This window comes from Humulus lupulus, chromosome 5, assembly GCF_963169125.1.
Source record: "Humulus lupulus chromosome 5, drHumLupu1.1, whole genome shotgun sequence".
NCBI classification, from domain to species: domain Eukaryota; kingdom Viridiplantae; phylum Streptophyta; class Magnoliopsida; order Rosales; family Cannabaceae; genus Humulus; species Humulus lupulus.
In genome coordinates, this window is record NC_084797.1 from 164,106,481 (window position 1) to 164,178,569 (window position 72,089).

The window sequence follows — 72,089 nt, forward strand, 5'->3', positions numbered from 1 at the left end:
TCATTTGATCCTTTGATTCAGGCGTTAATGTTTGTCAGAATGATCAGGCTAAGAACAATTGTCTTGGGGACTCAATGATGTATATGGCTGGGGACGTAGTTTAACAGATATGGAATCTATACCTTCTTATACATTGAATAATTGCTCCCTATTGGGTTGACTTTTGGAACTGAAAATGTTATGACGCTCTCGTCACAAACTTGTTGTGACACAACCTTCACTAGTAAAGTCAATGGTACTCTAGGAACAAGATATAGCTAAAAAGGTAAAACAGTAATTTTATTCCCTTTTAATTATGAACCATTAATAGAGGATTAACGCTGTGTGTAATGATTATATCAATGGACACTTTATTCTTAATAAAGTACTCAGTAAATATATGTCTATAGTTATGAAGAGTTCAATCTCATATTTTTAGTGGAGTAATCATGAGATTAATAAATATGATTATTTAATCAAAGAACTTTGATTAATAATGTAATATTTATTGGAGCTTGATATTATAGGCCCAGAGGTCCCCATGGTGGTTTATCAACACCATTTCAAGGTAAGAGTTGATACAAGAATATAACTGTAATTTGGGAATTTGAGAAGAATTTTATTCTTAAGGTCAAATATGCAATTATATGATAATTGAGGTTGAATAATCAATTTAGAATTAATTATTAATTTTTGAAAATATATTTATTAATTTTATTATATAATTTTTTGAATTTCATATATATAAATAAATTAATTAATTTTTGAAATTAATTATTTTATTTAAGTGGGAGAAAATAAAATTGGTAAGTCAAAAATAGTTTTAGATTTATTGAATTTTAAAAGATGATGATAATGATGATAATCAATTTGTATTTAGAATTTAAATTTTGAAATATATGTGTCATCTTTTCCTTAAAAAGATTAACACGTTATTTTGTGGGAGATTGATTTTAGTTAAATAAAAGAAAAATACAAAATCCCTGAAAAGAGAATAGCAGTACACGCCTGACAAAGTCCAAGGACTGTGCCATGCGTGTACTACCTATACAGATATTGTATATGTGTATTTTTTAATTTTATTTATTTAATTATTTAGTTTTTCGCTAGGTGCTCTGAATGGTTTTCCAACATCTAGTTGAGCCATCGCTCTCCCTTCATTGTTTTCATGTTTTAGACTTGAATCAAATGGTGTATTTGTCTGTTTGATATTAAGATGAAGAAGCTTGTTCATGCATTTTCTCAGAGCTTGACCTGTGGCATATACATTCACATTTCTTCTAACTTTGATACCTAGAATGGTATCAAACTCTCCAAGGTCCTTCCTCTTGAAGTTAGATGATGGAAGACCTTGATTAGTGTGCCAGGAGGGCAATAATTGATTTAATTATGCTAATGTATGAATTTAATGATTATGTGACTAGAAATGCATGTTTAGGTGAATTACTTAAGCATGTGGGCCCCATCTGGTGATTAGGGGTGTATTTGTAATTTTAGTCCGTTGAGGGCATAAATGTGATATATTTGTATATTGTGATTGATACTATGAGTGAGTGGTGATGTATTTGTGATATGTGTTCTGAGACGGTCCCAAGGAGCAGTTTAGCCAAATAGTCACAACGTGGCTGAATACCCGGCTCTGGAGGAGCCTGCGGGTATTTTGGGATCACCATTGGTGTTTGGGATTTATCGAGTAATAGGTAGTAACTTAGAAATTATTTGGTTATATTGGGATTTGACGGGGATTTATAGGAACACTCGAGGAATTAACAGGGTATGGCAAATGACGGGATTGCCTTTGGTGGCACTTGAGGATTAAGATAGGCTTACGGGGTATTTTTGACATTTTGGCTAGGGATAGATTTAAACTCCTAGGCAGCTGAGTGGCTTGATAAAATACTAGAATTAAGTAAAAGACAAAACAATACTTCAGCTCCAAGTCTCTCCCTCTCTCCTACGATTCTCTCTCTCTCTCTCTTTTGGTGTTTGAAGGCATGAAGGACTTTGAGGATTCTAGACTAAGAAAATTGAAGGGTTGGGAGCTTCCTTTGCTTGAGAAATCAACTCAGGGTTGGAGGTATCACAGAGGTAAGGATTAATGCTTGTTTATTTCTGTTAAATTCTTGCTAGAACCTTAAGTTTGCATGGAAGGTGGATTTCAGTTTGGTTTTGAGTCTTGCTAAGTATATGAATTGTATATGAGATTGTTATGAAGCCTAGGTTGTGTGGAAGGGAGGTCTAGGCTCAATTATGGGTTTGATTGGTGTTTGGGTTATGAATTTAGGGTTTAGGATCGAGGAAAAACGCAGAAAATAGCTTGAAGTTCTTGATATAGGAGCTCGGGCTACGGCTCGCGTGATCAAAGAGGCTGGAGAAGCCTCTTGTTTACCCAGGCGTCACAGCTCTAGAAGGGCATGTTGCGGCCTGCGTCCCTCAGCAGGGAGAGCCCTGCTCTCTAACCTGTATGTGTTCTGCGTCTCTAGAGGGCATGTCGCGGGTCAAAATGGAAAGAAAAGGGAAGTTAAAGTTTTAAGTTTGGGAATTCGAATGTTAAGGCTTAGCAAGGATTCCACTACCCGGTTTAGTTGAATTCAAGGTTCCGGAGGCTAGATTAATATTCTGAAGTTATTTATTGGTTTAAGGCTTGATGGATGGTTTTATGAATGCGTTGTGACTAGGTATTCAACGAGGCTCGGATTAGAGGACTGTGCTCGGGATCACATTGGCTTATCAGCTCGGGACAGAGGTAAGAAACACTGTTGTACCCGTAGAGCAGGGCATGACCCTATTGTTTGTGTTTCAAGGTGCGACCCTATTGTTTATGCTTAATATCTTTGTGGATATCTATGATTGTTATGGTATGTTATGCATGTTTGTGAGTGAACGACGAAGGCCGGGAATGGTGAAGGCCAAGAACGGCAAAGGCCAAGAACAACAAAGGCCGAGAACGACAAGAAACTGAGTACGGCAAGGGGCCGGGAACGACATTGAGCACGCTAAGTGCAGGATGTTAGGGCGAGACCCACCTAGGGTGTTGTATCCACCTGCTTAGTGAAGACTGCGAAACCAGGGCCTGATAAAGCTCTTGGGATGGCATTGGTCGCTATGTGTTTAGCCAGTCGGCTGTATTGTTGTTTACTGTTTGTGTTGAGTTTTCTTGCTGGGCTTTGGCTCACAGGTGCTCTATGGTGCAGGTAAGGGCAAAGGGAAGGTCGACCAACCATGAGTATGAAGAGCGTGGAGCGACGGGTTGAGGGTGGAGATTGAGGAGATTTCTTCAATAGCTTTTGGTTAGTAGATAACCCTTAGAGATAGACAAACTTTGATACAAAACAAATGTTTAGAGATAGATATTTTTTATTGTTGGGGGTTTGAGGCTTATAACCTTAGTTTTGTATTACAACTCAAATCAATAATAATAATTAATATAAACTCTAATGGAAGATAATCACAAAGTACATAAACACAAAAAACAAAGTGTAGAGTAGACATTTCTTGAAGAAGAAGAAGAACCTTCCAACATAAAATCAAAAGACTATGATTTTATGTGGGCCAAAAATGTTTCAAGGCTTGACACCAATGAAGATTGGTTGTCCAAAAATCTCTATTCCTAACCTTCTCCTTGGAATTGCTTGAAGCTACAACAATGGAATGAGATTGGGAATCACAAGCCTTGATCCTTCATATAAGTCAAGCTTTCTTGATAAAGATCTTGGAGAAAACTAGTAATCTTGATGTAATGACCCAACTAACTCTAAGACCTTGGACCATTAAAACTACTAGACTTAGCTACTATTTTTGAGAAAACATACATAAGAAATATTCACAACTTTATTAAAACTCCAAAGTAAATATTGAAATACATAAATGCAAGGTATGGGATCCCATTGTTTTAAAATAAAAACATAACTTTAAACTAAAGGAAATTGTTTACAAAGCTAAATGCAGAAAATACATAAAAACATAATTTAAAGAGACTAAAAAATGACGTCATCCTCAAATTGTTCACGCAGTCCATCGAATCCCTTCATCCTTAATACACAAACCAAGCTACCAAAAATTCTTCCACCGCCATAACTATTTTCCTGCATACATAAAAATAAAGGAATGAGCCTAATGCCCCGCAAGGAAAATCTACTAGCGCATATATCATAAAACATAAACATAAGACTACAAAACATGTGACTATAAAACATGCATTATAATGGCCATCATACTTCTTGGGGGTTGCTAGCTAAGCAATCATATGCCCATAAATTTACGGGGCTTAGTTATCTAAACAAGTCATATAAATTTATGGGGCTCGTTATCTAAACAATCATATGCCCAAGGAATAATTTATTGGGACTTGTTATCTAAACAAGTTATATATTTGTTATCTAAACAAATTATGTGATTGTTATCTAAAAAAATTCATATACTAAAACAACTAAAAGCATATCATACATATAACATAAACATATATCAAAACATAAAAGCATACAAAATCTATCCTATTTTCCTTACCAACATCGGGATTTTTGAGAACAAGGATGGGATTTAAAACACTCCTAAAACAACAATAAGAATGTGAGTATTTCTAAAGAAAAGAGATGGAAAGAAGAGAACTAAACCACCAAGAAGAAACTTATTGAAAAGAAACCTTAAGTTCAAAGAACTTAAATACCTAACCAAGAATGGAAACAACGAGTTAGGATTTGAGTAAAGAAAACTAAAGGAAACTAATGAACCATACACAAATGAACTTAGGATTAGGAATACCTTTGAATATACTAGCATCAAACTACACCTTGATATTGAAAACACACTATAAATCTTACTTCCCAAGAGTTTATAAAGCTTAAAATGATAAAGCTTTTATCCCAACCCAAGTGTTTATCACTCTATAGTAACCCTAGCAGCTTGAAGGCTTTGAACACAGCTTGAAGAATGAGAAAAATGGCTGGTACCTAGGTCCTGTTTATAGAGTTCAAGGAGTGAACTATCTCTTTTTAGCTTGAATAAAAATAATGAGTATTAATTGAAAAATATTTGAATATTCGTTCAACAAGTGCTGAAGACTCGGTCAAAATGTTTAGAGGCTAGTCAAGAGGTTAGGGAATGAATCAAGCTCGGTTTTAACAACATTTTAAATTATGGCCCTAGGGCCGATATATCGCCCATCATAGGCGATATATTGCTTGGCCCTGTGTCCCGAGTGCTTGTCGTTTTGTTTGTGCAAAGTTGACGTGTTTTTCGTATTCCTCGTGTAGCGATACATCGGCTCCTATGCTGCGATATATCGGCATACATGAATATATTAAACACATAATTGCACTTTTTTAGCATAATTTGAATTGATTAATCAAGTTTGACTGATTAATATGAGATTCCAGCAAGTTCTGGAAGAGTCTAGAGCTTCTAGAAACTTCTATTTTTGAATTATCCACTTAAAATGCTTAAATCCTCAAATGAACAAGATTGTGAAAAATTTCATGCTCTTAATGGTCTTGGAAGATTCTAGAGCTTTCTTGAACTTTCTTTTATTTTAAACTATAATTAAATCCTTAAATAAACATGCACACGAAAAGTGTCATGATCTTATTAATCCTATCTAAACCTTATAGTATAATAAATGTCATCTTTATAATCAGCTATATTAATCAAACCTTATGTTATAATTAATATTCTTAAACTATAGCTTAAACTTATAAAATCTATAAGTGTTGCTATGAGTGTTCAACTAAGTCCTGACTTGAACCAAAAATCACAGTAACTATCATACTACTACTGCTACTGCTACTGCTACTGCTACTGCTACTGCTACTGCTATTGCTACTGCTACTGCTACTGCTGCTACTGCTACTGCTGCTACTGCTACTACTACTGCTACTACTACTACTGCTACTACTACTACTACTACTACTACTACTACTACTACTACTACTACTACTACTACTACTACTACGACTACTACTACTACTACTACTGCTGCTACTACTCTACTACTGCTACTGCTACTGCTCCTGCTGCTGCTACTGCTACTGCTGCTGCTGCTGCCACTACCACTACCGCTACTGCTTCTGCTACTACTGCTGCTGCTCCTCCTCCTGCTACTACTACTACTACTACCACTACCACTACCACTACCACTACTGCTACTGCTTCTGCTACTACAGCTGCTGCTGCTGCTGCTCCTCCTCCTGCTACTACTACTACTACTACTACTACTACTACTACTACTACTACTACTACTACTACCACTACCACTACCACTACCACTACCGCTACTGCTTCTGCTACTACTGCTGCTGCTGCTGCTGCTGCTGCTGCTGCTGCTGCTCCTGCTACTACTACTACTACTACTACTACTACTACTACTACTACTACTACTACTACTACTACTACTACTACTACTACTACCTAACTAGCTAAGTAAAATTCTAGGACTCTACACTTGAAAGCTAGAGAGAGAGAGGTGAGTGATCAAGTCACCAATTAACTCAAATGAACCCTTTAAATAGTATAGGAACCTCATTAGACTCAACCAATAAGATTAAAGCATTTTAATTTTAATTTTAGAGCCAAAAACACGTAACTGTACCAACTCATACGAAAAACCCTGGCAACACGTTGCCTGGGTGCCTCTTTCAAAGGGGGCGATGCATAGCCAATGCCTTTGGAGGCGACGCATCGCTGATGCCTCTGACTTGGTACTCAAAAATTTGTCTCAAAACATCCCAAAATTCTCACCAAATTTTTGGGTACTCTCATATTCTCCAAAGAAGTATTTTGGACCCAAAAAGATGATTTATAAATGCCTATACCAAAATCGAACTCTCACATGTCGACTTTTGTGAAATTGTTATGATTTTTGCACCTCTTCCTGCCTAACCAATTTCACCATGTATTTAACAAATCATAACACATTGATGTTTGTACTGCAGGTAATACTGGTGAAGATGCTCCATGTTTCAGGCATGAGGGATTAGCTCCCCCTTTGGTCGAGCCAACTTGTATGTGTTGACTCATTTTTTCGTCAACTTACATAGATCAATAAATGAAGAGTTGTTTTGTGTGTAAAATCTCAAAGAGGATCTTAATGATGAACTGTTAGCCAAAGAAAAGAGGAATAAATGCAATAATAAATGAATGAGACAAATATTTATAGTGGTTTAACCCAAAAAAGATGACCTACGTCCACTTTATTCATATTATTATGATGAACTTAGAACCCTCAAGAACAAGTACACTAAGCTTGATCTTGTTCTTGGGGTAGTTATAATAATGGAGAGTACGAGCGCTCTTTGAAAAATGAACAGGTATTGACTTGTTGTTTTCTCCCTTGATACATTTTGATTTGCACTATTTATAGCCGCAGAGATGGGAAGAGCTAATGATGGCAACTTGGTTCCCGATTAGGCTAAATTTTGGTACACTTGGATGGAGGCAGGTTTCTGTCTCACAAAAAATGGTAATCCAATGTGTCCTATTCATTTAAAGGTTGAAGGTGCACTCTGGTGCAGAAGAAGGCTTGGGTGGCGAGGGCCATCGACGAGCGGTGAACACCTTTAGCGATTGGCGAGCGTGGCTGGCGATCGGCGAACACAGCTTGTGACCGACGAGGGTCTCGGGAGACTAGCTATTGCTAATGAAGACTTAGCTGGTGCTTGTGGTGTGTGTTAATCCAGCTTGTCCGACCAGTGAGGGCGATTGGCTCAGGCCATTTTCTTCAAACAAATTGTGTTGGTATAGCCATCCGGGGATCATTTGGCTTAATGCGATGAGAGAAGTAGGCTGACTTTGGCGAGTCCTACCTCCTCTTAGGTGCTGGGAGAGTGCCGAAGGCAACTCCTCATGGTGGTTGGTGGCGACTGTTGTGCCTTCCCTCTCTGTCTTAACACATCATCGCTTCGTGGGCCTCCATGTGGAAGTGCCAAATTTTATGTAGGCGAGGGGCGGTGCGCTTGCTGTATTCTATCCCTTTGTCATCTCTATTTTTCTTTCGACTTTTACTCCTTTGGTTGGGGAAGTTGTCGAGCGGGACGAGGTGGAATTGGAACTCGACGTCTGAGTTACCCATCCTTGTCCATAGCTGTTAGGAAGTCCTTTCAGCGCATCTTTTGACTTAGGTTCCTTGTGCAGAAGGAGCCAGCAGGTTGAAAGGTGGAAGTTGGGACCCATGGGATGACCACTGACTTCATCTATTAGTGGGACGAGATCTTCCAATCACTACGAAGTGACATTTTGCCTTCCAAGTGACTTGGCTTTAGGTGGGGTGCGACCTTCATCAATGGCTCGTGCACCACTGGTCTGTTTTAGTGAGTTCCTGGGGCAGGGAGGACTTCCCACTCTCGCCATTCCCTCGGTCTGGTGACTGCACTAAGGTCGCCTTGGGGCAGCGCCCTGGTTATGAAGCCACTCAGGGAAAAACTTCTTCTAGCCGCATGCTAAGACCTAATTAGTCTTCGCACCGACCATCATGTCATTTCCCGGGATTTGCTCGGCATAGATTGCTCTTCATGGAGGGAGTTGGCTTCTCCTACACCTTCGTTTTCTCACTCATACCCAAATTTCGATTATTTTATTTGAGAGAAATTGCATGGGCAGTGTAGTGTTGGACATAGAGTAGGTATGCTAGATTTCTTGAGTAGGTGGTCCCTTCTGGTGGTTCATGGGTATCCCATATTTATAGGTAGTGGATTCTCGATCACTATAGATCCGTACCTCTGTTACTGTACGAATATTACTGGTCTTTCAGTGCTTTAAGGACCCTTCTCAACCCGTACCTGTGTGGCCTGACCCGAAGTTAGGAAATCTGTTTCCCACGTCTTTTCAATGTAGTTGAGCGCAATCACCATTGGCGAGGTGCCCATCGACGACCAAAAATAGGATTTCGTGTACCTGTTATGGAAGCCTATGGATTGCCTACTTCCTGGTTCCATTTGTGGTCTTTCAATTTTAAGGTGTCACCTCAAACACTGATCATTTCCTTTCTCACCGAATGCAAGTAGGGCCTGCCTTAGGAGTCCATCTGCTGGCAGTGGTAGGGAGCCACCTAGGCACTCCCTTCTTATAAGGTTGTGACGGGGGCCTTGGATCCTTACTCATTTCACTCTTTTGTTCAAGAGAAGCAAGACCATTCTATGCTCCTCTTCCTTCTTCGGGTGGAGCACCTCGGTCATTGGAGCATTGGGATTAATCTCTAAGCACATGCAAAAAGGGTGTCTAAAGTTGGAAATTCACCCACCACAGTGGGGATTTACTCAAGCTTTCTCCACTCCTCATCTCACCAGAAGCCCGTCGCCCTCTTGGGTTTGCTTTCCTCATTGACCTTGTGCCTCCCATCCTTGGGTCCACTCCTACAAGCTTCTCCTTTCTCTTGGTAAGCTTTCTTGTCCATAAATTTCACACATTGTGAGAACTTTACTTGATTCTTGTTGAATGCCTTTGCACTTGAATGTATTTTGGACGATTATTCTATTTCTTGCTTGATCCATGAAATTGGTGCTAGAGATTGATTGGGCTAGGTAGACTTCAGATAGATTATGGAAAAATTGCGCTTGAGTTGCATAAATTTTCCAGAGGAAATTTGGAGCATCGTTGGGGCTTTGGATTGGATATGAGCGCCGATCGAGCTCGCCCCTTGGCTAGCGGCGGCAAGCGGAAAGCAGGGGTGGACGACGAGTGGCAACAACTTGCAAGGGACGTGTGACCCGTGGGGGTCGCAAAGGGTGAGCAATCCACGAGGGTCTTGAAGGGAGAGTAGCCCATTTGATTACAAGGGAGGAATGTCGGTGACCTGTGGGCGCAAATGGAGAGCGACCCTTGGGGGCACGAGAGGCAAGTGGCTTGTAAGGGTAGAAAGGGGTGCGATTGGCCTATAAGGGGGAGAAAGGGGTGCGACTAGCGATCGAGTCGCAAAGGGTGTTTGGCGGGTGTGATATGTGACTGGCATGTGCAAGAGCCTTGGCGATTGGGCTACCTTCTTCGCTACTAGTGATGGGACGTTTCTCTCGACTCCCAAGTCTTAGCTTTTCAATATTCATTTCCCTATGCGGTGATGAGAAACCATTCCCGACTCCTGAAACTCTCACTTTATTGAAAAAGGTGGTTTCGCCATCCGAAGGCGTCATCCCTCGGTCAAGCCATCAAGGTCTCGGGCACCCTCACCAACTTTTGAGGATTACGGGTGAGGTACTTAGCATATTTTTGTAAATTTGCTTTAGCAGGTTGTTGCGCTTGTTGGTAGCGGAGAGCGGACCCATCATGTGGATTATCTTTGGGGTTATTGTACTAACTCTGAGCATGTTGCTTATTTGGAGTACCCTTTTGAGATAGCAGTCCTCCAGCCAGCTCCTTTATCATGGCTCCCTGACAACCTCCTCGGTACCAAGCTCGTCCAAGGTGAGGTGTGATTCATCCCGCTATTGTTGAGTATGGATCATCTTTCAGCGGGGACTCTATGGTGGTCATTAAGAAGATTCGCGACACACCACCCTCATTAGTTAAGGGTAACTTCTATGCCACCCCATCTGTCATGAGCGAGGCTCAATTGGAGCAGATGATTTCTTGTCACGTCATTCCTGATACATTTGAGTGTAGGCTTTCAAGGCCTGAAGAGCTTGTAGATCGCCCTCTTGAGGGCTGGCAGGCATGGAGCCCCCGACATTGTGATCATGGGGCTATCCTTCCACTGGATGATTACTTGATTAGCGTCACTAACTACTTCTAGGTGGTGCCATTTTAGCTGACGCCCAACACATATCAAGTCATCCTTCGTCTTCACGTACTATTCAAGATCATAGGCTAGGAGCCTCCTTCGCCCCACGAGATTCATTACATATATCACCTCCAGTTCTGCCCCGAGGGAAACACTTACAATTTTTATCACCTTCATGCTCAAACTGGGGTATTTGACTTGGTAATCAGTGGGTAGTCTAATTCCAGGGAACATCCTTACAAGTACTTTTTTTTACAAAAAACATCGACTCCACTCACAGGGCTTTCAGGAGAGTTGGTAAGTTACTCCCTCCCTTTCTTTGTGAGACATTGTTTTGGAGTGTTAGTGCGCTACACTCGTCAACTGATGTGAGAGCCTTCACCACTAGCGACTAGCAAGCTCCTCCATGTGGGTGGTGAGGGTCACCTAACCAGTTATGGCATGCCTTCTCCTAATGCATGTATGATTTTTTACAGGTGCCCTTACTCGTTCGATGGTGTGGACCGGATACCAAGACCTCCTTGAGTTTATACAGACTCGAGTTTTAGCAGAGTGTAAGATGACACATTTACTCCTGACTAACCATAACTTGTGGGCTTGTGACTTTTAGGCGCTCATCAGTTTCTGAACTGGGTAAAACCCTCTCCACCTATTCAGCATGTCGATTCGAGGTCCTTTCCTTCAATTCATCTCACGGATGTCGGTGCTGGGGAACATGGAGTTCAGGCAACCCGTGGAATAGGCGGCAGGGCAACCAGCGACAATAAGTCCATCGCGAGTGGCGACCGACAGCTAGCGACCACTGAGGTGGGAGGTCCCTAGACTCCTCTCCTTGCACACTCTCCGACACGAGATTTTTGTGACACTCCGGTGCTTCCAACGGTAGGCGCCTGCTGGGCCTCCTCTACGGCTGGTTCTTCAAGGCCTACTCAGGTACAAGGGGAGTCATTGTGATTTTTTCTACATGGTCCCTTCAGACCCAGTGGGAAATTTTTTTGGCTGCTACACTGGATGAGCTTGCGTCATTGACCTTCTTTCTTTCCCACCGATCCAGATTTTTGCAAGCTTCATCTAGAGGATGAGGCATTGGTGGGGTCCCCTTTGGGGAGCTGGGCCGATCTGAGCTTCTTATATTCTTATCCAAGTGGAGGGGTGCCTTCTAGTGGGCCTTCTCTTGTGGATTTTTTGGTTACTTAATGCCCATATGTTGCCAAAGCTATTTATTTTTTTAGCATATATATGAGATGCCAGGATTTTACTTCTGCCTTGTTGACTGACTGTTTCATCTCTAAAATGCAGAAGCTATGGACATGTTGGAGTATTTTTCCCAGGCTTTCACTATTCAAGAGGGGTCTGGAAGGTAGAAGAAACAGTCTTCACCCAAAGGAAAATCTCTTATGAAAGGTAAGAAAGCTTGGATCTACCCTTAGGTTGCCAAATCTACTTGTCCCGCTTTATGAGGCGCTCTCCCTAGGGTGCTCCATTATTTACGGTGTCAGCATGCACTTTTCCCCCTGTTGCATTGAAACCCTTAGAGTTGCCACCTCCTGCCCCTTTTCAAGTAGACATCAGTATGGCGAATGGGATGCTAGACTGTGTGGTGCTAGGCCCTCGCATTCTCCGTAGCTTGTCGTTGGCGACCACATTCTCCTTTCTCAACTTGTCCTGCCAACAGAAGGAGAATGATCTCACAATTTTCTTTGCTTTTCAGGCAGCACTAACGGTGGTGAACCTTCATCACCAACCCGAGTTGGAGGCTGAGGATTTTTCAGAAGACCCACTCGAACCTCGAGAGTTCCCTTTCAAACCTTGAGAGCGCGTGCTCTACACATGTTTCCATAGAGCAGGAGCTTTCAAAGGCTCCTTCTGCATGCGAGGACGCCACTGGGGCTGCGGAGTGTGCCCAGCAGGATGCCACTGCCTGGAAGATTCAACACGACGCCATCAAAGTGAACCTCGTGGATGAGCGCTACATGTTTCGTCGCGAGGTTGAGGTGCCTCATAGGGGCGGTAGTGAGAAGACTAACAAACTATTAATTTCTGTGTGATGGTTCAACGACAGCCTTAAATTCACCTTCATGGGCGAGCCAACTTCCACAAACATCTTCGCGTACTGTAAGACTCGCCTAGCCAAGGAGACGGGCGAGGACGAGGTTGATGATGGCATCGCCAAGGGTTTGGGGAACGATGTTGTTGAGGTCACTGAAGAGGATGCCGCTGATGAGGATGCTTCAGAGCAAGGTGGTGCTGTGGGGGTCATTCCTGGCGATGATCGTGTCGACAAGGTGGCCCCTAGCAAGGTGGTACTGTGGGGGTTTCCTATGGTTGTCTCCTTGCTCTTCCCTCCGAGTGTTCAGATGAACACGCAAGTTTCCTTGGCTCTCCAACGTTCTGGCCTCGAGCGCCACCTTGTCGGTCGTTCAAGTGTTCGTGCAGGTCAAGTTCATTTTTGGGTCTTACTCTTCCTCCAAGATGCATAAAAATGTTATCAATGCGGGCGCTATTGGTGCCCTCTTCTCACCTATGTGGATGGCTATGAAGTGAGCATCGTTCGGAGGTTGAGGGCATCGTTCTGACTACGACAGAGATCTTTCGAGATTTGCAGATCTCCTAGAGTTATGAGTCGTCGATTGCTCCACCCCTTCTCAGTCCAGGGTATGGGGTTGTCCTGAAGATGATTGGTGATAACTCACCACCATGTGTACTACTGTCTCAAAGGTGAGGGTTGCCTCTCGTTTGCGTTGCTCCATATCCCATTGCTGGGCAGCATCTCGACTACAGCAACGACGTTCATGGCATGAAGTCAGGCCATCTCTTCTTCTTGGGGCACCTCAGGCTGTTGGGGGATGTGGTTTCCATTGCCTTCATCCAGGTTCTCATGAGGGTCCTCCTCGAAGTTCCTCGGAGGAGGAGGATTTGGTGGGGTCGCAAGGCTATTTTCCTTGGCAGGACCACACCTAGGCGCCATGACCAGCAAGGGAGTGGGCCATCTTGGGTGGTAGGTGAGAAGATCACACTCAGTCTCACACTGTCAATGAAAGCACCAAAATGTTGACTAGTTTTTTTGTCAACTTGCACAAAACAATAAATGAAGAGTTGTTTTGTGTGTAAAATCTGAAAGTAGAACTTAATGATGAATAGTGAACCAAAGAAAAGAGGAATAAATGTATTAATATATGAATGAGACAAAGATTTATAGTGGTTCGACCCAAAAAAGATGACCTGCGTCGATTTTGTTAGTATTATTTACGATGAACTTAGAACCTGTAGGTTTGTGATCATGTGATTGGCAGTGCAGCGGAAGCATGATATAACATTTCAATGCGATAATAAAAATTACTGAAGCATAAGAATGAATCTCTCTAGAAAACATTTCAATAAGATCTTTCTCATTGGGGCTATGTATGGGCCACAATCTATTTGCTGTCTTATCTTCTATCTTGATGTTATGTTCTATAACAATCAAAAGAAGACCTAGCCCTATTCTCATTGGACCTATGCATGGGCCACAAAATCTATTTGTACTGTGGTTGGCACCTACTACAGGGCTTTGGGACTTGTGATGTTTTATCTCTATAAAATACTATTTGTTGGACCTTTATCATATTATTTTTTGTAGTATAAAATTATACCACAAAATTAAATATGATTAAATTAATTTTCAATAAAAATTAATTTCACAAAATTATTAATATAATTTATTTTACCATTAAATATTATTTCATAAATAATATTATTTTGTGAGATTAAAAATAATATTTAATTATTTTTAATTATTTTCTTCTAATACCAAAATCCTACCTCTGTGTAATCAAGCTAGTATGGGGCAGTATGAACTTGTAGTTCTAAGCTCCAATAATTTAATTAATTTCACTAACTTTTAGTTCCATTAATTAATTTATTAACTATGAATTATTCCACTAGAAATTCATAATTGAGCTCTCAAAACTACAATCTTATATTATTAGAAGCTATGACTATAAAGTCGTCCATTAATTTAGTCATTGCATGAGTTATGACCCTCTGCTAGTTGATCATAATTAAAGTCAAGTCTTAATATCTGTTAACCTCTCTACTTATGTCTTTATCAATAAATTCCATTATTATATAAATTTAATTACATAATGAAATTTTTGTTCTCTAACAGAAATTGATCACTCTATGTTAAATCCCCAAATCAACACTAAAATGAACAACTAATATGCTTTCATTTAAGTAAGGAGCAAATTTCGTATTTGTGAAGTATATTCCTAGCCACTTGTAGTTCTATGACTCCAACATATTAGGAATTTGGTCGTAGGAATATTGAACCTTACCCAATAAGTCAAAAGTCATAAAAGCATAAATAGGAGTTCATTACTCACTTCAGGATTAAGGTTAAGTCTCAAATGACCATCGATTAATGAATGTTGAACTTCTATATTTTAACAAAGATTATCAGAAGTTCTTTTTTTCATCGTGTCCTAGCCCAATACAGTTTATATTGTATATAGTACCTCTATCTTTTTGTGTTGCTACACTTACGAGTATGGATAAACTGCTCTGTCTTAAAAAGAAGATAGACCGTACTCATAATCTTTATTAAATAAAGCTCCCACTATATTTAGTGATTACAGACAATTTTGATATTATTATCTTGAATTAAATCCTCTAGTATATATATATCATTATACATATACTTAATTCAAGATCACATCAATAATATTGGATCTTCATGATATATAACATGTATAATTAAATACAAATACGAGTGCAAAATATTAACTTTATTTAATCAACAGTAATCGTTCATACGGAAATACGCTTTAAGGGCATAAATCCCAATATAACCCTTAAGAACAAGTACACTCAGTTTGGTCTTGTTCTTGGATCAATTACAATAATGGAGAGTAGGAGCTTTCTCCAAAAATGAATAGGTAATGACTTGTTATTTTTCCCCTTGTTACATTTCGATTTGCACTATTTATAGCCGTAGAGATGGGAAAAGATGATGGTGGAAACTTGTTTCTCAATCAAGCTAAATTTCAGTACACTTGGATGGAGGCAGGTTTCTGTCTCACCAAAAATGGTAATCCGACGTGTCCTGTTCATTTAGAGGCTGAAGGCGCACTCTGGTGTGGAAGAAGGCTCGGGTTGCGAGAGCCACCAGCGAGCGGCGAGCAGCCTCAGCAACTAGCAAGCATGGCTGGCGACCGACGAGCATCCTCAGGGACTAGTAAGAATGGGGTGCAACTGTCGAGCATGGCTGGCAATCGGTGAACACGGCTAGCGACCGGCGAGCACGGATGACAACTGGCAAGGGTCTCGGGCAACAAGCTATGGCTGATGGTGACTTAGTTGGTGCTTATGGTGTGTGTTAGTCTGGCTTGTGCGACCGGGGATGGCGAATGGCTCAGGCTCTTTTCTTCACATGATTGGTGTTGGCGTAACCATCTAGGGATCAGTTGGCTTCACACAATGGGAGAAATAGGCTGGCTCTGGCGAGTTATACCTCCTCTTAGGTGTTGGGAAAGTGGCGAGGGCCACTCTTCATGGCGACTGGTGACGACTGTTGTGCATTGGCACTTGGTCTTGACACGTCGTCACATCACGGGCTGCCATGTGGAAGTGTCGAATACTAGGTATAACAGTTTGTCCCTGGAAAAATTGTGCTCTCGACTTGGTAGGGACCCTTCTAGTTTGGGCCCAACACTTCAGTACCTGGGTCTTGTATCAAAAGGAATACTTGTTGCAACACTAAGTCTCAGACCTCGAATTTATGATCTTTCACTTTATAATTGAAGTACTTGACAACCATTTGTTCGTAAGAAACTACTCGGAGCTATGTAGTCTCCCGGAGTTCCTCAACAAGGTCCAACGATTCTAGGAGTGGGGTGTTATTGTTCGTATTAAATTAGAAAAATTAAGAGCACGCAGTGGAATAGAATCTTTTATAAAAATTTATGAATACTATCCATGATCATACATATATAGATATAGTAAATAACACATAAAAGGATTAGAGATTACCTCTCGTAGCCTATCAAGTGTCCTTGAATCTTTTCATATAAATCAACGATCTTCCTATCCTTTCTGAAAGCTCACACCTTAGTCTTTTAAGTCAATCCTCAAACACACAAGGAAGTGTGTGGGCACATAGGATTCAAATGTTGATTTAGAACTCTCTAGATGTACTCACATGAGATGTAGAGAAGTTTGAGATGGGCTATAGAAATTTCTAGAATTTCAGGTTCACGAAATTCTATCGTTTCTTTCTTGAGAGAGTCTAATAGTAAAAAAATACTTTCTTAAACTTCTTCTAAAATTATCAATTCTTTTTAGGTTTATAAAGATAATTAACTAATTTAATTAATTTTTATTGTATTTAAAATAAAAATGATGAGTTATGAGTTATTTAATGATTTAATTTATATCATATTTAAAAGGAATAATTAAATATAATTAAATAAACAAATTCATTTGAAATACAAAAATCAAATCCCAGGGATAAGAATCCCTTAAAGTAGCACCACACACCCACTGTGCAGTGAGTGTGGTGTGAGCTACTGTTTCTCTTTCCCTAATTTTCTCATTTGTTTGTTTAATTAATATTTAAGATAATAAATTTATCCCAAAATAAATATCAGTTAATTCAAAATTAATTTTATCTTAAAATATAATTTTTAAATAAATAAATATCTTATTATAAATATTGTACAATAAGATAATTATAAATCTCTCTCTATATTAATCCAAACATGATTAATATTTATTTTAACATAAAAATTTTCAGAAGAAAAACTATATAGTTAAATAATTAATTAATTCACAAATAATCAATTGCCCATAATTATCACATAAATATTTCATTGACTTGGGAAATTAATTCCTTTGCAATTTAGTCATTCTCTCTACAAATCTTTCTTATGACATCCTTACTCTTGACAATGTCGGACAGAGGTGACTTGGGGACCATGGACCTAGAATACAAAGCTCCAATAAACCAGATTATTAATTCAACTCCTTAATCTAATAACCTTATTTATTAATTACATGATTACTCCATTATAAATATGGAATTGCACTCTAAGTATTTATACAATTAGATTTATAGAGTTTTCTCTTGTAGTCCATTGATATAATCAATAAATGTAGTTTTGTCCAACATTTATTGGTTCGTTAATTAGAGCAAGTAAAAATTGTCGTAGTACCCTTCTAAATACCTCTTGATCCTTACGTAACATTAATTCACTAGAGAATAATTAATTTATAATTAAATTATAGATTTGACCTCAATAACTATTCAATTCCATAATTAACCATTAAGGGAACCAATATTCGATCTGTTAGGAAAGTATGGATTTCATTATTGTAAATCATGTTCCCAGCCATTAGTGATATTGAATGTCTGAAACAAAAGTCACTAGCCTCATTATACTAAGAAACCTTAACAAGTGAATCAAAAGATCCAATAGGCACAAACAGGAGTTCATGACTACTCAGATTTAGATTGATCTACAAATAATCATCTATTATGATAAGAATTAAATCTTTAAGAAAAACGATTAGTTTATAAAGGTAGTTACTTCATATCGGTCCAGTCATATATAATCTCTATTATATACAGTACCTTTACCTAGATGTCTATCCACATCAGTAATCTGAATCTAGATTACTTGCATCCCGTGTGCTTAGTAAATCGTACTAGTAAACATTAATTAAAGATTCCTTACTTTAATATGTTACTGACTATTTTATTCATTGTATATGATCTTAATTCTCTCATAATAATACACGAACATATCCTCATAAATGAATATGGAATTTTCTTGATATTCATATTAAATTATTCAAACAATAATTATAACGTTCAAATATAATAAAAATTGCAATTTTATTTAAATCAATAAAATATCTTTACAAGCTTTTAGGGCATAAATCCTAACAATCTCCTTAAACAAAGTGGGGCATATCCCTTAAACGCATGTTGCATATTGTTGACGGCAAGAACTCGTCAACTAAGTTAGATAAAGAACTTCGTCAGTTGTAAAAGAAGTAGAATTAAATCAAATGAACTTTAAGCAAACTTTCTTATGATTTCAAGAACACAAAATATAAATGCTAAAATTTTAGAATGAAAAATAGAGAGAAGTAGAGTGTCTATTTCCATTAACAACGAGTGGTTACAAAATTCTCCCAATCAATTCCCCCCTTCTCAGATGAAGGGAGGTCATATTTATAGTAGAGCAGTAATGACTCTAAGTACATTGTGGTCCCTGGGGACACGACCCTGCATATGTAGTTTACAGGTGGTAGTGGTGCCAAGAGTGTGGTGGTCGGTTCTAGTACATGCGAGAGTGTGTTGGAGCACCTCAACTTCAGTACCTGGATGTACCTCCACTACTTGTTTAGTACGAATGTCAGAGGTTGTTTGTGAAGGACCGCATTAGGTACCTTACTCGTATGGTCACTACTTGTCTAGTGTGGTTTTTTGGGTCAGACACCTGGGGCCTTCAGGGCTGTACCTCCGTACTTACTTCGTATTCGTATGATCTCTTTGAGTCATTCGCAAATTTTCTTATATTCACAATGCATCCTACTCTTTTAAATTTTAAGTATTGGATCCTTTATGGATCATCATGGGTTGTATGATCTCAAAAGGCATGGGAGGCCAGAGCCTCAAGATATTAGTCGCGGGGCGGAGTCTTGGGCCACGAGAGGGCACCTTTCATCACGTTGGTGCGCGGCGTGGGCCTATGGTGCGAGGCGGGGTTGCGAGGCAGAGGCCAGGGCCACGAGAGGGCACCTCACGAGACGTAGGCGCGCAGCAGGGGCTTGTGGCGGGAGGCAGAGGCCTGGGCCATGAGAGGGCGCCTTGCGAGACGTAGGCACGCAGCAAGGGCTTGTGGCGGGAGGCAGGGTCGCAAGGTGGAGGTCTAGGCCATGAGAGGGTGCCTTGCTATATGTAGGTGCCCAGCAGGGGCTTATGGCATGAGGCAGGGTCACGAGGTGGAGGCCTGGGCCACGAGAAGGCGCCTCGCGAGATGTTGGCGTGCAGCAGGGGCTTGTGGCACGAGATGTGGTTGCGAGGTGGAGGCTTGGGCCATGAGAGGGCACCTCGTGAGACGTACGCACGCAGTAGGGGCTTGTGGCATGAGGCACCTGATGAAGGCCCCACAAGGTGCATCGGTCGGACGCGCTGTGCGCGAGACGGGGGTCTCATGTGGCTAATGGGGCTTCGCTTAGCGAGGTTGCCCAACACTCGTATAGGGGTGTAGGCACATGTACGTACCTAGGCATTCACGGGACCCTAGCACGAGATTTGGGTTTCTAACATGCATAAAAGTTTTAGCATCCACACTTGTCCCCCAGTCTAGGAGCGCTCTGGTAGACTTTTCACCATGGTGTCTTCAAAGAATAGGTGCAATTAGTGTGTATCTTTGTTTTGGTGGTATATAAAAACACACTTTGGAGGCGGTGATCATCATGATCCCTTGAGATTGAATGTGAGCCTATCATTTAGCTTTGCGAATCCTAATGTAGGTTTTGGTTTCATTTTTGACCATAGATCAAGCATTGGATTCAACGGTTAGGATGGGCTTGAGCTTCTTATGAATACATCTTCATTTCAAACATAATTACTGCACGTTCTTTTCTTAGCTTGGTGGTATTTTCATCTTCACATCCTTCAAGAGGTAAGTGGTTCCATTCCTCACAAGGTAACTTTTGCTTTCTTTCCTCTTTATTTAATTTTTTTAATATGTAAACGTCTATATAGGTGGTATGAGACTAAAACACCTTTCTCCTTTCTTTTTGCAGATGTATACTTTCGCCCCTCAGCATCCCTTCGACTGCGACGTGTACTTTTGACCCATGGTATTCCTTCGACCACGACATATACATTCGACCCTTGGCATTCCTTCGACCGCTACGTGTACTTTTGACCCTTGGTATTCCTTCAACCGTGATGGTGCTCGATTTTACCTGCTCAAGGTATAATTTCTTCCTTTCTCATGCTCAATGGGTTTATATTAGCATTACTCAGGATGGGTTGTCTTGGCCAGAGCTCCTCATGAGCTAATCTACATATATGCCCCTGCTTGCACATATACCCTCCCTTGTACCTCGTAGTTCGTCATTTCGAGCACTTATGTCTAGAGGATTTGAGCTTATTCCTTTGTGTTTTGTAGCACCCTTTTCACCTACACTTGCACGCTTATTACCAACAATACGAGGTTTCATGGCATGTGAGGGATCGTCTAGCGTTCCTCCGGGGGTCGAGTTTGTAGACTTATCTTTAGACTCGGGGTCCCCCGAGAACAACCCTTACCAAGACTATGACACTTTGAGGAGGGCCTGAATAGATCACCTTGAGGGCATGGCCGAGCTTAGGCGTAAAATCTGGGTGGTGGAGAGCGAAATAGATTCGGTTTTGAGGGGTGATGGAGTCCCTTTCTCCTTTGACCTTAACGACCACATTGCAAGCCTTAGAGTGAGCCTCTATGATCTACAAATGGAGTTGGAGTTCATGGAGGGAAACCTCCCTCCTGAACCTCCTGCCCCGTTCTCTCCCTATAGTAGCCCTGAGGTCACCCTTGGTTCCCCTCAACCCTTGTTCGATGCTTCCACACTCAATGCCTCGGTGGAAAACTCTCGCAAGAAGGAAAAAATGGAGGGTAAAGTGCCCTGTGTTGACCTCACCTTTTTCCTTGGGTTTTGCAAATATGTCAAAGAGAATGCGACGACAGGTCGCTCCCGAGAAGCCAAATTTTGGTCCTCTGTTGGCGTCCACCATCTTGTCAAACGTGTCGAAAAATTAGTTGTTAGAATTATATGAGAAGTATCACATTGGCAAAGAGTACAAGATATACATACCCTCCAACAAGTGCAGGGCTGATAATCCCCCCCAGGGTATGTGTCCATGAGAGAGCACATCTTGAAGGTGGGTGGGACCATTCCCTTACACCCATTATTCACCATGGTCGTCAACCATTTTGACTTTGCTCTGCTTCAACTGGCACCTAACAACTGGTTGACTTTAAGATGCCTATATATGGCATTTTTGGAGCTTAACGGTCGTGCTCCTATGACCCGAGAGGTGCATTTTATGTACAATCTCATGCCCACCCCTAAGTCTAAAGGCTTCCATATCCTGCAAAAATCCAATTCTCAAGTCTCCCTGATAGAGGGTTCCATGTCCAACTCGGGTTCCTAGAAGCAGAAATTTTTCTTTATGAAAGGTCCCATTTCCGTCCTTGAACATTTTCGCTCATCCCCAAGTAAGTACTTCAAGCTTTTTCCTTTTACATTGAATTTGCTATTTTGGAACTTATACTCATATTGATAACTGAGTTGATTGTTTAGAGAGCTTCAGTATCCCTGACGTTCCTGAGTCAGAGGTAGCACCAGTAGTTGTCTTTCTCAATGCCGACCCCGATATGAAAGTGGCCGCCCGTCTCTACACTATGGCCAACCTTAACCGCTATGGTTTATCTAGGGTTTCAGAGCCTGACCTGCCGTGGCATATTTCCGAGGAAAAGAAGAAGGCAACTCTAGTCGAGCCTCACTCGGACGAGGGTGATGTGGAATGGGTGCTCAGGGAGGTTTCCCTAGAATCTAGGCGTCCAGCCCGGTCATCTCCGTCCCCCAGGGGGTGCCCTCCTTTTGTCCCTACGGATCACGACACGTCCTCTCATGCCTGCAGTCCACACACCATGCCAGGGTGCTTTGTTGTGCCTTTCTCCAAGGACTATGATGGCCCATCGAGGTCCCATTTTTTTGATGTTCTTGCGCCTCCTCCTCCCTCAGTGAGTGGGTCATTTGTCCCAACTCATCCAGGCGCCGCTGATTTGGAGGGGACATCCTGGGTGGGTTGCATGGCAGCCCCATACATGCAAAGGTATACCCGAGTCGCTGAGGGTATTACTGAGACTGAGTGGAGAGGTCTCGGAACTTTTACCATGGCGAAGCTTGGGGAGACCCTTGTGCACTCCACAACCTAGGAGAGTTCATGCGTCTTACATTGGTCTTTTTTTGTGGGTTCTTTGTTTGCTCATTTTTTTTCTTTTTGCTTCCTTACAGGCTTCTCTGGTGGCTCAACACTTCACAGACTCAGCACATGACCTTTCTTCATCGAACGCAAAAAGGGACCGTCTAGCGGTCAAAGTTCAGGAGCTTGAGGGACAGCTTACTGACACCAAGCTTAAGCCAGAGAAGGCCTTAGCGAAGGCCTCTTCGTTGTCAAAAAATAAGAGGAGAGCAGAAGCCAAGGCTGCGATGTTGCAGGAGAGGGTCACTCTCCTGGAGGCTGATTTGGGGAGATTGGAAGCCAAGGCTACGATGTTGCAGGAGAAAGTCACTCTCCTGGAGGCCAATTTGGCTGAGGTCAAGTACAAGTCCATAGAGCGCACCCTCTATGGAATGTGGAGGCATAATCTTAGCTTCAATTTTTCCTCCTTTGGTGACCATGTTGTTGCCAAGGTGGCCGAGTGGAATGATAGCGGTGGGAGGCCATGAGATTTTACTTCTACAGTTTTTACCTTTTAATTCGATTTGGTTGTTCGCTCATTTGAACCTCATTTTTTTCGGGAACTTTTCTAAGTCCTGCTATGGATGATGCCGATTTTAATCTTGTAATATTATCGTAACCTTGTTTTTTATATATATATGTGATCATTTGTTTTTGCTTCTTTATGCTTAAGGTCCTTTTGAGCCCACCCCTGTATACAGGAGCTAAATGGGTTCGATAGGTCTCTGCTTTTCCTAATAACTCATCAATACTTTATTTGGACCAGTAGTGATGGTCTCTTTGGTGCACCTTGATTGTATTTGTAAGGATATGTTGACCCTTTGGGTTCTAGCCATCCTTTTATATATTTTTGCAGGCACTGGTTATTTCTTGCGAGAAGCATCCTCCTCGTCATTATGCATAGTACTATTTTTTCAAGGGTCTCTTTTATGACCCTTTTTGGCTTGACGGCTTGGTGGCCGCTCTAGGCTTATTTCGGATGCTCTTCCTGAGGCCTTTCGTCCCATGGAAGTATCAACCTTTATTAGGAGGCTCTTCTTGTAGGACCTTTTAACCCTCTTGATGTTCATATGGGTAGCTAATCCTCATGAACTCAAGAGATGCCTTGCAAGGTTTTCTTCCTTATTCCCCCCCCCCCCCTTTTTTGTAAGGGTCTCTTTTAGGACCCTTTTTGGTTGTATACTCTACCCCCAAGTGGTTGATGAGATTTATCTCATCGGTCACTTTGATCATTTTGCTCATGCACTTTGATCATTATAATTAGTGATAGGTACACGAGAGTTAGATATGTGCTCACATAAATGAGGAGTGTGTCATGCCAATAAGAAACATATTCATTGAAAATAAGTAGAGTACATATGTATCTTTGGCGACCTTATTCTTACTACGTATCAGGGGGTCTAGGTTAGCCCTCTAATTCATAGCTATTACACTTAAACTTGCATGTTTAGAGAAAGCAATAATATTCTTGCCTCAGACATGGAGGTCTTAGTGATAATATTTTTTTAGGTACTCTACGTTCCATGCTCTGGGTACCATGGTATCATCCAAATGTGCCAGCTCATAGGTGTTAGGGGGCACAACCTGGGCAACTTGGTAGGGCCCTTCCCAATTCGCTCCTAGTACACCCGCACCCTGGTCGCGAGTTTTTGGCATAACTTTCCTTAACACGAGGTCTCTGACCTTGAATGTCCTCTCTCGCACCCTTGAGTTATAGTATCTTGCGGCTCGCTGTTGGTACTTTGCTAACATCAGTTGTGCCTTTTCTCTTCTCGCCTCCACAGGTCCAAATTTTCAGCCAATGTTGCGTGGTTAGCTTGGTCATCGTATGTTTGTATACGGAAGGAGTTGACTTTCATTTCTATTGGAAGAACAACCTCGCACCCATAGGCTAAGGCGAAAGGCCTTTCTCCGGTAGTTGAATGGGGTGTGGTCCTGTAGGCCCAAAGCACATTGGGCAGTTATTCGACCCAGGCTCATTTCAACTTCTCCAATGTTGTTTTTAGGTTCCTTTTTAGGATCTTGTTGATGGCCTCCACTTGTCCATTGGCTTGCAGTGCACTACAGCGGAGAAACTCTTCTTGATCCCCCTTTCTCTACAATATTCATCGAATAACCCTCCTTCAAACTGGGTCCCATTGTCAGAGATTATCTTGTAGGGTACTCCATACCTGCAGACAAAAAATTTGTTGACAAAGGTGGTAATTTTCTTAGCTGTTATGTTGACTAGAGGCTCTGCTTCAACCCATTTAGTAAAGTAATCGACTGCTACAACTGGATACTTCGCTCCTCCCCTTCCTATTGGTAACATGCCAACCAAGTCAATCCCCCACGCAGCAAAGGGCCACGGGCTGGTCATGCTCACCAGCTCATTTGCTGACTGTCTGGGGTAATTCGCATGTAATTGGCACTTGTCACATCTTCTCACGAAATCGCTCGCGTCCTTTTCCGTGGTAGGCCAATAATACCCCTGTCCTATGGCCTTTCTTGTTGTGGATTTCCCCCCAACATGATTTCCACACTCTCCTTTGTGTATCTCTTGTAGAACCTTCAAAGCATCCCCCTTGTCTTTACACCGTAGGAGCGGGGTGGATAATCCCCTTTTATACAAAACTCTATCTACTAGGGTGTATTGGGCGGCTTTGTAAATTAGTTTACAGGCGTCTTTTTTGTCCAAAGGCAACGTTCCATCACTTAAGTACCTCGAGATGGGTGTGGTCCATGACTCCTCGGGAGTATTGACCATGTGAACCTCCTCTTCTGCTATGCTTGGCCTGGAGAGGTATTAGACAGGGATGGACTTAAGCGTGTCTTCACCTCGAGTAGAGGCGAGTTTCGCGAGTGAATCGACATTTGTGTTTTGCTCTCTTGGGATCTGTTCTATGGGGTATTTTTCGAACTGATCCAAATACCCTTTTACCTTGGCCAAGTATACAGCCATTTTTGGGCCTCTAGCTTGATATTTACCATTCACCTGAAATACTACTAACTCTGAGTCACTAAAGGCATGCAAATGTGTTACCTTAAGCTCCCTGTCTAGTCACAAGCCAGTCAGGAGCCAGCCAGAAGTGCTTCGTATTCTGCTTCATTGTTGGAAGCTTCAAATCTGAATCTTAATGCACAATACATCTTATGTCCCTCAGGTCCCGTCATTACTATGCCAGCGTCGGCTCCTCCTTCGTTGGAAACCCTGTCCACATGGAGGCTCCATTCCTTAGGCTGCTTTTCCCCTCCTCTTGTTAGTTCATTCTCTTCTATTTTCCCTCCTCATTGGGTCGGTAGGCAAACTCGACTATAAAATTTGCAAGTACATGCCTGTTGACCGAGGTTCTTGGGGTATAAATGATGTGAAACTGACTTAACTCAATTGACCATTTTAGCAACCAACCTGAAGTCTCCGGTTTGTGCAAGACTTGACGCAAAGGGGTGTTGATATGCACTTCAATAGCATGAGCGTGAAAATCGGGCCTCAGCTTTCGCGAAGCAACTATCAAGGCATATGCTAACTTTTCTATTTCTGGGTATCGGGTTTCCGCCTCTACCAACCGCTTGCTGACATAGTATACGGGCTGCTAATGCTTATTTTCTCCTTTGACCAAGGTGGCGCTTATAGCATGCTCTGACATTGCTAAGTACAAGTACAATCTTTCTCCTTTTTTTGGCTTAGCCAAAATGGGTGGTTTTCCAAGGTGTTCCTTTAGCTTAGTGAAGGCTTCCTAACAATCTTCATCCCAAGCGAACTTTTTGTTCCCTTTAAGGATATTGAAGAAAGGTAGGCACTTGTCGGTGGATCTAGAGATGAACCTATTCAGAGCTGCTACTCTCCCTGTTAAACATTGCACCTCTTTCTTGTTTCATCGTGGGCTCATTTCCAATAATGCCTTGATTTTGTCAGGATTGGCCTCAATACCTCAAGAATTCACCATAAAATCAAGGAACTTCCCTAACGAAACTCCAAAGGTGCACTTGAACGAGTTTAGCTTCATTCTGAATTTTCGGAGGGTGTCAAACATCTCACTGAGGTCGCTTGTGAGCTTTTCTTCCCTCCTTGCCTTTATCAACATATCATCTACATATACTTAAATATTTCTCCCTGTCTGATTTGCAAACATTCTGTTTACCAACCTTTGATAAGTAGCACCTGCATTCTTTATCCCAAAAGGCATCACCTTGTAGCAATAAAACTTATTGTCTATTATAAAGGAAGTGTGCTCCTCATCAGCCGAGTTCATGGGTATTTGATTATACCCGGAATATGCATCCATGAAGCTGAGTACCTCATGCCCAGCCGTGGCATCTACTAACTGATTTATCATAGGAAGCGGGAAGCTGTCCTTAGGGCAGGCTTTATTGAGGTTAGTAAAATCCATGCAAGTCCTCCACTTTCCATTGGGCTTCGAGACTCAAATTGGGTTGGATACCCATATTGGGTAGAATGCTTCTCGGATAAACCCATTTTCCTCAACTTGTCAACTTCTTATTTCAGGGCCACACATCTTTCTGGATCTAGCGCCCTCCTTTTCTGCCTCACAGATCTTGCTTTTGGGTCGGTGTTCAAGTGATGGCACATGATTGATGGGTCTATCCCCACCATGTCCTCATGACTCATGGCGAATACATCGAGGTTAAATTTTAGAAATTCTACCAGCTTTACCTTCACGATATCTAGAAGGTTTCTCCCTACCTTCAACTTCCTCAATGGCTCATTCATAACTGTGACCTCTTCCAACTCCTCTACTGGCTCGGCCCTGGGTTCCTCTATGACTCGAGGGTCCAATTGGTGTGGCTTTTTGCTTCCATGTACTACCATTTCCATAGGCACTGATGGTTTTATGGTTGTACAGAGGGATGTGTTATAACATTTCCTCGCTTCATTCTGCTCCCCTTTCATGCTCGCTATCCCCCCAGGAGTCGGGAATTTTATGGCCAAGTGATATTCTAAGGTTATTGCCTTCAATTCTCTTAGGGAGGCTCTTCCTAATACTGCATTGAAGATGGAGGCACAGTTTACCACGATAAAGTTTTCCATTATGGTGGTTTGTCTCGATTATTCTCCCATGGTGAGGGCTAACTCAATTGCACCTATGGGCTGTATCGAATCTCCTGTAAATTCATACAGGGAAGTATTGTAGGGCTTTAGGTGCCTAATGTTCAGTCCCATCTTCTCTAAAGCTGGGAAATACAGGATGTCTACAGAGCTTCCATTTTCCACCAGGACCCGATGCACCCTCATGTTAGCAAGCTGTACAGTCAACACCAAGCGATCATTGTGAGGGAAATGCACACCCCGTTCTTCTTCGGTGAAGGTTATCGAGTCCTTCTCCTCCTTAAAACTCTTTGGGGGGTGTTGCTCCAAACTTAAGACGCATAGAGGTTGACTTCACCTGGCTTCCCTGGCATACTTGTCTCGCCCCTTCCTTGATTTATTTCCGAACCCTGGCCCTTCGAAGATGGTCCTAACTTCTCCTTGCACCTTTGGGGCTACATCTCGTGCCTGTGGTGAAGGTACTCCTTCTTTCGGTCTTTGGTTTTCTTTGCAGACGTATCTACCCAAGTGTCCCCTACATATAAGCTCTTCGATTTCTATCTTCAAATGAGTGCATTCTGCAGTGGTGTGGCCAATGTCTTTATGATACTGAAAATATTTACTGGGGTCTCTTTTTTATCGGTCTTTTTTCTTTGGCGGGGGCCTCCTAAAAGGGACCTGATTTTCATTTGTGACGAAGATATGCTCCCTAATGTGTGTTAGGTTAGTGCAAAAGGTGTAGAGGTCCTGTTTGCGATCATCAATGCGTTGAGGCTTCCGAGGCTAATCATCTCTCGACCCTTCATAGACCCTCTTTTTCTTTGCGCTACGTAGGCCTTCCTAGATTAAGGGTTTTGGAGGGGACCTTCTTTTTACGACCTTAAGGCTTTCATGACCATCTTCGACACGAATATATTTCTGTGCCAGTTCGTAGAAATTGTCTAAGTCAGTGACCTCCCTCTTAAGCATGTTATCCCACAGCTTACTACTTAGGCGTACTCCGGCCGTAATGGCCATTTTTAATTCTCCACGGGTCAAGCTTCCTACTTTGGCTGCCTCCATATTGAACCTATGGATATAGCTCTTTAGACTCTCGTTTTCTCCTTGTTTCACGTTAGCGAGGCTAGTGCCTGGCATAGTGTAATCATGCACAAATTGATGTTGTTGGAGAAATTCATCAGAAAATTGTTTCCAAGACCTGATGGACCCTGGCCGGAGTCTTTTGAACCATTTGTACGCAGGTCCCTTTAACATGACAGCAAAGAAGTGGCATCTAGCCCTACTATTAATTCCTCTTAATTTCATTAGGTTGTTGAACGCATCCAGATGGTATTTGGGATTCGTATTTCTTTCATAAGGGGTCATGTGAGGCTCTTTGAAGTTGGCTGGGAGCCGAAGTGCTTGGATTTCCTTAATGAAGGGTGATTCGTAATTGAACTCGTCGAAGACATCTTGCCCTCTAGACGTGGTGATTATCTAGCTCTGGAGGCTCTGCATTTCGATGTCTAGGTCTTGTCTCCTTTTGTTCAAGGAGTCTCTCAAGTTGGATGGATTAGCATTTCCTTTCCTTTTGTCTTCCTGGGGAGCCATAGGAGGTGTAGTCCTCTCATTCGTCCTTTTCTTGTTGAGTTCTTCCCTTAAGTCTGAGGGTGTTTCCCTTCAAGTGACTTCGAATTCGTTATGAGGGTTAGCGTTGTTCTTTTGCCTTGGCCTCTGAGGCTTCTTCGCCTGTTCGGGACGTTCATGCTGCTTTGTCCGAGGGATATTACTAGTGGAGAGTCGAGTCCTCCCATCATCCATAAGGGCTGTGGTTTCTCCACCCTCTTGGCCTTTCTCTGTTCATCTAGGAAGAGGCACACTTGATTTTCCTTGTAGCAGGCCATTCAACACCTCTTGCATATTTACTAAGGTGGTTTCTAGCCTTTGGTTCATCTGGTGTAACTCGTGTTTCTCCTCTTCTTAAAATCGAGACCTAGAGCTCGAGCTTATGGAATGTATTCTGGGACTCTTGTCTGGCCGATGCGTCGATGGACCCGGATCTTGCTGGCTGGAGTTCGGCACCTGCGGTGGCCTTGGGGGCGAAAACTCTATGGCCTCTTTCACGGGAACATCCGATGGTCTCAGATGGTTCTCATCATGCTGGATAGCTGGGGACGAAGCCTCCCTTTCATCTCCAGGAACCATGGGCTCCTTTGGTGTATCCACATTCTCAAGTGGCGTAGGATTCTTCATGGAGGCCTACAACTGATCTCCGTCGAGGTGGACCTCCACCTCTCGCGGTTCTCTCAATTGCTTAGAGCATCTGGGCATCTTTCTCTGCCGGAATCAATGAAAGAATAGTGGCTTGGCACTTATCCTTCCCACAGATGGCACCAAACTGTTGACGGTAAGAACTCGCCAACTAAGTTAGATCAAGATCTTCGTGAGTTGTAAAAGAAGTAGATTTAAATCAAATGAACTTCAAGCAAACTTTCTTATGATTTCATGAACAAAAAATGTAAATGCTAAAATTTTAGAATGAAAAATAGAGAGAATGTAGAGTGTCTATCTCCATTAACAATGAGTGGTTACAAAATTCTCCCAATCAATTCCCCCCTTTCTCAGATGAAGGGAGGTCATATTTATAGTAGAGCACTAATGACTCTTAGCACATTGCAGTCCCTGGGGACACGACCCTGCATATGCAGTTTACAGGTGGTAATGATGCCAGGAGCGTGGTGGTTGGTTCTAATACATGCCGAGAGTGTGCTTGAGCACCTCAACTTCAGTACCTGGATGTACCTCCACTACTTGTTTAGTAAGAACGTCAATGGTTGGTTGGGAATGACAACATTGGGTACCTTACTCGTATGACCACTACTTGTCTGGCGTGGATTTTTTGGTAAAAAATATGGGGCCTTCAGGGTCGTACCCCTGTACGTACTTCGTATCCGTATGATCTCTTTGAGTCATTTGCAGATTTTCTTATATTCACAATGCATCCTACTCTTTTAAATTTTAAGTGCTGGAGCCTTTATGGATCATCATGGGAGGTATGATCCCAAAAGGTGTGGGAGGCTAGAGCCTCGAGGAGCCTATCGTGGGGCGGAACCCTGGGCCACGAGAGGGCGCCTCACAAGATGTTGGCACGCGGCGTGGGCTTGTGTCGCGAGGCGGGGTCGCGAGGTGGAGGCCTGGGCCAATAGAGGGCACCTCACGAGACATAGGCATGTAGCAGGGGCTTGTGGCGCGAGGCGGGGTCGAAAGGTGGAGGCCTGGGCCACGAGAGGGCGCCTCCCGAGACGTAGGCGCGCAGCAGGGGCTTATGGCACGAGGCACTTGATGAAGACCTCGCGTGGTGCATTGGCTGGACACGCGGTGTGCAAGACCACCCCGCCACGACCGGACCACCATGCCGACCGGACCACCCTGCCATGACCGGACCTCCACAAGAATCGGTATACAAATATATATATATATATTTATATTTATGTTTGCTTTTTTTTTTTTCTGTTTTGTTTTCTTATTTTTTATTTTTTTTATTTTTTTATTTCTGTTTACATATGTTTTAATTTTTTTTTTCTGTTTTTTGTTTTATTTTCGTTTTCCATTTATATATATACATATGTTTACTCTTTTATATATATATATATGTGCCTATATATATATTATTGTGTGTGGGGTGAGTGTTCTAGTTTATGTTTTTTTTTTTTATCAATATATGTATATATAATGTGTATATATATATTTTATTTATAAAAAAAATATTTTATTTTAATTAAAATAAAATACATATACTTTGATTCTTAGAAAATAAAAAATTAGATTAGATGGTTGTAAGTTAATTTTTGTTTTTGTTTAGATTATATATTTTCTTTTATCATGTTAAATGTAAATTAAGTTTTTTTTTGCCACAATAGTAAAAATCAGATTGTAGGTTCAATTGGATTTAATTAGTGTTATTTTTTTGCAAAAATAATTAGTGTTAAATGTTTTAGTAATTAAAAATCAAATTTTAAAATATTTTAGAAATTTTATGTAAATATGTGTTTATGTTGTGCATGCTCTGGGAATATTCTCTATATTGATCTAGTAATATTATGTATATTTCTGTGTGTAATTTGTTGGTTTTATAAAATTTTGGGATAGTTTAAAATATAGTTGTTATGCTGCCCAAATTTTATTAGTCTTAGGAAAATTAACATTAATTACAAAAAATATAGCCGTTAACATTAATTTTTATTTTAATGCTTTATATGTATTTGTTTATCTTAATAACAACTACTTTTAAGTTACTTTTATAATATATGTTTTTTGTATTTATTAATTTTTTTTTGTAAAATTGAAAAAACAGATTTGAATATGTATTTTTTTATTTTAATGCTTTATATGTATTTGTTTATTTTTTCTTGTTAATATTTATTATATTGTATTTTGTTATATATGTATTTTAGTTAAAGTATGAACTTAAAAAAATCAGATTAATAATGTATGTTTATATTTTTAAATTCTTTTATATTAAATGTGATATGTTTGTAAATATGTATTTAATAACTTTTTTTTGTATTAATAAAAAAATCAGTTTTGGTATATGTTTTTTTGTGGTTAAATATTTGTATATATGTACATTGATGTATTTGTTAATGTATATATATGTTTTGTATGATCTAGGAATATTCTGGTTATATATGTATTTAATTTGTAAGTTTTTAAATTTTTGGGATAGTTTGAAATATAGTCGTTATGCTGCCCAAATTATGTTAGGGTTAGTAAAATTAATAAAAGTTTAATAATTAATTAAATAAAAGTTTAAGTTTAATTAAAAAATACATCAAAAAATCAATTTTTAACTATAATTTAAATAAAATAAAATTACCAATCATAATAATTAACTATTAATTTTAACATTAATATTAGATGTTTTGTAATTGAAAAAAGATAAAAATATAAATGATTTAATAAAATATAATACCGAGATTCACCAACTACACTGCCCTTGTTGAAAGCCGAGCTGAGGTCTACCAGGCGACCAGCTCAAGCGTGCCCTACAAACGACCCGTACCTATAAGGAAAGATATCTCCAAACGAGATACTACAAAGTTCTGTCGTTTTCACAACGATTACGGGCACGACACTAATGAATGTAACCAGCTGAAGGACGAAATTGAGTTCCTGATCAGGCAAGGACATTTAAGAAGATTTGTGTGAGCCGCGGGAGGTTCTCAGCGAGAGGCTCAAGGTGGCAACGAGTCGGCGCCTGCACGCCAAAGCTCACCACCTTTACAGCCAGCTCCTGTGGCAGGTACCCTACTCACCATTTGCGGAGGCCCACATCTTCCAGGAGATAGTGGGAAAGTGAGGGAACGATATGCTCGAACCCTGTGTCACGACCAGGACATCGAGATGATGAGTGTTGAGGATCGAGCACCAAAAAAGGCTTGAACAGAGGAGGAACTGATCACCTTCTCTGACAACGACGCCCAGCATGTGCGATTCCCATACTCGGATCCGCTGGTCGTGGACGTACAGATCGCAAACATGATGTTGAAAAGGGTGTTGGTCGATACAGGAAGTTCGGTCAACATCCTATACAAGTCCTTGCCGGAAAGGATGAAGTTGTCCGTAAAAGACCTGGAGCCATGCAACCAAACCATTTATGGTTTTTTCGAAGAAGGGCTCGCCTCAACAAGGTCAATTAGACTCCCAGTCACAGCAGGCACTGCACCTGCTAATAGGACATTACTCACTACTTTTATAGTAGTTGATTATCCTTCGGCGTACAACGCTATGATAGGGAGACTGTTGCGATATTTTTGCTATGCAAGTGCACACAGTCGCAAACTCGTAATAAAATGGTAAAACCAAGTATCGTCCTCAAGGACTGATTTATCAATTACCAGTCAATTAATTTCTTGTTCTATTTGATGAATTGAAATTCTTGATTTTTGTAAATACACCAAAAGAAACTATAAATTGCAGAAACAATAATTAAAAATTGAATGGAATAACAACTAATAGAAAAGCTTTTAATTTAATCACTGAGAAACAATTAGGATATTCAATCTCATCATCTATCCTCCCTATTATTCCCTAATGCAAAGTGTGAATTCTTCTTCTTTTTACCTAATTTAATTAACAAGTTGATACAGCAGCCTATAATCATACTATGAATTACAAACTCAACCTAGGTGACAATTTCCTATATTTCTATGGTAAATTGAACCACACAGGTAACATTAATCTCAACAACTTAATAACAGTTACACAATTAATTCAGATACTTTCGTTCTAAATTAGAGTTATGTCCAATATAACCACAGCAGAATTAAATCTCACTTCTCAGATTTTGACTTAAAAACATATGTAAATGACTAAAGATGGCCAACCAATAATCAATCTATAAGAACAGGTTATATGGAATTGAAGAAGATTGAAGAAGAAGAATATTAAAATTGCATTAGTTCATAACAGAGATTCAAGTGATTCAATTAAACATCCTAAACAGAAAATTAGTTCCTAGCCATAGTGCTAATCACAACAGAAATTAAGAATAACATCAGGAAGAAGAAAAACATGTAAAAATACTCTAAGCTTGAGTCTTCAAAACCAGCCCTTCTCTCCCTCGTCCGTACGTCCCCTTTTACTTCTCCTTTTCGCCATATTAAAACCTAGGATTTCAAATTTTAAAGAGGCGGGCCGCGGCTCTACTTAAACTATGCCGCGGCCCGTGTCCAAATTCCTGGGCGAAAAGCCCTTTCCATGCCGCGGCCCTCTAAAGCCATGCCGCGGCCCGCATCGATGAGTTCTGGGCAAAATGCCCATCTATGCCGCGGCTCTCTATAGCCATGCCGCGGCCCAAGGATTTCCTAAAAAAAACAATGCTTCTGTTTCCCCCCTAGCCGCGGCTCCACTTTGCTCATGCCGTGGCTCTTAAGGGATTTCTCAATTCTTCAAGTTTTCATCCCAAAATTTCACCAACACTTCCAAATTGTGTTGAGAACCATTCTTTATCAAAATATGATGAAAAACTTGGTTATTTCTTCCCTTTCTTTGGCATTTTCTTCCACATGGTCAATTCTTCCTGATATTCACAAAGACAGACAAACAAAGCATAAACCCGCACTAAATGAAAGAAAAATGAAATAAAAGACTACTAAAAACATCACCAAAACATAACAAAAACTAGACTCAACAAAGATCAATTTTGGTCGACCTACGAGCTGTCACCTCTATATGGCACCTCACTATGAAATTCCCAACGGACGCAGGGGTAGGATGCATGTTGGGAAACCAGAGGGAAGCGAGGGAGTGTTACAACGCCTCGATCACCAAGGAAAAGAAGGGTGTATCAAGAGATGCCACCGGAAAGGAGTTGCAAATGGCGACTGTTGTTCGGCCCACGCGGATGATAATCTCACCAAATAGGTCGTTGCCCAAAGTGAGGATAGGGACTTAGATCCTCGCTTTGGGGATTTTGAAGTGGAAGTGGGGCCCATCGAGGACCTTGAAGAGGTCCAACTCGATGAGGAAAATCCGACCAGAGTTGTGAAAGTTGGTAAAAACTTAGAGACAACAACAAAACAAGCATTGGTGGAGTTTTTAAGGAGGAACCAGGCGGTCTTTGCCTGGTCACACAAAGGCATGGTCGGGATAGATCCTATAGTCATCAGCCATGTCTTGAACATCGAAAAAATCTTTCCACCAGTGCAACAAAAAGAAGGCTGCTCGACAAAGATAGATCAAAGGCCTTGAAAGAAGATGTCGAGAAGCTGAAGGAGAATGGGTTCATCAGGGCGGTGTTTTATCCATCGTGGGTCTCTAATCCCGTACTAGTGCCCAAGTCGAATGGCAAGTGGCGTACGTGCGTGGATTTTATAGACCTAAATAAAGCTTACCCCAAAGATTGTTTCCCACTCCCGAGGATCGACCAGCTGGTCGATGCCACTGTAGGCCATGAGATCCTCTCATTCATGGATGCATACTCCGGGTATAATCAAAGAAGTATGCATCCCCCTGACGAGGATCACACTAGCTTTCAGACTGATACAGGGCTCCACTGTTACAAGGTGATGCCCTTCGGTTTGAAAAACACTGGTGCGACTTAACAGAGACTCGTCAACCACATGTTCAAGGAGCTGATCGGCACAAACATGGCGGTCTACATCAACGACATGCTGGTTAAGTCAAAGAAAGCAGAAAGGCATGTAAGGGATTTGCAGAAATGCTTCAATGTCCTGAATAATTATTGGATGAAGTTAAATCCCCTTAAATGCTCCTTCGGAGTAGGATCAGGGAAGTTCTTGGGATTTATAGTTAACTCAAGAGGAATTGAAGCTAATCCCGATAAAATTAAAGCCCTGATCGAGATGAAATTGCCAGTAAAGATTAAAGATGTCCAAAGCCTGACCGAGAGGATTGCTGCACTCAGTAGATTCATTTCGAAATCGACAGACAAGTGTGTTCCATTTTTCAATCTACTAAGAGGCAATAAGAAATTTGAATGGACAGATGAGTGTGAACAGGCCTTTCAAGCACTAAAAACACATATGGCGCAACCACCCATCCTGTCAAAGCCAGTCGATAAAGAAACTTTGTTCATCTACCTGGCAATCACGGAATACGCTGCTAGTGCTGTATTAGTAAGAGAAGAATAAGGCGTGCAGAAGGCTGTATACTATATAAGCAAAAGGCTGATTTGAGTTGAACAGCGATACTTGCCCATCGAGAAACTAGCCTATTGCCTGGTTTTGGCCTCGAGGAAGCTACGACCTTACTTCCAAGCTCATTCAATTATGGTATTGACCGACCAGCCTCTTCGAAAAGTCCTGCAAAAGCCCGAGGCTGCAGGTAGATTGCTAAAGTGGGCAGTCAAACTCGGGCAGTTCGACATATCTTACTTGCCGCGAGCAGCGATAAAAGGACAAACCTTGGCTGACTTCATCGCGAAATTCACTGATCTTACGAATGGCGAGCAAACTGAAGAGCCTAGCGAACCTGAATGTCAAATCCAAGCTCCCATGTGGAAATTGTTCACAAACGGTTCATCCAACGAATCCCATGCAGGAGCAGGAGTGATATTGATTACGCTAGAAGGGCATCGATTTCACTGTGCAATCAGATTTGACTTCACTGCTTCTAACAATGAGGCCGAATATGAAGCACTACTCGCTGGATTGCAGTTAGCCAAGGATATGAACATAAAAGTGCTTGACATATATAGTGATTCTCAGCTGGTGGTGAATCAGGTCCTGGGAGAGTACCAGGTGCGAGGTTTGAAGATGGTTGCCTATCTGAACAAAACAAAGGATCTGTCAACCCAGTTTGACAGATGCAGTCTCCAGCAGGTACCTCGCGATCAGAATTCCAACGCGAACGCTTTGGAAAAATTGGCAAGTGCGAAGGATGCTGATACTTTGAACATAGTACTAGTCGAACGACTATCGGTACCAAGCATCAAAGCAGCAGAAACCACTCTGGTAATCCAAATGGCAGATACGTTGATGGCACCATACGTAGAGTACTTGTCAAGCAGCGTGCTACCAGCGGACAGAAGCAAAGCCAGGACTCTTCAGCGGCAAGCTGCTATGTATATCCTGGTCGATGGAATTCTGTACCGAAGGGGATACTCACTACCACTCCTCGGCTGTATTACAAAGGAAAAAGCCAAAGAGTTGATGAAATAGGTGCACGAAGGATTTTGTCGGGACCACGCTGGGGGGCAAAGTTTGTCAAAAAAGATCCTAAGGCAAAGATATTTCAGGCCAACCATGAATGAAGACTCAATGGAGTTCGTGCGAAGGTGTGACAAGTGTCAGAGATTTTCCAAAATCCCATGAGCAGCCCCCAACGAGTTAAAGCAAATGTAGAGTCCATGGCCCTTCGCAGTTTGGGGAATAGATCTAATCAGATCTTTGCCCACGGGGAAAGGAGGTGTCAAATATGCGGTGGTTGTCGTCGACTACTTCACCAAGTGGGCTGAAGCTGAACCGTTGGCAACCATAACGTCCAAAAAGGTGTTCGATTTTGTAATCAAAAACATCATTTGTAGCTATGGATTACCAAGGAAGATAGTCTCGGATAACGACACCCAATTTGACAGTGATCTATTCACAGACTTCTGCAAACGGCATGGTATTATCAAAAGCTTTTCTTCAGTCGCTCATCCCCAAGCGAATGGGTAGGTCGAAGCAGTTAATAAAACCTTAAAGAATACCCTGAAGAAAAGACTTGAAGAAGCTAAGGGAGCGTGGCCAGAATAATTGCCTGAAGTGCTCTAGTCGTATAGAACTTCCCATCGAACAACAACCGGCCATACCCCGTTTTCCTTGGCACACGGGTATGAAGCTATGTTGCATGTCGAGTTGGACCCACCCTCACACCATAGATTAACATACGACCAAGACTCTAATAGCTAGCTATTGATGGAATCCCTGGACTCAATCGATGAGAAGCATGAACAAGCCCAATTCTGAGTAGCTGCGTACCAGCAGAAGGTCGCCCGGTATTTCAACTCTAAAGTGCGAGAAAGAAAATTCAATGTTGGAGATCTTGTACTCCGAAGAGTTTTTCTAAACACTCGGGACCATGCTGCTGGAGTACTTGGGCCTAATTGGGAAGGGCCATACCAGATCGATGAGGTCCTTCACCCAGGCACTTATAAACTTGCACACTTAAACAGAGATCTCGTTCCTCGCTATTGGAATGGAGAACACCTGCGCAAGTATTACCAATGAACAATTCTTCTTAAAGAATTGGCTTGTATTAATTTTACATTTTACAAGTTTTGAAAAAGGGTTGGTCATTTTATGTGACTGATCGCTTATAAGTGTGAGATCTTATTGATCACTTGTACAGACATGTTTAGTCCATTTATTACGAGAAAGAAAAGGGATTGTGCGCAGCCAGTCATTTCTTGCCAATTATTGTATTTATTGCAAGTATTTTCTCATTACGTGTGTTGTTTTGCTGTATTATAATTCTAATCATATTGCTACGAGCAGTAATGTTCAAATAGGTTCTGGTCAAGGCAAGTGACCAAGGACCTAAAGCTCCTCGATCACTTGGGGGGCATATAAGGTACAATTAAGCAAAGCATATCGTTAAAAGGTATGTAAACACATGAGAAAAATAAGTGAAAGCATGCTAAGGTACTTAGAGTATTTTTCAAAATTTTGTTATTTTGTTAAATCAAACAGAAGTGCTATGCTAAGTTCAGTCATGCGAATAGATGTTATAATAAGATGCAAATATATTATAATATCAAAATGTATCCTCTTACACCGCGAGCAGTCGCTGCTCGGATGTAATTGTTCAAATAAAAGTAAAAGCTGCCCATGCAGCAATAAAAAAATATATTGTCTTTACATCACGACCCGTAGGTCGTGCAATTAAAAAGATAAAAATAAAAACAGAAAAATACTAAGGGACTGGAGGATCTTGGGGAGCATCCTGGTTGACCACTTCTTCAGCATCAGCTTCTCCTCCGTCCATCCTAGTGGCCAGCGAGATCTCAGGGGAAGCAGGAATCCTCGCTCTTTCTTCCTCTGCCAGTCGAGTAGCACAGCGAGCGAGCTCGGCGTTTCTTGCATTCTCAGGAAGGTAGTTGAAGTTGGCACCCTGGTTTTGATTCTAGAAATCGTAGAAGCATCGGAGAGTGGCATTTTTGTACCTTTCCAAATTGCTGGCATTATCTTTCTTAAGCTCCTCAATCCGACCCTCCAAGGTTGTAGTCTCTTGTCTACTCACAGCCAAGTCCTCCTCGAGCTGTTTAGCCACATGGTAATTGACAGGGTTAGACTCCTTGAACTGGTCCCACTGCTCGATGGCTTTTTCCAGAGAATTTTCCTTCTCCCTTAACTCCTCAGCCAATTTATTCTTTTCCTCGAGCACTGCTACAAGCTGTTCGGCATATTTTGCTTCGGCAGCTTTGAGTTCATCAGCGTGTCGTTGCTCCAAAGATTTGGCCTGCTCGGTAACAGCATCCGAGCGAAGACGGCCGGCAGTAAGGGTCGGCATTGCCTACGTTCAGAGCAAAGGTTAGACTAACTGTAGAATATAGAAGGGTTGTCTCCGCAGAAAAAGATGACTTACACTGGAAAACTCGTTCAAGGCGCAGTTTAAGATCAGGTCGACGTCCATCGTCTCTGTTGCAGCCATTGCCTCTCGGCAGTGGTCGTGCTTTAAAATTTTTGCAACCCTGTCCTTGACCGATATGAAGGCACGACTAGTTATGTCGTCCCCAGTCAAAGCAGGACCGGCCTGCTGAGTCTGGTCGGTTGGGGTCGCTAGAGATGGAGTCGACCCGGCTGGAGTAGGGGGAGTCTGAGGACCCGTCCTCTGGGAGGCCTGCATTGTGAGGCTTCTTAGCCTGAGGTGCTTTGTTGCTTTCCCTAGGATGCCTCTTGCTTGCTTTCTTTTTGCTCGAGGGAACCGCAGGAGTCTTGGGAGCGCTGTAAATGTCGAACACGTTCTCGGAGTCCATGTCTGGAAAAGAAGCAAATAGTCGAACAGTGAGATAGCATAAATGACTTAGTATATTACATCAGGAAAAGAAATAAAGAAAGATTGCAAAGTCAAATACCCGAGCTATTATTACTGGTCACTATACTATAGACTCTATTAGTCACACACTCACTCTCTGGCATGAAGAAGGATGAATCTAAATTTGGAGCGTACTTAAAATTGCCGTCCCTGTCAAATAAGTGACAGGGAATTGGCAAGGTATCTAAGAGCGAGAGATCAGTACCGTTCTCGTCTGAAGATTCGTTGAGGGGCTCGAGGGGTTCGGTAGCTTTTTTTTTCCCTTTTCCCTTTAAGATAGGGGTAGCATCAGCCCGCGGGGTGCTGGAAGGTTCCATGATTGTTACTCCAGTGGCCTTCGTCAGAGGAGGTTGTTCCACGACTATGTGCTGCTCGGGAACCTCTCCGCTGGTAGCACTACCCGCTCTTGACTCCCTCATGTCCTGATGAGGGGCCAAAAGGCCAACCAGCCTAAGGTTAGCCTCTGTGACCAGATGTTTGACGCTTTTTTCTACGTCAGTCATGCTGGCCAAGAGGGCTGATCTCAACTCCATGTCTGGAGTTGGGTCTGGTCGCAGCCATGGGCCTGAAAGGCATTAAAATTCTAAGAAAAAGCGAAGGAAACACGAAATAAATATCAACAGCCAGTGGTACAAAAGTTTTACCTCCTTGCGTGAAGGCCAGATTGTGCGCAACCATGTCGGTCGTGAGGAAGTACTCCTGGTAGTACCTCCCCACATTCAATATATGGGTGGTGTCAGTCAGGAAGGTGCGCCCAGTTTCCTGATGACAGAAATGAAAAAACCCCGTACCTTCTTGGTTGGGGTTAGACTTGAGGTCAAACAAGTAGTTAACCTCATGAGGAGTTGGCACGGGCCATTTTTTGTGGCTGTATAGGATATAGAGCGCTGCAAGCATTCTATATCCATTTGGATTTATTTTAAAAGGGCCAACTCCGAAATAGTTGGCCACCCCTTGGAAAAATGAATGAAGAGGCAAGGTAGCCCCTACCTCAATGTGGAACCTCAACTAGGCACTGAAGGTGCCTCCGGGCAGGTTTGCCTGTTGATCTTGGTTGGGTCAGACTAAGGTCACCCCCGTGAGACCATACTTCCTGATGTAGTTGGCGATCACCCTGATCGTCACTCGGCTCTCAGGTACTAAATACCACTCATCATCTGGCTGAATGGCATGTCGGGGCTGAGCGTTTGTTTGGATGTTAAGGATAGGAATATTTTCAGCTCGACCACTAGTCGAGGGAATTTCAGCCTTAGGAGCAGACTGATGTGAAGGATTGGGGGTTTTCTTTTTCTGGGCTTTGATTTTAGCACGAGCCATCTTTTGAGTAAGGACAAGTGGAGTGTTTGAAGTGACACGAGAAAATGGAATGTTAGGTTTTAGTGACAATGGTTGCTCCTCGTCCTCAAGCAGTTGAGCCAATAAGTCGTTGTTGATAGGTCTTTCTCCTCCCCACGGATCTTGCATGAATGCTGCGAGCAGATAAAGGAGGAGATAAGACGCGCATCTTAAGAACTTGTGTTGAAAGTTGGAATAACATTGCTCACGTATAAGACTAGCAGCATTCTAACAGAAACACTAAGTTCTATGCGAACAGTTTGAAAAATAGATTGAAAAGCGGAAATAAAAAGTATTTTGGAAAAAAGGCTTTTTCGACTCCGAAGGGGTGGGAAAAACCCAGTTTTTCAACTAGCCTAAAATTCAAATTTTTACTGCGATTTTACGCCCTAAACTTACGATCTTGACTATGAAACTGGCTCCTATCAAGCATCAATCGGTATACACACAATCCTCATGCATTTCTACCCAAGAACTCAAAAAATTTAAGAACTCAAAACAGGCTTGTAACAATATGCATGACATGTCAGAGAGCATGAAAGTTGAAGGAATTTACCTAGATGAAGATTGGAGGTTCTGAAATGAAACAACTTTGGGCATGTGAACAGAGGATCTTTAGAACAAGCGACGGATGATCTTCAAAGTTTCTAAGCTCTGGGTTGAATTTCTTGAGGGTTCTTGGTAAGAAAATGGCAAAGTAAAAAGTGAAAAGGTAAATTTGGGGATTATTTATAATGGCTGAAATATGATTGAAAAGGGGTAATCATGAGTTACATTTTTCAAGGCATAGGGGGAGTGTAATTTCCATCAGAAGGATTACTTGGAAACCGAAAAGGCAAGATTGGACGTGATTCGGTCACCTTTTTTGAGGAAGCACGAGTGACTCTGACAGATTTCGTGGGGTATACGAAAGGTTAGTTTCCTAAGTTTACTTATTGCTGGTCGCAATAAATAAACTTGGGGGGCAAATGTTCATCCAAAAAATAGTTGTGGGTGATGTGGCAAGAATTTTCAACACGTGACTGACACGTGGTAGAGATGCTGCTCGCCTATCGACCAGAGATGCTTCCATATGCGGGGTTCAAGTTGTATATACGACCAGCCTAGTCGTATACTCCGTTTATTTATGTATAAATTTGTATAGTTGTAATGATAGTCGAGAATATCTCTTCATTATAACTTGAATATCCATTTATTAAGGAAAGAACCCTAGTTCTTTGATCACACATTTGAAGCTCAACATTAATAATAGTATCAAGTGGATGTAGTACATTACCAATCTTTGGGGCCGAACCACTATAATTCTTGGTGTTCTTTACTTTCCATTAGATTGTATTTTCAAGCATTGTGATATTTTCCTGTTGTTTATTTGACTCCTTGTCGTTGGCTAATTTGAGGGTCAACAATCACGTACTTCGATCAAGAGTCAGGCCCTTGTTGATTATATGGATGAGTGCACTGGTTTTTAGGACAAGCTCATGAGGGAGCCAGTGCAGGAATTATGGAAAATCTTCGTTGATGGATCATCTAATGAGAACGGATCAGGAGCTGGGATAATCTTAATCTTGCCTAAAAGACATTGGTTCTATACAACTCTAAGATTCATATTTGAAGCATCCAACAATGAATCAGAGTATGAGGCCTTATTGGCAGGGCTGAGGGTGACAAATGAGCTGAAGGCGAAAGCCATCCAATGCTATAGTGATTCCCAATTCGTGGTAAATTAGATATTGGGAGAGTATCAAGCTCGAGGCATCAAGATGGTGGCCTTCCTGGTAAAGTAAAGGGGGAATTGTCTGAATTTGAATTTAGCTCTGTTGAATAGATACCCTGTGAGCAGAACTCTAACGTTGATGCTTTAGCACGACTTGCTACCATCAAAGAGGCTGAAACATTGAATGTAGTACTAGTGGAATTCTTGGAAACCCGAGTGTAACGGGAGAAATGGTGGAGGTCAGAATGATTGACATAAGACCCACCTGGATGACTCCTATAATGGAATATCTCTGTACTGGAAAGTTTCCTGATGACAGAAAAGACACAAGAAAACTACTTTATCAGGCTCCACTGTATGTAATAGTTGATGGACTCCTATATCGACAAGGTCCTTCGTTACCCCTCCTACAATGTCTTCTGCTTGAGGAAGCCATAACCATTTGGCAAGAAATACATGAAGGTTTTTGTGGAGATCACGTTGGGGGGCAAAAATTAGCACTAAAGGTATTGAGACAGGGTTATTTCTGGCCCACTATAATGAAAGATTCGATCTTGTATGTTTAGAAGTGCGACAAATGCTAGCATTTCACCATAGTCGCCTGAGCTGCTCTGGTCGAGCTAACAATGATTTCGTCCCCTTGGCCATTTGCAGCTTAAGGAATTGACCTGATAAGTTCCCTACCTATGGGAAAAGGAGGAGTTCGGTATACGGTAGTGGCGATCGATTACCTCACGAAGTGAGTAGAGGCCAAACCTCTGGAAACCATCACCTCAAAGAGAGTCTTGGATTTCGTGGTGAAGAATATTGTATGTCAATTTGGACTCCCCAAAAAGATTGTATCAGACAACGGGACGCAGTTCGGTAGTGATCTCTTCGCAGAGTTTTGTGAAAGATACGATATAACAAAGATTTTCACGTCGGTAGCATATCCACAAGCCAATGGTCAGGTCGAGGTTGTAAATAAGACCCTCAAGGTGATCCTGAAGAAAAGGTTGGATGAAGCCAAAGGATTATGTCCCGAACAGCTCCCACAGGTACTTTGGGCCTACCAAACTTCGCATAGAACCTGCACGTGACATACTCCTTTTTCCCTATCCTTCGGAAGGAAGGCCATGCTTCCAATTGAAGTAGTGGTGGCTAGTCACAGGCAGAGGACCTTTGATCATGATCAGAATAATGAGCTACTTAGTGCATCCCTCGATTTGATCAAAGAAAACGAGAGGAATTGCAATTGCAGCTCGCCCATTATCAACAAAAGATCACCTGTTATTTCAATTAAAAATTCAGGGGACACAGACTTGAATTGGGTGATCTGGTTCTCCGAAGGGTCTTTTTGGTGAATAAATATCCCAAGGATGGTGTGTTGGGCCTGAAATGGGAAGGACCATACCAGATCATAGAAGTCTTGCGCGAAGGAAATTTTAAGCTGGCCCGACTAAACAGGGAAATAGTCCCAAGGACTTGGAATGCTCTCCATTTAAAAAATTATTATCAGTAGTATTACCATCAATGTAAGGCTTATTTATAAAGCCGTTTCAAATAAATGACAGATGGATTATTGAATAACCATGTCTTAGTTTTACTATTACGAGCTCATTTTCTCACATTGTAAAAGCAACCAGGAATGTTTATGTGTTCTGGTTACTTGGGGTTGAGTTTTTGAGAAAATTAAGCTTACTCAGATAAGATTAAAAACATTGAAGCTTGGAGAAATTGATTATTTGATGGCTTTTTAAAGCTCGAGTTTTAGTAAACCTAGCGCGAACTAAGTATAAAAATGATAAAAAATCATGGATATAACCAGGTTCGAGGCTTGATTCCTAACAGGTATAATGCTATTTAGTTTAATAAAAACCGTAGATATAACTAAGTCCGAGGCTTGGTTCCTAAAAGGTATCACACGATTAAGTTTATTAAAAACCCTGGATATAACCAGGTCCGAGGCCTGATTCTTAACATGTATGACGCAAATAAGCGAGCAAAATATTGGATACAAAAGATATTGATAAAATCTATTTTGATCTAAAACTCATCCCTAAGATTTCGAATTTACAAGAGTCTAAAGATTCATAAATATGAGAAAATAATAAGGGAAAGACAAACAGATCACAAGTTAAGTGTATATTCAAATAAAAAAGTATAAATATTGTCATCCCGAGGAGAAAAACCTCGAACTAAGCCTGAGGGAAATTGTTTTAATCCCAAAGGATTGTTACAAAAACTAAAAAAAAGTAGTTACAATAAAAATCTTGAAAAACAAAGTCATTGAGCCTTGTCAACACGCTCCACTGAGATGACCTCCTCATCGTCTCCCTCTACAGCTCCAGAAGCCTCGCCAGTCTCCGAGGGTTCCTGCGAAAACCGAATCTTGAATCTAGCAAGATACAGCTCCAGGATGGGCTTTCAACCATCGTCTCAAGTTGCATGAAAGAGAAGTTCCCATCCTGGTTGAAAGCCCAGCAATGGTAAAGCATCTCCTCCATTGTCGATGAGGACTTTGCAGCTTCCTCCTTAGCCTTAGCCTCCGCTTCAATCAGTTTCGCTTTGAGTTCGCCATTCTTGGCCTAAAGCTGATCAGCATGGCGACTTGCCTCAATGACCTGAGCCTGAAAGGTGAACAGTGCAGCCTTCACAGACTACTCACCCTCTTGAGAAAAAATGAGATCAGCATTGGCATCATGCTCACTCTCTTGAGCAACACTCAGGGCGACCTGCTTATTCTCTTGGGCAGCAGTTAAAGCAGCTCGTAGTTCCTCGTTCCTGGCTTTAACACGAGCTATGCTTCGATATTGAGCCAAGACAGACTGTAGAATAATGAAGCAAGTCAACAAAAAAACACATAATAAAGAAATAGAAGAGGAAAGGTTAGAAGTGGGAAAAGGACTCATGGTGAGGTTCATCCCCATAGCAAATTCAAGGACATCTTCTGGGCTACATTCTTCTGTGGCCCTCCGATCCCTGGCATTAGCTTTATATGCATGAACCACCATGTGACTCGCTGTCTCGTACACGATACCCTGAAAAGCCTCAGGGATCTTGTCCAGATCGTGTGGCTCGACCGGTATCCGGACGAGAGAAATCTCACGTCTGACAGAGACCTCAGTTTGAATCACTTGGGGATCTGAGGATGGAATATTTCAAGGACGGGGAGGAGGAGCTTGCTGAACAGTGACAGTTGTTACCGGAGCTGGGGGGATTTCTCTTGGTGGCTGCTCCCGGGCAGTGCTTGCACCTTTACCCCTAGGAGGGGATTTTGTGGTACCCCCCATCATAAGGGTGCTCTTATTTTCCACCCTGGGCCTTTTTACCACAGGACCAGCTCCAGCCCTCTAGCCCTAAAGGCACTCCTTAAATCTGGAGCTCCAGATAACTCCATTTCTTCACCTAGAAAAATAGCGAATAGAAGATTCAGTTACAAGAGTAATGCTTCAAAAATATTATAAGTATAAGAAAAAATAACGAGAACCCTATCCTCCGAGCTAAGGGAGGAACCTATTATGATCAGCTCGCGTGTATTTTTTGGGTTAGGCATAATCTCCAACTCTGGGATTAGCGAAGGAGAGGGGGAATCTAAAGCTATGATTTCCTGGATCCTAGGGGGTTCAGGTCCTTCCTCGGAGCTGAACTCATCTACGTATTATCTATAACCCAGAGCAAATGCACCCTCGAGCAGGGAAGGCCAAGTCCTACAGTTGGTCCCATACTCTTCAAAGATGGTGGATCTAAAGTTTAGTGTGCTATCAACTGTGACGGTCCCTTTGGGATAGCTATGATCATAGCGTACCACCAAATGATCCACACATTGGAGAAGAGTTACGTTTAGGTCCAGATCGGTAGGGTGATAGCTAACGAACTGGTTAGGGTTAAAATGGATTAGCCTATAGCTGGCAGTAACCCGATCTAATTCTCTAAAAAGGTATGGGCTACCCCGGAAGCAACTCGTTCAGGATCGGGCCCCTAATTATCTTCACGAGCTTGTCTTTTTCACACCAATGGTGCCACATCTTCTTCCTCCTCGACGTCATCATTTTCTGACAAGCCCTCTTGAGAATAGGGGAGCTTAGGGATGACGGGAAGTGGAACTCGAGTCCTTAGAGTTAATGTCCAACCTTTGCTGATTAATTTGAATGCCACCATGGTGGGATCGTTCACGATTTGGTGATAGTCTTTTTCCTCGGGAGGAAGGCTAGACAAAGTCTCGTACTGACACTTGAGGGTCTCAAATCGTCCTATCCTCGCGAATATAGCTGCATAAGTAGCAAACTCAATCAGAACATATGTAAAACAAAATTCACAATGAAAGTGATAAAAATGCATGTGCTGAATTCACAGAGATATAAGACTTACGAGGACGGTTGAAATATCGATGGTCACAGTTCTTGAACCCATTTGACATAAATAATAAATCTTAATAGTCATTTGGGTTGCTAGGAAGGTCGATGACGGAGGTGGAATTCAGAAATCGGGTGAGGTAATAAAATCCGTCACCTTGCCCTTTCTGGTCAGGACTAGCTTTGAGGCAGAAGAAATATAGAATGTTTGCTGGAGTGGGGACCTCCCACTCGTGCCTCAAAAACAGATATTTTTATCCAACCAAAAGCCTATAAGAATTTGGGGGAGACGAAAGGGAGAAAATTTAACGTAGTTCATAAAATCTACAAAATATTGGTCCAATGGGAGGAAGGCACTGGCCTTCAGGTGCTTGTCACCCCAAGCACCGTAGTCATCTTGGAAGGGGGTGTAGCTTCATTCTCCCTCAAATGCAGGTTAGGCAATGAGACCATCAGCTCCGATCTCGATATTGTAACTCAGCAGGTTCTTGTTCACCTTCCCTGAGTCGTTATCCGTGAGACTATATGCTCAGCCTCGAAAAAAGCATTGGGGTCAGCGACAACCTCTCTCTCCACCATAGGACCAAAGTGAGGGATGGGAGAGTCAGTGGCGATCTTCTTGCCTTTACTTTTTTCTTGGGAAGATGAGCTCGCGACATTCTTTTTTGGAGGTGCCATGTTTCAGATCACCTGGCAGCAAAGCAACCTAATTAGTAGATGACCTAGGATGGTCTATGGCCATGGTTGTAGAGGTACAAAAGAAAAGGTTTAATTTCGAAATCTAAAAGTTTATACGAGCTAAAATTTTCCCTAGCCTCAACGCGTGGTCCCACACGGTATCCTAGGCCACGCGCTGTTATTTCTTAAAATCCCAAGATTCTTCGGGATCCACGTGTTAGAGCTGTCAAACCCACTACTTTCCTTTTGAAAGTTGTTTAATGAAAAACTGCCTAAGGAATCGTAACCTCTAAGCCACCTAGGATTAAACCTTAAACCCCTTCGGTTTCTATATCCCAAATAGGTATTCGACCCGATTATCCATTAGAGTTTTCTCAGAATAACCCAGAAAATTGCCTAGAGTTATGAGTATCTTATTTCTAAACAACTTTGGTTTTATTCATTTAGCCTAAATCGAATCCTATTTCCTATTCGCACTCAGACATAGTCTAAACGATATCAAACAATGAGAAATATTTGAAAAGAAAAAAAGAAAACTCACTTGAAAATAAAAAAAATTCAAACCAGGTGATGAGATACTTACAGAAAATATGTTTGATTCAGAGAAGATGTCGATGTATCCAAAGGAAGCTCCTTGAAAGCTTCTGAAGGTCTAAGAAGCGATGAAAGCTTTTGGGGATTCTGGAGAAGAAAAAGGAAAGCTTGGGATTTTGAAAAGGAAATATTTTGAATGCAAAGGTGGTGAAGTCTCAGAACTGACCATCCTATTTATACGTAAACTATGAAAATTAATCTGGTCCATCCAATTGGGTTAGTTCGAGATCCGAGGGCCAAGATTAAATGAACAATGTGGTGGAAAAAAGTTGACAGGACAGTTGTTTCAGTCCTCGAAACCCGAATGGACACCAATTGTAGGAAGCCACGTGTCCAGTACTTGAGTAGTGGGCAGGCACGATTTTAGATGGCAGAAGTCTGAAAGCCCTTACTGTGCATGTGAGAAGCTAACAACATCAAGCACGAGGAGGAGCTTAGGGGACAAATGTTGTAACCTAAAATTAGCACAAGTTAAATTACTCAGATTGGGGACAGCTGGCAGATAAATATGTGGAAAAATAGTCAAGTGGAATATCTAGTTATTATTGTTATGAACAGCTCGAGATGCAATCCAGTTCGTACATGGTATACAAGTTATCATCTAACCTACACTTAAGGTAACAATCGAATTCGAGACTCATAATGGTTAGATCCAACTTTGGGCGCTCTGAAGTTACTACGAGCTCGAACTCATGTAATTGATTAAACACGAGCTCGAGTGAAATATTCAGTTCGTGAGAGCCTAGACAACACATACTAAAGGATCCTAGGAGATTTAGGGATTCTTTATACTCTCACTAATGACCAAGTTGTATCATATAGCTATCATTTATTATCCGAGATAGCAGGAGTATATTTATTATGTTAAATCATATCCCAATGAAAATAGGAATAATCTGTATTAATTATATACCTTATTTAATTACGCAGATTATTTACACAGTGACCTGAACCTGTCCATGTAATTCCCCTATAAATACTAGGAATATTGGACATGCTGGGGGAGACTCTTTTGTATTACCAAAGCTCTGCAGAAATAGAGAGAGAAACATTAATAATAGAGACTCGTGGACTAGGTGGATTATAACCACTGAACAACGTAAAAGTTCTGTGCTTTTGAGTGAATGCTTGCTATATCATTGCAATTTATAATCTAGCACTAATCTACCTGTATAATTTCTTAATAAACTATTGGCTATAAACTGGGTCAACAGCCATCAATTAGACTAATAAAAATGTTCCACATGGATACTTAACGGGCAGTTAACGGTGAGTACTAACAGAATGCACCAAAATTATAGATTTATGTATTATTACCGCCAAGAAACTGATTTGGTATTAAAGTGCAACTTTTGAAATTTTTTGGGTATTATCGCCGCCAATATCCCTTCAATTGATTAATTAAAATAATAATTAAATCCTTATTCAAATTAATTAATTATAATTTGAAACTTTATTTAATAATATTTATTTCTATTGACACCAATTTTTCAATATTAGTAAATTTGCCTAAAGATTCTCTTTTATTCCCAAATTGTTATTACATGTAAATATCACTAAATTCACCTAGTTAATTTGATATTTCTAATTGATAAATGAATAAATTGTTTAAGACTATTAAACTTGATTTGATAAGAGACGACACGGGGACCATGGATCCATGATTACAAGCTACAATAAACTCCCGTGAGTTTATTTATTAAATAAATTATCTCACAATTTATTAATTCCTTATGAATCCACTATAGATTTGAAATTGAACTCTTGATTCATAAAACATATTTTCCAAACCACAAATATGTTATCCATTGTTATAATCATTACACTAAGTCAATCCTCTATCGATGACTTACTAATGAGCCGGGTGCAAATTTACCCCTCATTTGTATTTTATCCTTAACTTCCACTAAGTCTCTTGTAAATGATTAATTCGTTGAACTTGATCATAGATATGAGTGCTCAATCATTTATCCTTTCCACCTCTCATGTAGAAGCTATATATTTCATATCTATGAATAATACTCCCACTCAATTATGCAACTAAATCTCCAAGATGTATGTATGGGCTAGACTGTAGGGTAAGCTAGTAACGAACAAGTCAAAATATTTAAATAATATAGTTAGCAGAATATTATCACTCAGAATTAAGATCAACTTGACCTATGTTCAATGTTGTGACATTGATTAGATTCGATAACAACGATACTTATTTATCTATCAATAATCAATATCAGTCCTAGTCCAATGTACCCACATACATCAGATCTTATCTACTTGGTCAATGCCTTGGATAAGACATTACACCCTGAATGTGTAAGTAGATCATATCTTAGATTACCATATCAATGAAAATCCAACACATTGACTTAATCTTAGGACTCGTTCTTTTGAACATATAATTACAATTAGAATCCACTGTGTCCTAGTCAATATTATTATAACTATTTATATGTTCGGGATTTTATAAATGTTTGTATTATTCCAATAATCCTGTAGTAAAATAAGCTAGCAACATGGCTGTCAAACTAAATAATTTCTACTTCTTTTATTGACAATGTAAAATTGAGTTACATGTTCATCATGGTTTTATAAGGGCATAAAACCCAACACTAATCTCATTGGTTGAGCCTAATGAGAATCTTATACTATTTAAGGGGTTTATAGGAGTTAATTGGTGAATTGATCACTCACCTCTCTCTCTCTTTCTAAAAGAAGAATTTTCTCTCTCTCTCTCTCTCTCTCTCCAAGATTACTAGTTTTCTCCAAGATCTTCATCAAGAAAGCTGGGCATGTATGAAGGATCATGGCTTGTGTATCCCAATCTCATTCCATTGTTGTAGCTTCAAGCATTTCCCTAGAGAAGGCAAGGAATAGAGATTTTTGGACAACAAATCTTCATTTGTGTCAAGCCTTGCAATTTTTGTGTTTAACATAAAATCATAGCCTGTGATTATAGGTTCCTAAGGTTTGTTCTTCAAGAAAGGTCCACTCTAAACTCTTATCTCATTGTGTTTATGTAAGTTGTGTTTAACTATTCTCAAATGTTGATTTACTTGTATCTTTTGTCTTTATTTGTATAACAAACTAAAGGTTATCTATAGCCTAATCCCCAACAATAAAAAATCTATATCTCTAAACCATTGTTTTGTATTAGAGTTTGTATATTTCTAAAGTTTTTTGTGCTAGTTAAAGTCATGGAAGAAAGCTAATCAATCTCAGCCCGCAAGTTCATGTCCCAAGATGTACTTAGACTAGAAATGTTTGATGGCTCAAACTTTGTAAGATGGTAAGACTAGATCAAGTTTCTCCGCACAACATTGAAAGTTCACTACATTCTCGACAAAGACTTGAAGACTTTGGAGCCTCCAAAGGATGGTGATTCTCAAGAAGTGATCAATGAAAGGAAGAAAAGGGAAGACGGTGAACTCATCTATAGAGGACACATATGTCGGAACTCCTTTATGATCTCTACACAAACACTACATTGGGGAAGGAGATATGGGAAGCTCTTGAGAAGAAATACAAAATTGAAGCAGAATGTATCAAGAAATTCCTTATCACTCAATACATGGAATTTAAATTCTCTGATTCTAAACCCTTACTACATGAGTTTCAAGTTATTGTGAATAACTTTTCTACTCTTAAGATAACATTGCTGGAACCCTTCATTGTGGGAGGGATTATAGCCAAACTACCTCCATCTTGGAGAGGCTATATAGGAAGAAGATTCTCAATAAGAATGAGGAGATATATTTGGAATAAATCTTAAAACACCTAACGATTGAAGAGGAGTCTCGATCTAGAGATAAGAGTATGGAAGAGTCCAATGTTGGGAAATCCAAGGCTAATGTCATAAAGAAACTCTCTCTATACAAAGGGAAGACTCACAATAAACTCCAATTAAAGAAAGATACTCATCTAGCTCCAAGGAATAATGAAGGGAAATTCAAGGGTGTGAGAGGTCCTTGTTTTGTTTGTGGCAAGAGTGGTCACATGGCTAGAGAATTCAAGTATCGAAATCCCCATGACCATGGATCCAAAGTCAACACAATCGAAGAGCACTTGGTTGCAGCTTTGAATGAGGTGAATGCCATCCAAGGAAAGGTGAAAGGGTGGTGGTATTACACATGTGCCATCATTCATGTAGCCTGTGATAGAGATTTCTTCAAGACATTTGAGGAATAAAAGGATGGGTGTGAGATCCAAATGGAGAATGAGCAAAGGTCCAGGGTGTTGGGCAATGGGAATGTTGATCTTTCCTTCACATCCATAAAGAAGGTTCTCTTGACCAATGTGTTGTATGTTTTGGATATGAGTAGGAACCTTATGAGTGGGCATTTGTTGAGCAAACCAGACATCAAAGCGGTGTTTGAGGCCAATAAGCTAATTCTATCCAAAGGCAATTACTTTGTGGGAAAAGGGTATGTGTGAGATGGGATGATAAAATTGTGTACAAAAGACAATGGTTTTGATAATAATGCATGTTCATCTTCATCTTATGTGCTTGGTTTTGATTCTATTACTTTGTGGCATAATAGACTTTCTCATATATGATTTAGTACTATTAAAAGATTTATCAAATGTGATTTAACTATATGCAGTGATGTTGAGCATGATAAATGTGAATTATGTGTTAAATACAATATGGTAAAGAGACCTTTTACTAGTGTTGAAAGGAAAACTAACTTGTTAGATTTGATATGTAGTGATTTATGTGAATTGAATGGAATAATTACTAGAGGTTGACATAGGCATTTTATTACCTTTATTGATGATTGTTCTAGATTCACATATGTATACTTGCTTAAGAATAAGGATGAGACCTTTAGCATATTTAAAATCTATAATGCCGAAGTTGAAAATAAATTGGAAAAGAAAATAAAAGTGAGTAGAAGTGATAGGGGCGGTGAATACTTTTCCAATGAGTTTAATGTCTTTTGTCAGATGCATGATATAATATATGAATGTACAACACCTTATACTCCCCAAAAAAAAATGGTATAGTGGAAATAAGGAATAGGACATATGTTGAAATGATTAATGCTATGCTATTACATGCAAATTTTAGTTTTGCTTTATGAGGAGAAGCCTTGCATACAACTTATCATTTTCTAAACCAGATTCCTCTAAAGAAGAATCAAATTTCACCATATGAGATATGGAAAGGAAAGAGGTCCAGCCTAGGGTATCTCAAAGTGTTGTGGTGCCATGCTTATTGCAAAATCACGGAGCCTAAAAGGACCAAGTTGGGTCCAAGGTAGCAAGGCCTATAGGCTATTAGACTTGGAGTTTAATGTGATAATAAAATCAAGAGAAGTGGAGTTCTTTGAGATTTTCTTGTATAGTGACTATAAGCATCAAGAATTGTTCTCATTAGAAGGAACTCAAGAGGAGTTACCTTCAAGGGTGGTAGAGCGACTGATATTGCCTAGAAAAAGCCAAAGGCTTAAAGCACAATATCAAAACTCTCAAGTGGAGACTCTTTACCTAGTAGATGGAAACCATATGTGAGTTACTTGCAAGTATCCTATGGTACTTCAAGTGGAGGATAATCCTAAAACATTCCAATAAGTAATGTCCTCAAGGGACTCTAACTTTTTGAAAGAGGCAATAAATGATTAGATGGATTCAATTATGTATAACCACACTTGGGAGATTTTTGATCTACCACAAAGATCAAATCCAATTGGTTGCAAGTGAGTATTTCGAAAGAAATACAACACTAATCGGACCATTCAAGCCTGTAAGGCAAGATTGGTGGCCAAAGTGTTTAGACAAAAGGAGGGCATATGTTATTATGATACCTATGCACCAACAGCAAGGAAAATATTTATAAGATTATTGTTTGTCTTATCATGATACACAACATATATGTTCGTCAAATTACTCTGTCAAACTTCAGGGCATATTTTTTCACTAACATATTCCCCTGTAGCAGCCTATTAAATTCCTCTGCCTTGGCAGCCCTAACTGCATCATTGCAATACTTTTCATTAAAAAGTGTTCTTACCTCTACCCTGTCCAGGTTATTCATGTTCCTGGTCTGTGATATTACTTCCCACCAAATTTGGGCATCCTCTTGAAACATATATGTAGCACAGGAAACTTTCTCATTACCAACTACCCTTATGAAGTCCAGGATAGCAGTCATCATAATCATCCATTGTATGGCCTTAGCCGGATCTGCACTACCCTAAAAATTGGAGGGTGCTGCTTTCTAAACCTTTCATAAAAGGGTTCTCATTTTTTTCCCAGCCTTTGGCAGCTGTACTACTACCAGTACCAATGCAGGTGGCACCACTGGTGGAATGTTCCCTGCTGGAACTTGTTGCTATCTCAATAAGTGGATCTCTTCTTCCTGCCTCAATAACCTAGCTTGCATATCGGCATGCACTTGCTACTAGTTCTCTGGTACTGGTGGAGGGGCTTGGCCTTGATTATTTTCCTAGACCTATATTTCTTGGCCGGCTAATGAATCTGATTGTCTTCAAAGCATACTTCCAAGTTTTATCTGCAGTTTACAGTACTGCCTATCAGGTAGTGATAACAATACCACTTGCCGCCCTATGGTCCAAAATTGATCAAATAAGGACTCACATGCAATCTCAATGCTAATAAGCATTTCAATAGCTTTCACACCCAGCAGTCATGCTAATAAGCATGTCGATTCATATTCATGCTCAAACATGCGCTAATAAGCGTTTCCTAGCATTTATAAGCACATAACGATGCAAATAAATAATTTCTGGCATTTAGAAGCAAATAGCAATTCTAATAAGCATTTTCTAGCATACATATGCATATAACATAGCTGATAAGCGATTCCTTAGCATTCACAAGTAGTGATAGTGCAAATAAGCAGATCCTTAACAGACACACAACAGTCAAAGGCCAGGCCCTCTCAGAATATCTCATACTCCCTAATAAGGCAAGCAGATAAGGCATTTATATCTCATTTAAGTTGTTAAACACATAACCACATAACACAGTTACCAAACCCTGAGTCGAGATTGTGTTTAGCAGTGAGTGTACATGCCCAGCTAGTCTTCAGGAACCCTTAAACCTTGGCATCTTTGATACCAAGTCATAACATCCTGGATAGCAAGGACTATTACACTTTTATTTTAAATCGTGCTGGACTTGATAATCAAGTCATTTGGACATAAACGTGTAACTAGAAATAATTAACATATTAGGGTTATAAATTTTGATCAATGAGATATTTAATTTCATTAAAAAGTTTAAGTTTGTACATAGAATCCCAAAAATACACATTTTAAAAGTTATTTACAACTCAAAAGATGAATACAAAATATGTCGGCCTAAGCGACAAAATTAGGGTTTGATCCTAGCTCCTCCTTGAATCCTCGGTCATGGAGGTCGAGCGGGTTGCATATGTACACGCTGCCACTTGAATCTGTCCAACTTATGGTTAGTCCAACTTCTATTTTCCCTTACCTACACCACATAGCATCCGTGAGCCAATGCTCAGCAAGAAAACATAGACATGCTTATAAGCAGTTAATAATAGATTTCAAAATCTTATTTGGCATGACTAGCAGAAATAAATCTACTCATGCATGCATACAATCCAACTAAGTAACTATAGAGTCACACTGAGGCCCGTAGCCCTATTTACTGATACCTAGCCACGGGGCTAGACAAGTGTACCTAACGCTTTGTTTTCCAAGTGACCATTAGGTCATTCAAGCGTGTGTCACACTACTGGAGAGGCCTAACCATGCTGGCATGCACTTTGTGTACTATTGTTGCCCTTAACTCATAAGTGAAGCCTTTCAGCCTATGCTCCGTGCGCTGTTTCTTCCCTTGACTCATAAGTCAAGCCTTTCAATCAAATAATACAAACAAGCATAAATCATTTATCACAGATATGCTCAATATAAACATATTTATTTAATAAAACATCTCAATCATAGTTGTAACCATGTTCAATGACTAGAATCAAGCCCTAACCACATATTAGGTGTAGTTTTCTTACCTTAGGTCCTTAAAGAGACACAAATCACGAGCCTAAGCACGACTGTTTTCCTCCTGAGTCGATCAATGAACCCTAGACACAACCACAATAACAAAGAACCATCAATAATGAGCATATAAAGGCTTCCAAACTGAGTCCTAGCCTCTAGGACCTCAAAATTCACTAATCCAGGTAGTAGAATACTTTTTGAGCCCTTAGGTTAGAGTTTCCGCAACTCGAAACCTTATTTTGTCGATTTCCCCAATTTGAGTCGTAGGACCCCCCATTAAGGGTCATGGGGCAACAAGTCAAAGAGTCCTGAGCCCAAAACACTAGGGCATGTGACACAACGCAACCCCCTAGGCCTGCGGTGCCAAGGTGGTTCGAGGCACTTCCTTGTCCCTCTAAGTTCATAAGGGTCGCAGCGAGACCATGCGAATCCAAATTTCCAACATTTTTTAACTAATTTTGTAATGCTCTGGGTAACCAAGACTATTACACTGTGTGTTTAAAGTAGTGCAAGACTTGCTAATCAAGTCGTTTAGTTGAAAATGTGCTCCTAAAGTCATAAACAAGTTAGGGTTAAAAGATTTTTGACATAGACAGATAATTTTTCATTTAAATAAATGTTTAATACATAGGATCCCAAAAACATGGTTAAAGAACAAATTTACAAACTTCCAAAAGTTAAATACGAGAAAAGGCCACTCTAATTGCAAAATACACATTTTACGTTTTCTGTCCCTATACAATCCCTTGGCCGTGGTGGACGAGCAGCTGACAATGTACACCTCGCCCCCAGTGCTCTCCAACTCATGGTTGATCCATCTTACCATTGCCTTTACCTGCACCACGTAGCACCCGTGAGCCGAGGCCCATCAAGAAAACCATATAGCATAGCACAAACAATGATGGCAATCAAATGATCTATAAAACAGCTAACCAAGTATTCAGCATGTCATAACAGTCACCTAATCAAAGAGGACAATCAATGATTCACAAGCCATTCATCCTAGTATTTTAACAAGCTATAAGCATCAGATTAGCAATGGTAAACATATCAATACTCATCAATTTATCATAATCATCATAAAATACTCAGGGTCGACGCACTTAGGCCGTACCATCTATTTAACCCACTGACTCTGGCTCGCTTAGGCCGAGCTCAGTGATTGTCTAGCTAACCTCAGCTCTCAGTGGCTGAGCCGCAACCTGTGCGCAAATATCAGTCTCGACACTCTTAGGCCGTTTATTTTATGCTCACATGGTATATCATAATCATACAACATCTGCACTCAAATATAGGGAACCTTAGTCCCAACACAGCAACACAAGGGTGTAGTTTTCTTACCTTTAATTCCAAGGGGAGAAAGTGAAATGGTTTTGAGCATGAACCTTAGGCCTGAGCCTTGGTGATAAAACTAGTCACAAAGGTCAATGGGTATCCATCAACTTCCAATCGAAATAAAATACCTAGGAGACAGAAACTAGCCTTCGGGACCTCAATTTCTATTAAACCAGGTAGAAGAAATTATCCCAAGTGCCTAGGTTCAAACCCTCAAGCCCTACCAATTCTTGAAACAATTCTAAGGCTAAACTCCCTAGGTGGGTCGCAACTTGGCTTAGTGGGTCGTGACTTGCCCCAAGTCAAAGAGCAAGGACCCTAGCCAAAAGGGGAGGCGGGTCGCGACTTGACCTAGTGAGTCGTGGCGCCCCCCCAAGTCAAAGGCATCCTCAGGCCATAATGGCCACACGCGTCGCAACGCCCCCAGGCTGGGTCGCAGCGTGTGGCGTGCTGCCCCTTTGGCACACCCACATGGGGCCATTTTGTAAGTGAGCATGCCTTGGTGCTTGATCATTAGTCAAGTCTTGCACCAAGCAACCTCATGGGATAGGGTAGTGGCAGTTTTGTAATTAGGCATAGGTCTCCCAGAAAAAAAATCATATATGTTCCTGGGATGACCTTATTTCCCTAGAAAGCTCCTTAGGGGGAGGTGACCTGGTGACTTAGGGATGCACCATGGCCATCAGCAGATAGGGGCCAAAGTTGTGTACTCCCTTTCCCTATCAAGGCTATATATTAATAAAACAATATTTATCCATACTTGCCCCTGTGTGCTTCCTTGTTGCCTATGTGTTACTTGTTTGTTATCTTCGTTGGGCCATTGCATGCCACTTGCCTTGTTGTGTGCTTTGTGTTGTGTGGACGTTCCTAGGAATGACTTCCTTTGTGCTTGCTCATACTTCATTATTGCCCGTTGCATGTCCAAGATGTGTGTGTTGCTAACCACTGAGTTTGTTTGCCTGTAGGTGTGTGTTGTAGGCTGACTTGCTACCTTGAAGAGTTTGCAAGTGCCACACCTTCCGTCTAGTTGGAGTACCCAAATAACCGGCCCATGACACGGCGCGCCCCCTTCGAACCTAGAAAATATGGGTTTGCTCTTCTTCTTTCCAGCCAAGAAAACCAAGACTCTACCCAGAATTTTCCCTATCAACTCCCCTCAATTCAACACTGAACCAGCCACAAACTCAAGATTAAACTACCCATTTTAGACACCAAATCCTCATAAATTACTCCTCAATTAATTCAACCAGAATTCATCACCTAAGAACCCAGAATTGAATCTATTCTTAAGCTCTAGGATACTCAGCTCCTTTCTATTCCATTAAACTAAAGTCATAAACTAATTTATATCTAGAAACCTAGCAAAGTATAAGGATGAAAACTAGAGATTTTACCTCAAATATAACTGACTTCTCCTCTGTTTTTCAGCTCCGATTCCCAGCTGAATTCTTCTCCAATTCCTTCTGTTTTCCTTCAAAGATCTCCAGTCCAAGCCTAGCTTATGAACACTTTGGGTCCTTAGCTTCAAAATTCATTAAGGGAGAGTGAGAGAGAGGAAGTACGTGAGAGAGATGAGAGAGGATGAGCTGAGAGCTTTTCTTTCTTTCCTTGAGTTATTCTACCACTTTCTGTTTTGTTCTAATAATTCTAAGTATATCACTTAAACAAAAGACCTTTATGTCCCTCCAAGGTTTACTAATCCTCAAATAGTCCCTAGGGATAGAATGGTCATTTTGCTCCCAATTTCCAACTTATTCCTCGAGTGTTCCTAATATCTACTAATTAATCCCGTCATCCAATTAATTACCAATTATTTACCCAATGTCTTATAATCCCTGATATATTTTCTAAATTCCAGAAAATACCCCCAGGCTCCCCCCGAGCTGGGTATAAATCCCCGCCGTGACTATTTCGCCAATCTTCTCACTAGGACCGTCTCGAGCCATATACTGCAAATATATCCACATAATAATGTGGTCTCAACAATTTATCACATACATTCACATTTATGCCCTCAACGGGCCAAAATTACAAATATGTCCTTATAAGCTAAATAGGGCCCACATGCATATTTAATACTCATAAACATGCATTTCACATAACCACATAATCATATAATCATGCATTTAATCATTAAAATCACACATATACTAATTATGCCCTCTCGGCACACTAATCAAGGCCCTTAAGCCTTACTAGCAAATTTTAGGTCGTTACAATTTTCTCCAAACTGAAATCCCTAAAATTAGAACCCAAACTTCAACAAAATCTAGAATTGAGTTCTAAACTCATAAAAACACATCACAAGTGGCATATAAACATTAAGAACTAAGCTAAAACCTCACCACAACTCAAAATCCTAAAATTGAGTTCAAAACTCAATAACACCAAAACCAAAGAAATTCACCAAAGCAGAGTTTAAATCCTTATCTCAGCTGAGAAAATGCGACCCTAAGCTGCACCTTTATCCAGTTGTTGCTCTTCCAAGCTTCCAATTCAAACAATTCCCTTCAAAATTCAAAGAATCCCATGCCGCTTTAAGAGAGAGAAAGATAACAAGAGAGAGAAAAAGGGAGTTGTTTTAGTGTTTAGTGTTTAGTGTCATCTAATTTTCCTCATTCTGAAGGTTTGGTTTGACTAAGCTAATCCACGAGCATGAAATGACCAAAAGCCCCTTGCCCATACCTTAACTCTTTAATGCCCCAAGGGCAAAATGGTCTTTTGCCACCATTTTCCGCTAATCCTCAATCAACACCATATTTCCCAATTAATTCCAATATCCCAAAAAGATCACCAAATAACTTCCCATTACCCAACAAATCCCGGTAATGTACTAAATTACAAAATACCCCTAGGCTCACCCCGGAACGGGTATTTAATCCTATTGTGACTAAACTAGTAATTTTCTCACTAGGATCATCTCATGCAGAATAACTCAAATATATCCACATAATAATGTGGTCTAAATCACAAAACACATAGATTTACAAATATACCCTCAATGGGTCAAAATTACAAAAATACCCATTCTAATAAGAAACGAGTCCACATGCATGCTTAATACACTTAAACATGCTACTATAGTCATATCATAATATAACCCACATAATTATTCATATAATCATAAATGCACATAATTTTCATTAATGTCTTTCTGACACACTAATCAAGGTACTAAGCCTGATTAGCGAATTTGAGATATTACAAGTTTTCTCTCTGGTTAATGAATGGATCGACCACAATGCCATTAATAGTGCAAAGAAAAAAAATACTAGGAGATAGATAAGTAATCAGATAGAGGTGTGTGAGACATTACCAGCTTTGATCACTAGGAAAGTTGGGTTCAGTCTTTTAAGAATACCTTAGCATTTCGATTTAAGCATTGTAGTGTTTTCACTATGGTAAAGTTCAAACCCTATGGTAGGGTATGTCTGCGACATGCTCGTAATACCAAGGTTTACGAGTATGTTATGCACTTGACCAAACAAATGCAATAAAATGATACTATGTAATACATAAAAAAATTTAAAAATTCTATATATTCTTATTAATAGAAACTATTACAAGTATGAATACTTTAAATTTAAATATAGCAATACGAAAAACCCTAAACCATTGTTGCATTGCTACTGAGTCCGTGCTCCACAAGTTTCCCAACATCTAAGGCCACATCTGGAAAAAGATTGGAAAATAACAAAATGAGCTAATGCTCAATAAGTAAATCTCATGCATACACATACACATGAATGTCATGAGTTTGAAGTGCATATATATTCATATGCTAACTTATAATACTTATGCATTTCATTTATTGATCATGCACTTTCAAACTTTACTTTTATGCTTCTTCTTTTTACTTTCACATTTTTATGGGCCCATTATCTTTTGTGCACATTGTTCGATTTAGCCAATGCTTACAGGGCTTGTTACACAAATAATATAAAACCCCATGGGTTCTCCTCCGGCTAGCCATCATCGTGGATGGGCTCATCATATTAGTCATTTCATCATTTCCATAGTTAACATAATTATTACACATATAAATAGAGGAGAAAGACGGGAAGATGGCAAACATATCTGAATGGTTAACTCTGACCTAGCCTGCACAAGTGGGCTACCACTATAAGCCTTATAGACCTCCGTCTTCTTCACTAAACTTACTTAATTGCTTCATTGAAATAGTGACACCCTTTTTAACATCTTATTATCACTTTGCTTAAGCCTTGTTGTCATTAGAATGTTTGAATTTACATAAGACTTTTCAAGGCATTTCATAACTTTTCTCATATTCTTATGCATGGTCTTATATCACATAACTGTACATGCCATGCATACATGTTGATGCTGAAATGCCAATGTTCATGTTCATGATTCATGTTTTATGGTATTCAATCAAGGCATCGTATCACATCTCATATAACTAAAAACAACTTTAGTCATAATATATGAAGCTTTGGGTTGGTAGCGTTGTTATACCTTAATGTAGAGCTATGGCTCCAGTCAAAGGTTTCGAGCCTAAAAAATTAAAGGCTTCATATATCATAATAGGTAACAAAATCATGAACATAGAAGGTAATCCACATATTTATCAACATGAGAACACATACTTGCACATAAATCTGATCAAACTTAACCAAATAAGACAACTTTCACATTTCACGAAATTCATTTATTATATTTCATACAATCCATTGTGATATTCATACTACACATAACTCATATAACTATTCATCACATACTCATCATATGAATCATCATCCCATCCTTAACACATTATACATACACAATCAATGTAGTCATGCATCTCACACTTAATCACAAAAGGTGAAATTTAATTAACTTTGGTCCTTGGCTTATTTTAAAACTGCTCACCAAGAGTCATATAATCCAATCCGTACAAATCCTATTCAAGGTACATCATTTATTAAATTCTATCAAAATCGTAAATATACATTATTGATAGTGTATATTAACAATACCAGAAACCACATAAATGATAATAATAATTATTATCATTATAATGTTAATAACTTTTCTACATCACTTCTATTATAACATTATTAACAAAAGACCTCAATAACAATATGTATGTGAATGTATATATTTTTAACCTAAAATAATTTATTCAAATAATCATTTTATTAAAGGAAATCTTATTTTTAAGATAAAATTGTAATGATCAATATAATGATAATAATATAAATATTTATATTACTATTAATTAGCCATATAATCTCACATTAATAAAATAAATATAATTTCTCCAAAATTTAATGATCTTACAAATATCCATAATTGTACGAAAAAAATATTTTATATTATCTCAGTGTTCAAATATTAACCAAAATATAAATACACAATAATAACTGTTAGATAATAGTTTTACTATAAATCACACTTTTAATATATATATATATAAAACTATATTCATAATAATTTCCATATAAATTACACTTAACAAAATAATAAAAATAAATGATTAAAAATAATTATTCTTAATAATTTCCATATTAATAGAAAATCAATTAAATATGTTTTTTTGCAATTTATTTAATGTCTAATGTGTTCTAGAAAATTAGACAGCACAACGACTATAAAATGTACAATCCCAAAAATAAAAATTGTATAAAAAATACATATAATCCTAGTCAGCCAATATAATTATAGAAAAATATTCAACGTATCAAGAATATATAAATATTTACTATAGGTACACATAATAACAATTACTCTAATCAATCACAATATATTGGTCAATGAAAATATACCACAATGATCGGGGTTTCAAAGCTAGTTAAATCATGATTTCTGAAGCTCAAAATGAACTCCAGAACCTCAAAACTATGTTTTGACCATCGGTCTACGGTGGATCGCTGTGACTCATGGTGGGCCAGCTAACCCGTTATGCTAGAAGTGGGAACAATTTATTGGGTTTTGAAGCCCACAACACGAGGAACACGATGACGGTGACAGATCAACTAATAGATGCTCGAGGTGGCCGGATCGTAACGTTGAAGTTGCGTGATGGCCTAACTTAAATCGACCGATTGAGATGCTTAATTGGAGAGTGAGTTCTAGATTCCCGCTTGGTCGATAGTTCGGAGAATTCTATGCATTTATTTCAGTTAGGCGCATGTCGATATGTGGTGGCCAAAAAGTGTTCATTCGTTGTCGGCAACAGTAGCACACAAATAGGAAAAAGAGAGAAATAAAGTGGAAGAGAAGGAGAGAGAAAGAAAAGAAATTTTTTGAGGGGAGAGAGAGAGGCTACGTGAAAATAAGGCTGAAGCCTTTTTTTTCTTGAAATTACATTTGGACCAAAAATATTAAACTAAAATTCAAATAATCGCTTTGGCAAAACTTTCTTAATTTTATAAAAAAACCACCAATTAAAATTATATGGCATTTGGGTCCAATACGTGACTACTCAAGTTTTTCCATTACTGTTTCTTAAATTTGTAAACTTGTACATTTTATGTATTGAAAACTCTGATTTATATCAAAAATGTGTTATGAAAATGTTGGGTGTTACAAATACATGGTGAAATTGTTTAGGCACGAAGAGGTGCTAAAACAATAACGATTTCACAAAAATCAGTATGTGAAAGTTTACTTTCAGTATAGGCATTTATAAATCAACCTTTTGAGTCCAAAATGTTTATTTTGAGTATATAAGAGCACCAAAGAAGTTTGGAAGACTTTGGAGGTGTTTTGAGACAAGTCTTGGAGTGCCAAAACAGAGGCGTCGACGATGCGTCGCCCCCTAGGAGGTGACACGTCGCCAAAAGCTTGAAACCCTAGGCTAAGATGAACCAGGCGATGCATTGCCTGGTTATAGGCAATACATCGCCTATCAAGCGATGCCTCTCCTGGTGCAAGGTGATGTGTTTATGGAAAGTCTGTACAGTTACGTACATATCCTCCAAAACTTAAATTTAAATTCTCTGATCTCATTGGTTGAGCCTAATGAGGGTCCTGTACTATTTGAGGGGTTTATATGAGTTAATTCGTGAATTGATCTCTCACATTTCTCTCTCTCTAAAAGAAGAACTCTCTCTTTCTCTCTCTCCAGCTCCAAGATTACTAGTTTTCTCCAAGATCTTTATCAAGAAAGCTTGGCTTGTATAAAGGATCAAGGTTTGTGTATCCCAATCTCATTCCATTGTTGCAGCTTCAAGAATTTCCTTAGACAAGGCTAGGAATAGAGATTTTTGGACAGCAAATCTTCATTTGTGTCAAGTCTTGTAACTTTTGTGTTTCACATAAAATGATAGCTTGTGATTTTATGTTCCTAGGGTTTATTCTTCAAGGAAGGTCCACACTAAACTCTTATCTCATTGTGTTTATGTAATTTGTGTTTAAATATTCTCAAAAGTTGATTTATTTGTATATTTTGTCTTGAGTTGTATCACTAACAGAAGGTTATCTATTGCCTAATCCTTAACAGAAGGGTGAGTGGCCAATGGAGGTTCGAGTAGTGGTGCGATAACTCCATAGTACCCTAGGTAACTCCTAAGGCCAAGTGTCTTTCTCTTGTTCCATCCTTTTTCTTTAAAGTGGCTTTAAGCATCTTGTTGATAGCTTCCACTTGTCTATTTACTTGCGGGTGAGCTACGAAAGAAAAAATCTTGATGATTCCATGCATTTCACAAAAATCAGTGAATAGATCATTGTTGAATTAAAGGTCGTTGTCGGAGACTATCTTCCTCAATAGCCTGTACTGGCAGATGATATTTTTTATGAGAAAGTCCAGTGCTTTTTTGGAGGTGATTGTAGCAAGGGCCTCAACTTTGTCCCACTTTGTGAAATTGTCCATGGCCACGATCACATACTTTACTCCTCCATTTCCCATGGGCAGGGAACCAATTAAGTCAATGTCGCAGACTACGAAGGGCAAAGGACTTGCAATCTAAGTGAGCTCATTTGGAGGAGCTCGAGGTATATAGTCATATCACTGGCATTTTTCACATACTCCAGCGATTCATTGTTCAACGTGGGCCGAAAATATCATTGCTGTAAAATATTCTTGGCGAGCTTTTTCCCCCCTTTGTGGTCCCTGAAGAAGCCTCCATGCACTTCTTAGAGGATAGCTTTGGCTTTCTGCTTAGACAAACATCAGAGTAATGACAATATCTATCCACACCTATATAGTTTGTTGTACATGATTATGTACCGAATAACCTGATAAAGTAGCTTTCGAGCACCTTTTTTATCTTGTGGTAGCTCCCCAAAGACAAGTACTTCATGATTGGCTCCATCCAACTATTCTCAGGCTGTACTGATTCCATTTCCTTGGGCTCTTGGATGCTTTAAGAATCCAAGTAATCAATTGGGGCCACGTTGAGGATCTCCACATCTTTAGTCATAGCTAGCTTAGCTAGAGCATCGACGCTGAAGTTCTATTGTTGTGGAACTTGTCGAATAGTATACCTCTTGAAGTTGTATAACATCTCCTGACCCTTGGATAAATAGGCTGCCATCTTGGTTCCTCAGGCTTGATACTCTCTGAGGAATTGATTCACCACCAGTTGTGAATCGCTAAAAATTCCAAGTTCCTCAGCTTTAAGTTGTTGGGCAACTCACAATCTAGCTAAAAGAGGCTCGTATTCTGCTTCATTATTTGAAGCATTGAAACCAAACATTAAGGCACTGTGGATCTTATGCCCTTCTGAAGATTCCAAGATTAGCCCTACTCCAGAGCCATTCTCTTTAGACGACCCATCCATACACAATTTCCACACAGGACGAAAATTAGGAGACTCCTCGGGCCCTTCAGTTATCCGAGTGCATTATGCAATGAAGTTTTCCAATGCTTGTCCCTTGATGACTATCCTCGGATGGTATGATATGTCGAATTGACTAACTTAAACTGCCCACTTGAGGAGTCTTCTGGAGGACTCCGACTTCTGGAAGACCTACCTCAAGGGCTGATTGGTGAGTACTTTGATGTGATGCGCTTGAAAGTAGGGCTGGAGTTCCTTGAGGCTATTATCAGGCAAAAGGTCAGCTTCTCCATGAGCAGATACCTTGACTCCACCCCGACGAGTCATTTTATTACATAATAGACGGGGTGTTGAGAGTAGCCTTCCTCACATATTAAGGTGGGATCGATGGCATGCTTCGTGAGAGCCAAATAGATAACAAAGGTTCTCCTTCCACTGGCGTTGATAATATTGGAGGGTTGGTCATTTGTGCCTTTAGCTATTGAAAGGCATGTTCACAGTCCTCTGATCATACAAAGCGGCCGAGAGCTGTTATCCGAACAATTAGGCTATGCACATCTTTGTGATTCCTTGGTGATGGCATATCTACCAGTGCCTTAATTTTCTCGGGGTTTGCTTCAATTCCTTAGGAACTCATGATAAATCCCAAGAATTTTCTTGAGGCCACCCAGAAAGCGCAATTTTGTGGGTTGAGCTTCATCCCAAACTTGTGGAGCACTGAAAAAACTTATACCAAGTCTCTTACATGCTCTAATGAGGTCTTGGATTTGACCATCATGTCATCCACATACACCTCCATGTTTCGACCACACTGGTATTTTAACATTTTATTGACCAGTCTCTAAAAGGTGGCCCTTGTGTTTTTCAAGCCAAAAGGTATCACTTTGTAGTAGTATGCGCCCTTGTCTGTCTGAAAATGGTGTTTTCCTAGACGAAAACATGCATGGAAATTTGATTGTATCCAGAATATGTGTCCATAAATGTTAGGAGCACATATCTGAAGGTGGCATCCAGCATCTGATAAATCATTGTTAAGGGGAAGCATGCCTTGGGGAAGGATCTATTGAGGTCAGTAAAATCAATGTAGGTCCTCCATATCCCGTTTAGTTTGGGATCGGCACTGAGTTTGCCAACCACTTCAGGTATTGAGCCTCTCCTATGAACCTATTCCCAAGCAGCTTGTCGAACTCTGCTTTTAATGTCTATGCCCTTGTTGTATCGAGAAGTCTTCTCTTTTGTTGCACCGGAGCAACATTTGGATCCACATTTAGGGCGTGGTAAATAATGTTGGAATCAATTCTCATCATATCTACATGGGACCATGCAAACACATCCTAGTTCTCACAAAGGAACCTGACTGTTGCTTTTTGGATCTCTGCTCTGAGGTTTCTTCTAACCTTAGTTTTCTTGTTTAGGTTGGCTTTGGCAAGGATAACCTCCTAAAACTCTTCCATGGGCTCAATGGCCTGGTCATCTCTGACTCTTGGGTCTAATTCATTTGGTTCCTCTCGCACCTCGAGGACCATCTGAGCCTCAATTTCTCTTGAATGGTTATACTCGGGAGTTGCCTCAATCACCATCTCTAGATGCTTAAGGGACACACTGTAACATTGGGGGACATCTTTTTGGTCCCCTTGAACAATGCCAATCCCTCCCTTCATTGGGAATTTCATGAAAAGGTGTTTGATTGATGTGGCGGCCCCGAATTCAACTAAAGTTGGTCGGCCCAAGATGGCATTGTATGCGGAGGAGCAACCAACCACTATAAAGGTGCAGTATTTGAATGCAAGTCTCAGGACTTTTCTAAGAGTTATTGGACATTTGATCTGCTGTATTGGAATCAATCCTTCGCTAGAGAAGCCAAAGAGAGTCGACGTGCATGGGAAGAGGTCACTCGTTGTTAGCCCGATCTACTCGAAAGCTTGCTTGAACGGGATGTTCACAGTGCTCCCGTTACTGGATTTGGGTTTTATCAGGCCCAATTTTTCACCATGGGGCACACCAGTTCTTTTTATGAAGAAGAAGGACGGTTCTTTTAGGATGTGCATCGATTACAGGGAACTAAATAAGTTGACTATCAAGAATAGATATCCTCTGCCAAGGATTGATGATTTGTTTGACCAGTTGCAGGGTAGAACGGTATTCTCTATGATATATCTTTGATCTGATTATCACCAGCTAAGGATCAAGGAGGAAGATATATCGAAGACAGCTCTTCGCACTAGGTATGGGCATTATGAGTTTTTGGTGATGTCATTTGGATTGACTAACACCCCGATAGCATCTATGGATCTGATGAACAGGGTGTTGAAAGACTACCTGGATCAGTTTGTGATCGTCTTCATTGACGATATATTGATATACTCTCAGACTGAGACAGAGCACGAGCATCATCTCAGGTTGGTATTATAGAGGTTGAGAGAGCACAAGCTGTATGCAAAGTTCAAGAAGTGCGAGTTTTGGTTACCATAGGTGACATTCTTGGGTCATATAGTCAGTAAAGATGGTATTAAGGTGGATCCAGCGAAGGTTAAAGTGGTCAGAGATTGGCCAAGACTGAAGAATGCTTCAGAGATCAGAAGTTTCTTGGGTTTGGCAGGCTATTACAGGTGCTTTGTGGAAGGTTTCTCTAAGGTTGCGTCATCATTGACAGAGTTGACACACACAAATAAAAAAAAAATTTGGTCAGACAAGTGTGAAGACAGTTTCCAGAGGCTCAAGGAGAGTTTGATCACTGCACCTGTTTTAAGCCTTCCTACAGATCATGGTAAGTTTGTGGTTTACTGTGATACTTTGAGGCAGGGTCTGGGTTGTGTACTTATGTAGAAATGAAAGGTGATTGCGTATGCATCACGTCAGTTAAAGGATTATGAGTAGAGATACCCCACACAGGATTTAGAACTGGCAGCAGTTGTTTTTGCACTGAAGGTGTGGTGGCACTACCTGTTTGGTGAGAAGTGTGAGATATACACTAATCACAAGAGCCTGAAGTACTTTTTCACTCAGATGGATTTGAACATGAAGTAGAGACATTGGAGCTGGTAAAGAATTATGATTGTGAGATCCTCTATCACCCTGGGAAGGCCAACGTAGTAGCAGATGCCTTGAGCCAGAAGGGGCCGGGACAGTTATATTGTGCCAGACAGATATCGAGGAAGTTGGCTGATGAGATGACTTGAGCGGGGATAGAGTTAGTGGTGGGTTGAATGGCCAATATCACTTTATAGTCTACTCTCTTGGAGAGAATCAAGCAAAGACAGTTAGATGATCCACTGTTGGGGCAGGTTAGAGAAGACGTCCTAGTTGGAGTAGCTAAGGACTATTCGGTGTCAAGTTTGGGTTTACTGAGGTATAAGGGTCGGATTTGTATTCTGATGGACATCGAGATTAGACGAGAGATTCTGGATGAATATCACACCACCCCGTATTCTCTTCATCTAGGCCCCACGAAGATGTACTAGGACCTGAGAGTATTATATTGGTGGCCTAGGTTGAAGAGGGATGTCACAGAGTATGTAGTGAGGTACCTGATCTATCAGCAGGTCAAGGCTGAGCATCAGAGGCCGGCATGACTGTTACAGCCTCTAGATATCCCAGAGTAGAAGTGGGAAGATAACACGATGGATTTCGTGGTAGGCTGGCCTAGGACAGTAGGCCAACACGATTCTATTTGGGTCATTGTGGACCGATACACGAAGTCAGCTCATTTTCTACTAGTGAGGAAAAATTACAGAGTTGACCAGTATGCAAATCTCTATGTGAGAGAGATAGTTCGCCTTTATGGGACTTTGAGGTTTATCGTGTCTGGTAGGAACGTTATCTTTACTTCCAAGTTTTGGGGGAGTTTGCAGAGGGCGATGGGTACACAGCTGAAGTTCAGCACAGCTTATCATCCTCAGACTGATGGTCAGTCTGAGAGGACAATCGAGATATTGGAGGACATGCTGAGAGCATGTGTGTTGGACTTTGAAGGGTCCTAGAGTAAATATTTGCCTCTGATAGAATTTTGTTATAACAAAAATTATCAGTCTACCATCAGAGTGGCACCTTATGAGATGCTATATGGTAGGAAGTGTAGATCGCCCATTCACTGGGATGAGATGGGTGAGAGGAAATATCTAGGTCCGGATGCAATCTAGAGGACCACTGAGGCTATCGAGAAGATTATAGCTCGGATGCTCGCTTCTCAGAGTAGGCAAAAGAGCTATTCTAACCTGACACGGAGGAACGTGGAGTTCCAGGTGGGAGACTATGTCTTCCTTAGGGTTTCACCTCTGAGAGGGGTGAAGAGGTTCGGGAAGAAGGGCAAGCAGAGCCCTAGGTTTGTGGGACTGTTTGAGATCCTGGAGAGAATCAGGCAGGTGGCCTACAGGTTGGCTTTACCCCCTGCACTGTCTACTATGCATAATGTATTCCATATTTCCATGTTGAGGAAGTATGTGTCAGATGTAACTCATGTACTGAGTTATGAGGATTTCGAATTGGAGGAAGACTTGTCTTATGAAGAACAACCAGTTCAGATTCTTGACAGGAAGAACAAGGTCTTGAGGAACAAGACCATACCTTTGGTTAAGGTATTATGGAGGAACATCAGGGTCATGGAAGTGATCTGGGAGCTGGGGGGAGATATGCGAGCTCAGTTTCCCAAGCTGTTCAGGTAAAATTTCGACAAAATTTCTGTAAGAATGGGATAGTTGTAACGTCCCAAAATTACCTAATAAGGCTCAGAGCCTTGATTAAAGGCCGGGGTGGAAATATATGAAATGACGTGTTTAATTTCAATATTAATGGTAAATATGTGAATTATGTGATAATATGACTAGATGTGCATATTTAGGGATATTAAATATGCATGTGGGCCCGGTTCTTATTAGAAGGGCGACTTTGGTAATTTGGCCCATTGCAGGAATAAATGTGTATTTATGTGCATATATGTGAGAGACCACATTATTATGTGGGTTTATTTGAACTACTCGGCACGAGGCAATCCTAGGAAGCAAGTTAGCAGGGAAGTCACAATGGGACCCGATACCCGACTCTGGGCGAGTCAAGGGGTATTTTGAGTATTAGATATTTATATGGGTTATCAGATTATGAAAATAAATAATTGGAGATATATTTGAAGTTAGAGAGTCTAGAAGGGAATGTAGGGAAA